Consider the following 72,089-nt stretch of genomic DNA (forward strand, 5'->3'; position numbering starts at 1 on the left):
GGTTATTAGTTCCACCTCCTTGGGTACCCCGGTATTAGGTCCCCGACACTTCTTAAGTGAGCTCATCCCAACATGTGCAAGTCTTCTATGCCAAAGCCACCCAAGTGATGTTTTGGTGAATAAGCATGTCTTCAAGTTTGCATCTTCGGAGGTGAAATCCACTAGATATATGTTGTTGTATCTAAAGCCCTTGGATATAACTTGATCATCATCTTTCTTTGACACAACCACTTCCTTCTTGGTGAACAAACATTGAAAGCCAAGATCACACAATTGACCTACGGATAGCAAGTTAAAGCTCAATGAAGCAACATATAGCACATTTGATATTGAGTGATCATTTGATATTGCAACTTTGCCCAACCCTTGTACTTTGCCCTTTGAATTGTCACCAAATGTAATCCTTTCTTGACCATCTACTTCTTCATCTAGTGAGATGAACATATGAGGATCATCGGTCATATGTTGAGTGCAACCATTATCAATAATCCAATGACTTCCACCGGTCTTATAGTTCACCTACACACGCACACAAAAGATCAAGCTTGTTGTTTAGGGACCCAAACTTGATGAGGGCCCTTGACTTTCTCAACTAGTGACCTAGTGAAAGGTCCTAATGGCTAGAGGGGGGGTGAATAGCCTAATAAAATTTCTACAACAACACTTAACAAAATGGTTAGACAATTATAAGGTGAAGCAAGTATTGCGCTAGCCTACTTAAAAAGCAAGCCACCTACCACAATTCTAGTTTAGATAATATCTATTCACACAATAGCTATGACACTACTCTATGTTAGTGTGCTCTCAAAGGCTAACTAAAGAGCCACACCAACCAAGCAAGCAAGGTCTCACAACTAGCTACACTAAAGAGCTTGACAACTAGTTTACGGTAATGTAAAGAGAGTGATCAAGAAGATTATACCGCCGTGTAGATGAAGGAACCAACCAATCACAAGGATGAATAGCAATGAAGACCAATCACCTCGGAATCAATGATGAACACAATGATTTTTACCGAGGTTCACTTGCTTGCCGGCAAGCTAGTCCTCGTTGTGGTGATTCACTCACTTAGAGGTTCACGCGCTAATTGGCTTCACACGCCAAACCCTCAATAGGATGTCGCACAACCAACACAAGATGAGTATCACACAAGCCACGAGCAATCCACTAGAGTACCTTTTGGCTCTCTGCCGGGGAAAGGTCAAGAACCCCTCACAATCACCACAATCGGAGCCGGAGACAATCACCAACCTTCGCTCGACGATCCTCGCTGCTCCAAGCCGTCTAGGTGGCGGCAACCACCAAGAGTAACAAGCGAAATCCACAGCGAAACACGAACACCAAGTGCCTCTAGATGCAATCACTCAAGCAATGCACTTGGATTCACTCCTAATCTCATAAAGATGATGAATCAATGATGGAGATGAGTGGGAGGGCTTTGGCTAAGCTCACAAGGTTGCTATGTCAATGCAAATGGCCAAGGGTATGAGCTTCAACTGGCCATGGGGCTTAAATAGAAGCCCCCATGAAATAGAGCCGTTGTACCCCTTCACTGGGCACAACACGGGCTGACCGGACGCTCCAGTCATGTTGACCGAACGCTGGACCTCAGCGTTCGGTCGCCCAACGACAGCCACGTGTCCCGAACTCAATGGTCACTTGAGTTCACTAGACACTACGCTATAACTGACTAGACGCTGAGCCACCAGCGTCCGGTCATTTCCAGTAAGGTTCTAGAAATGCTTTTTGCCCACCGGACGTGTCCGGTCAAGCATGACCGGACCCTTCCATCGTTCGGTCAGAGACCCTAGCCTCTGATCGCTGCCCGACAACAGGATCAGATACACCTTGCCAGCGTCCAGTCACAGAGCGACCCAACGTTCGATCATTTGACCGACGCCAGCATCTTCGCTGTTACAACTGACCGGACACGTTGCTTCCACTAGGACCAGCGTTCGGTCACCTTGTGACCAGCGAGACTAACTCCTTTTCACTTCTAACTTCTTCACCCTTGCTCAAATGTGCCAACCACCAAGTGTATCACCTTGTGCACATATGTTAGCATATTTTCACAAACATTTTCAAGGGTGTTAGCATTCCACTAGATCCTAAATGCATATGCAATGAGTTAGAGCATCTAGTGGCACTTTGATAACCGCATTCTGATATGAGTTTCACCCCTCTTAATAGTACGACTATCAAACCTAAATGTGATCACATTCTCTAAGTGTATTGATCACCAAAACAAAATAGCTCCTATGGTTTATACCTTTGCCTTGAGCTTTTTGTTTTTCTTTTTCTTCTTTCCAAGTCCAAGCACTTGATCATCACCATAGCATCATCATCATCATGCTATGATCTTCATTTGCTTCATCACTTGGAATGTGCTACCTATCTCATGATCACTTAATAAACTAGGTTAGCACTTAGGGTTTTATCAATTCACCAAAACCAAACTAGAGCTTTCAATCTCCCCCTTTTTGGTAATTGATGACAACCCTTATACAAAGATATGAAATAAAATTCAATTGAATCCATGTTGCTTGCCCAAGCATATTTACCATGTGTAAAAGGATATGGGCAAGTTTCATGAACCCCAAATGGTAGCAATTTCCCCCCCTATATATGTGCTAAGAGTTTGGATTGTAGCTTGCACATATGCTTAGATAGGAAATATAGGAGTCAATGTCTATCAAATGATGCTACGGTATAAAAGATGGACTTTTGAAGCGTGATACCAATCGGAGTGCACCATTATATCATCCTTAGCACCATGGTTAGCTTTATACTACTTGAAATCATACTTTGAAAAGATACCACTTGTAAAAAATTACTTGGGAATGAAAGTTATCTAGTGATTTCATTTCATCATTCAATCTTACAACTAGCATACATCACACAAGCATGGATAACGAAATTTGAAACTTGTGGCATGCAAGCAAACATATGAAATGCACATTCAAATGCACCATACAAGTTTATGAGCTTGCTCCCCCTACTTGTGTGCTCAAAATTTTAATTGATTCCTTTCCTTTGTCATATTTCTCCCCTTATGTCGAGTTCTTCCCCTATCACTTGTATCTTCACTATCTTTTCACTTATCTTTGTGCACTATTTCTCCCCCTTTGTCATCAATAACCACAAAGGCTTAAAATATAGATAGTACCACTTGTAGGGTTGAGATTATCAATATCAATCAATGGGGTGAGGATCATTTTCCCAAGATTGATCTAATCTAGATCATTTACCAAAGATATTTAACTCGGTTTGATCCAAGGACAAGCTTCTTCACACCTCCAAATAAGGGTTATCTTGTACCATGTTGAGTTAAACACTTCATTTTCTAGATTAAACACTAGGTTTATAAGTCCACAAACATGTCGTATGCTATCACTAGATCAAGTCAAGCATAGAAGCAATAGTGATACCATATAAACATCAAATTTATTTGATTTTCATGAATGAGCCTAATAAAATTGAACCACTTGAAGGTCCTAAAAGGATTGAAAATGTGATTAGATGCACTAAATATGTCCTTAGCAAGGATGTATGTCATGTCAATCAACTTTTACCTTGAATAGCTTGAAGGAGAGGCATGTCATATAAGTGGGGGGGGTGCATCAACACATATTTGAGAAATCCAATATGTTCAACTTATTCCTTAGCTTGCAAAATCTTTTCTCATCCAATGGCTTGGTGAATATATTGGCAAGTTAATCTTCGGTGCCTACACTCTCAATGCAGATGTCCCCTTTTTGTTGGTGATCTCTTATGAAATGGTGGCGGACATCAATGTGCTTTATTCTTGCATGTTGAACCGGATTGTTGGTCAACTTGATTGCACTCTCATTGTCACATTGCAATGGCACTTTCTTAAACTTGATTCCGAAGTCATTCAAAATGGCCTTCATCCAAAGTACTTGTGCATAACAACTACCGATGGATATGTATTCGGCTTCGGCGGTTGATAATGCAACACTATTTTGCTTCTTTGATGACCATGAAACAAGTGATCTTCCTAATAATTGACATGTGCCCGAGGTGCTCTTCCTTTCAACCTTGCATCCCGCATAATCCGAGTCGGAGTAACCAACTAGCTCAAATTTTGCTCCTTTGGGATACCACAAACCAATATTTGGTGTATGCTTCAGGTACCTCAATATTCTCTTTATAGCCTTCAAATGACTTTCTCTTGGTGATGCTTGAAATCTTGCACACATGTATACACTAAATATGACATCTGGCCTTGATGCGGTCACATAGAGTAGGCTTCCAATCATAGACCGATACAATTTTTGATCCACCATATTTCCACCTGCATCACTATCCAAGTTGCCATTGGTTCCCATTGGTGTGCTAATGACTTTGCTATTAATCATTCCAAACTTCTTGATCATGTCCTTGATGTACTTTCCTTGACTCACAAATGTACCATTCTTCAATTGCTTGATTTGAAGACCAAGGAAGTAACTCAACTCTCCAATCATAGACATCTCAAACTCATTAGCCATCATCTTTCCAAACTCATCACAAAAGTCTTGATTGGTTGATCCAAATATGATGTCATCAACATATATTTGCAACATAAATAGATCTTTACCAATCTTCTTGATGAAAAGAGTGGTATCAACCTTGCCCATTGTGAACCCTTTAGAGAGTAGGAAGTCCCTCAATCTCTCATACCATGCTCTAGGTGCTTGCTTCAAGCCATACAAAGCTTTCTTCAACTTGTACATATGGTTGGGCTTCTTGTCATCTTCAAAACCGGGAGGTTGCTCAACATATACTTCTTCATTGATATAGCCATTGAGAAATGCACTCTTAACATCCATTTGATAGAGCTATATGTTGTGGGGACAAGCATAGGCTAGCAAGATTCTAATTGCTTCCAATCTAGCAATCGGGGCATATGTTTCTCCAAAGTCAAGACCTTCAACTTGTGTATAGCCTTGTGCTACCAATCTTGCTTTGTTCCTTACTACTATCCCATCTTGATCTTACTTGTTTCTAAAGACCCATTTGGTTCCAATCACATTGTGTCCCTTTGGTCTTTCTATCAACTCCCATACTTGATTTCTTGTGAAGTTATTCAATTCTTCATGCATAGCATTCACTCAATCAACATCCTTTAATGCTTCATCTATCTTCTTTGGTTCAATGGATGACACAAATGAGAAGTGTTCACAAAATGATGCCAATCTTGATCTTGTTTGTACACCTCTTAAAATATCACCAATGATAGTGTCCAATGGATGATCCCTTGCAACATTGGTTGGTTGGAGTATTGGAACTTGATTGCTTGCACTTGCTTGATCATTGGATTGAGATGATGTACTAGCCACTTGATCTTATTCATTGTCATGAGAGCCACTTGTACTAGCTTGAGTTGTATCATCTTGCACATTTGAGTTAGAGAGCACTTGCACTTGATCATCTTCATCATCATTCACTTGCCTAGGCCTCAATTCACCAATATCCATGTTTTTCATGGCATTTGAAAGTTGAATGCCTCTAACATCTTCTAAGTTCTCATTCTCTACTTGTGAACCCTTGGTTTCATCAAATTCAACATCATGAACTTCCTCAAGAGTACCACTATCCAAATTCCAAACTCTATATGCTTTGCTTATGGTGGAATAACCAAGTAGGAATCCTTCATCACATTTCTTGTCAAACTTGCCCAATCTAGTGCCTTTTTTCAAGATATAGCATTTGCAACCAAAGATCCAAAAATATGCAATGTTGGGCTTTCTACCATTCAAGAGCTCATATGGTGTCTTCTCTTTCAATCGGTGATAATAGAGGCGGTTGCTACAATAGCAAGCTATGTTGATAGCTTCGGCCCAAAAAGATTGACTCACATTGTACTCACTAAGCATAGACCTTGCCATATCAATGAGTGTTCTATTCTTCCTCTCAATAAGGTCATTTGATTGTGGAGTGTACTTGGACGAGAATTGATGTCTAATTCCAAATTCATCACATAACTCATCAATTCTAGTATTCTTGAACTCACTACCATTGTCACTTCTTACTCTCTTAATGGTTGTTTCAAACTCATTGTGAATACCTTTGACAAATGATTTGAATGTTGCAAATACATTACTTTTGTCCACTAGAAAGAATATCCATGTGTATCTAGTGTAGTCATCCACTATCACAAAGCCATATTAGTTTCCACCGATACTAGTGTATTGTGTTGGCCCAAACAAATCCATGTGCAATAACTCAAATGCTTTGCTAGTGCTCATCATGCTTTTCTTAGGATGGGTGTTTCCAACTTGTTTGCTGGCTTGACAAGAGCTATAAAGTTTTTCCTTCTCAAACACAACATCTTTCAAGCCTCTAACCAAGTCATGCTTAATCAATCTATTCAATTGTTTCATTCTAATATGACTAAGCCTTCTATGCCATAACCAACCCATGCTAGACTTAGTGAACAAGCATGTAGATAATCTAGCTTCACTAGCATTGAAATCAACCAAGTATAGATTCTTATATCTAAAGCCTTTGAAGATCAAGTTAGAGCCATCTACACTTATGATCTCTACATCATCTACCCCAAATATGCATTTGAATCCAAGATCACACAATTGAGCCATAGATAGCAAATTGAAGTTCAAGCTCTCTACTAGCAACACATTGGATATGCTTATGTCATTGGATATTGCAATCTTACCAAGCCTTTTGACCTTGCCTTTGCCATTATAACCAAAAGTGATACTATCATAACCATAATTATCATTGGTGTTGATTGAGTTGAACATTCTTGAATCATCGGTCATGTGTTGAGTGCATCCACTATCAAGAACCCAATGCCTTCCTTTGGCTTTGTAATTGACCTACAAAAGAAGATCAATTCTTTTTAGGTACCCAAACTTGCTTGGGTCCTTGAAGGTTAGTCACTAAGCTCTTTGGTACCCAAATGGCTTTCTTCTTTGAGCTCATCCATGGTTTACCAATGAACTTAGCCTCACACCATTTGTACCCTTAGTAAGCATATAGCATGAATCAAGCTTTATGAAGGATACATTAGCATTTTTGTACTTGTTGTTGCATTCTTGCTCTTTATGGCCAACTTGCTTGTAACTAGTGCAAAACCGACCATTGTTCTTCACAAAACTAGTCTTGTGAGGAGCAAAGGCTGCTTTGCCTTTCTTAGGGGTATAGCCCAATCTCTCTTTGTAGAGAGAAGCTCTTTGGCTACCCAAGCACATAAGCAAGCGGTCCTCACCACCATAAGCTTTAGCCAAGGTGTGAGTGAGCTTATTGACCTCCTTTTTGAGGTTCTCATTCTCAACCACTAGTGAGGCATCATAAGTGAGACCATCACTACTAGATGAGGTAGAAGTGGAAGTGCTACAAGAAGGGTTAGTAGGAGCAACAATGATAGGCACGGATAGTGATTCATCAATTATATCACAAGTTAAACCTACATTGCAAGTTTCAACATGCTTCTTTTTATTTTGTTCATCAAGCAAGGAGGAATGAGCCTTTTTAAGCTTTTTGTGAGCTTTGCCAAGCTTCTCATTGGCTTTCTCTAGCCTCTCATGAGATGCATTGAGCTCATTAAAGGCTTACTTAAGGTCTTTTAGTTCCTTACGCAAGCTTTTGTATTCCCTTCTCTTGATGTCAAAGTGTTCTCTAGCATCCTCTAGCATGTCAAATAATTCATCTTTAGTAGGTTCATCATTTTCACTATCACTATCATTTTCATTTTCATGTTCTTCATCACTTTCATCATCATAAGATTATACCTTAGTGGCCTTAGCCATGAAGCATGATGAAGATTCAAAGAGAGAAGGCTTCCCATTGATAGCAATGCTTGCAAGAACCTTCTTCTTGGTGGTCTTGTTATCATCACTATCATCATCATCATCACTTGAGGAAGCATCACTATTCCAAGTGACTACATATGAACCACCCTTCTTCTTCTTGAATGCCATCTTGTCCTTCTTCTCTTTCTTTTCCTTCTTGTCCTTCTTCTTGTTCTTCTTGTTGTCATCATCATTATCGCTATTGTATGGGCATTGAGCAACAAGATGATCTTTGCTTTCACACTTGAAGCACCTTCTTGACTCTTCTTTGTTCTTGGATGAAGACTTCTTTCTTCTAGCCCGGTAGCCCTTCTTCATCATAAACTTGCCAAACTTCTTGACAAAGAGAGCCATCTTCTCATCATTATCATCATCCCAAGATTTATTTTCTTCACTTGATGTTTCTTGTTTAGCTTTGCCCTTGGATGATGTGGCTTTGAATGCCATGCTCTTCTTCTTGTCATCCTTCTTCTCATCTTTCTTCTCCTTCTTTTCTTCCTTCTCATCATCATCTCTATATGTGTCATCGGTCATTATATCCCCCAATACTTGGTTTGGTGTCATGGTGTCCAAACCGCTTCTTACTAGAATAGTGACCAATGTGCCAAATCTTGAGGGTAAGCATCTCAAGAACTTGTGGGAGAAGTCCTTGTCCTTCACCTCTTCTCCAAGTGCTTTAAGATCATTGATAAGCACTTGAAGCCTATGAAACATCTCCGGCACACTCACATCTTCCTTCATCTTGAAGCTTGCAAACTTCTCCTTGAGAATGTAGGCCTTTGCACCCTTCACGGCTTGAGTGCCCTCAAATGATTCTTCCAACTTCTTCTAAGCTTCATGTGCCATCTCAATATTCTTGATTTGCTCAAATATTCTTTCATCAATTGCATCATGAATAGCACTTAGAGCAATGTCATTGTTTTGGAGAAGCACTTCTTCGGCTGTGGTGGGATTCTCCGGATCTTCAATTTCAATTTTGGTTTCTACCACCTTCCACACCTTCCTATTGATTGACTTGATGTGTGTGGTCATCTTTGACTTCCAATAAGGATAATTTGTGCCATCAAATTGGGGTGGCTTCTTGGTGTTGTTGATTTGAGCCATTTTTACACCGAAGGTTGTTAAGCTTCAAATCACGGTGACATTGGCTCCGATACCAATTAAAAGGTCCTAATGGCTAGAGGGGGGTGAATAGCCTAATAAAATTTCTACAACAACACTTAACAAAATGGTTAGACAATTATGAGGCGAATCAAGTGTTGCGCTAGCCTACTTAAAAAGCAAGCCACCTACTATAATTCTAGTTTAGATAATATCTATTCACACAATAGCTATGACACTACTCTATGTTAGTGTGCTCTCAAAGGCTAACTAAAGAGCCACACCAACCAAGCAAGCAAGCTCTCACAACTAGCTACACTAAAGAGCTTAACAACTAGTTTGTGGTAATGTAAAGAGAGTGATCAAGAAGGTTATACCACCGTGTAGATGAAGGAACCAATCAATCACAAGGATGAATAACAATGAAGACCAATCACCTCAGAATCAATGATGAACACAATGATTTTTACCGAGGTTCACTTGCTTGCCGGCAAGCTAGTCCTCGTTGTGGCGATTCACTCACTTGGAGGTTCACGCGCTAATTGGCTTCACACATCAAACCCTCAATAGGGTGCAGCACAACCAACACAAGATGAGGATCACATAAGCCATGAGTAATCCACTAGAGTACCTTTTGGCTCTCCGCCGGGGAAAGGTCAAGAACCCCTCACAATCACCATGATCAGAGCTGGAGCCAATCACCAACCTTTGCTCGATGATCCTAGCTGCTCCAAGCCATCTAGGTGGTGGCAACCACCAAGAGTAACAAGCAAAATCCACAGCGAAACACAAACACCAAGTGCCTCTAGATGCAATCACTCAAGCAATGCACTTGGATTTACTCCCAATCTCACAAAGATGATGAATCAATGATGGAGATGAGTGGGAGGGCTTTGGCTAAGCTCACAAGGTTGCTATGTCAATGCAAATGGCCAAGGGTATGAGCTTCAACTGGCCATGGGGCTTAAATAGAAGCCCCCCACAAAATAGAGCCGTTGTACCCCTTCACTATGCACAACACGGGCTGACCGGACGCTCCGATCATGTTGATCGGACACTGGACCTCAGCGTTCGGTCGCCCGATGACAGCCACGTGTTTTGAACTCAACGGTCACTTGAGTTCACCGGACGCTGCGCTATAATTGACCGGACACTGAGCCACCAGCGTCCGGTTGTTTTCAGTAAGGTTCCATAAACGCTTTTTGCCCACCGGACGCGTTCGGTCAAGCACGACCGGACCCTTCCATCGTCTGGTCAGAGACCCTAGCCTCTGAGCGATGCCCGACAATAGGACCGGACACACCTTGCCAGCGTTCGGTCGCTGAGCGACCCAGCATCCGGTCATTTGATCGATGCCAGCATCTTCGCTGTTACAACTGACTAGACGCGCCGGTTCCACTAGGACCAGCGTCCGGTCACCTTGTGACCAGCGAGACCAACTCCTTTTCACTTCTAACTTCTTCACCCTTGCTCAAATGTGCCAACCACCAAGTGTATCACCTTGTGCATATGTGTTAGCATATTTTCACAAACATTTTCAAGGGTGTTAGCATTCCACTAGATCCTAAATGCATATGCAATGAGTTAGAGCATCTAGTGGCACTTTGATAACCGCATTCCGATACGAGTTTCACCCCTCTTAATAGTACAGCTATCAAACCTAAATGTGATCACATTCTCTAAGTGTCTTGATCACCAAAACAAAATAGCTCATATGGTTTATACCTTTGCCTTGAGCTTTTTGTTTTTCTCTTTCTTCTTTCCAAGTCCAAGCACTTGATCATCACCATAGCATCATCATCATCATGCTATGATCTTCATTTGCTTCATCATTTGGAATGTGCTACCTATCTCATGATCACTTGATAAACTAGGTTAGCACTTAGGGTTTTATCAATTCACCAAAACCAAACTAGAGTTTTCACCTAGCAACCTAAATTTGCTTAGGCCTATTCTTGTTGGATGGACCTAAGAACATGACTTTCATCTTTCCACTAGAATCATTTTTAAGCATGTAGTGAGCATTGAAAGCAAATGGTCTAGCATGCTTTGGCAAGGGTTGTGGTGGTGGAGTTTCACACTCATGAGCAAAGTGATCTTCTTGTCCACACTCAAAGCATCTCTTTGGCTTAGGCTTTGACTTATATTGTTGTTGATGTTGAGCTTGAGCTTTCTTCTCTTGATTTGCCAAGAACTCAATACCACTTCTATTCATCTTCATCACGGTGTTCATAAGTAGCTCACTTTGAAGATATTAGCCTCTTGTGAACTTGCTCAAACCGGTCTTGAGATGTTCTTTCTCCAACTTAAGTTTCTTGTTTTGTTCTCTAAATTCATCATGATTCTTCTCCATCTTGAGTCTCTTGTTCTCTTCTCTAAGCATCTCATTCTCTAGAGCCATATCATGATCATTATCAAGATTCTCTATCATAATTGTGTTGGTGGTTGATAACTTTTCAAGATCCTTCTTGAGCTTTTCATTCTCATTTTTGAGCTTGACATAATCATCATAGTTGTCGGACTCAACCACTTTCTTGCCTTTGCTACTAGAACCTTGCTCAATGCTCTCAACAATCAAGTCATCATATGATGTGGCTATATCAATCTTAATAACATTGTTAGTAGCATCATGCGGTTCATTGGACAATAACTCATGAGAAAGAACAAGATTGTCATGATTAATCTTGAGATTGGTGTACTCTTCCTTTAGCAAGTTGTAACTAGTAGTGAGCTCATTGTGTATCCCCTCAAGTTCATCATGTTTTTCTCTAAGCTCCCTTTTAGAGGTTTTGAGCTCCTTGAGTTTGGATGACATAATTTTACTCTCTTCTCTAAACTCTTCACTAGCTTTTTCGGCTATGTCATACTTTGCTAAGAGTGAGCCATTCTCAAGTTCTAGCTTCTCATTTTTAGCTCTTGTATTTCTAATAATTTTAGTGTATTGGTTTAGCAATTTGACAAGATCATCATAAGAAGGTGATTCAAATTCTTCATCACTATCACTACCATTCTCATCATCACTAACATTGTCATCACCACTACTATCATCATCATTTTGTACCTTTTATTCACCCTTGGCCATGAGGCATAGGTGTGTAGAGGATGATGGCGGCGTTGTCGGCGGAGATAGTGAAGAGCCAATCACAAGAGCAGCCACCTTCTCCTTCTCATTTTTACTTTCATCATCAGATGAGCCACTTGATGATTCAATGTCCATGATCCAATCACCAACAATATAAGCCTTGCCATTCTTCTTCTTCTTGTGAAATTCCTTCTTCGTGCCATCCTTCTTCTTTTATGACTTGTTCGTCTTCTTCTCATCATCATCACTTGAGCTATCATGATCAACTTTTGCTTTACCCCTCTTCTCTTAGCTAGCCTTGAATGTCAAATCTTTCTTCTTGGTGGAAGAAGAGCCATCTTGTGGAGTGATGTGCATGTACATCTCATGTGCATTGATCTTCCCCAATATTTAAGTTGGCATAGCGGTGGAAAGATCACATTGATGAAACACCGTCACAATATGCCCATACTTGTCAATAGGGAGAACGCTTAAGATCTTTCTCACAACATCGGATGGTTGCATTTGAGTGAGTCCAAGCCCATTGACCTCCTCTACAAGAACATTAAAGCGTGAATATATTTCATTAGCGCTTTCACTAGGAAGCATTTCAAATAAATTAAGCTTCTTTATCACAAGGTGATTGCGTTCCTCACGCTCACTCTTGGTTTCCTCATAGAGCGTATAAATGTCCGACCATAGTGAATGGGCATCTTTGTGGTTCTTCACATGGTTAAAGACATCCTTGCAAAGGCCTCTAAAAAGGGTGTTTCTAGCCTTTGCATTCAACTTCTCGAAGTGAACCTCATCACCTTGAAGATTGATGGGATCCTTAGGTTTTGTGAAACCTTGTGAGGCGGCTCTATGCACTCCAACATCTAAAGCTTCTTGGTACGCCTCGATGCAAATTTTTTTAATAAGGAAAATCATCTCCCTCAAAGATGGGAGGGGATCCATCCCCGTGGGATATTTTGCTCTAGGCGTTAAGCCTAATTTAAGGAGCACGAGGCTCCGATACCAATTGAAAGGATCAAGATGCCCCAGAGGGGGAGTGAATTGGGCTAATTCTAAATTTCTTGCAATAATGAAGCCCTACACTTATCCTATTTCACATCTTGTGCCTAGAAGTGTTTCTATTGTTTTACCGCACAAAAGTTTTATACCCTAGGTTCAAATCCTACTCTAGCATGTTAATTCTAAGAATGTAAAGAGATGAATTGAATTGCTGAAATGTAAATGCTCAAAGTAAAGAGAGGAAGAGGAACACGGTGATGTTTTTCCGAGGTATCGGAGAGTCGTCACTCCCTACTAGTCCTCGTTGGAGCACCCGCGCAAGGGTGTAGCTCCCCCTTGATCCACGCAAGAATCAAGTGCTCTCTACGGGCTGATTCTTTGACACTCCATCGCAGTGAATCGCCCATAACCGCTCAAACCATGACTTGGGTCATCCACAATCTCCGTCGGATGATCACCAAGCTTCCGATCACCACCGAGCCGTCTAGGTGATGGCGATCACCAAGAGTAACAAGCACGAACTCTCACTTGACCCAACCAAGCTTAATGAGAAGAGTAGATGCACACTTGCTACTCTCTATACACTAATGAGGTCCTCAATCTTGAATTAGCAAATCTCAATCACCCCACTAGGCTCTTGCTCTCCTTTGCACACAAAATGGTTTCCTCAGCTGAATAAATGGGCAAAAGAGCCTTAATGCACGAGATGGAGGGGTATAAATACCCCCAAGTCAATGAACTAGCTGTTATCCTCCAACTCAGCAAAGTCGGGGTCACCGGACAGCAAGGTGGCGCACCGCCACCCCCTGTCCGGTGCCACCCCAATGGTTAGTGTTGAACTAGTCGTTACTGGGCTGGCACCGCCACCCTAGGGGCGGTGACCAAGCCCTAGATTCCCTCCTCTCTGGAATAAAGCGACGGTGGCACCACCACCCCTAGGGCGGTGCCCTGTCCGGTGACCCTCCCAGCAAAGCACTGAGTCTCTAGAAAATTATGGCGGTGGCACTGCCACCCTGTAGGGTCGAGATGACGACTAGAGGGGGGTGAATAGTTGTTTCTAAAATTTAATCGTGTCGGCTAACTAAAACAAGTACGGAATTAAAATTATCGGTCTAGCCAAAACTACATCCCTCTATATATGTTCTCTAGCACCTTATAAAGATCTTAGTTAAGCAACAAAGATGTCGGACTAGCTAGAGCTCACCTAACTAATTCTAAGAACAAGGTCAGACAAACTTATTCCACTAGTACTTCAAGCAATGAGGAAAGCACCTGTACATGCTAGTAAGCGCCGCATCGTCGTTCGCGGGCCTCTGCGGCGGCCCATTTTCAGCCGCGTACGCGTGTGGCGTTTGTCGCGGCGGCCGCAATCCCGTTTGTCGCTGCTGCCTTGCATGGAAACGAGAATAGTGACGGGTTGTGTACGTGTGTGTTCATTTTCTTATTTACTTTACAAATTTTTTTTAGTGATTCATATATTAGCTAAAAAATATACATAAATTATACAAAAATACTATGTATCGTTAGGAATATGTGATTGATTTTTTTTAAAGCAGAATATTTGACATATGGATATGTGCAGCGGATCAATTAAAAGGTTTGACATATTCCTAACGAAAATTTACGTATGGCCAGACTTAATATGGCCACATATGGCCTTATTTACTTCACGGTTAAGTCTGGCCATATGTTTTAAAAACCATATTAAGCTCTAGATTTTATCACAAAATACTATGTATCGTTAGGAATATTTGACATATGTGCAGCAGGCTCGTCGGCTCGCGATGAACCGGGGAACAGTAGCAGGAGGAGGAGGAGCCTCAGAGCTGAAGCTAAAAAGAATTCCAGCGTGTTCCCAATGCAGGTGAGGTACAACCGCAGCATATTGGCCTGCAAGAAGAGATGCTCATTACCCCAGCGCTGAATCAAAAATTATTTCTTGTTCTATTTATTATAAAAATGTAGAAAAAAAAAAGATTCAGCACGGTTTCAAATCCAGACCTTTGAGTTAAGTCACGCGCGTCCTAACCAGCTGAACCGCAATGGCATTATTGCATGTTCCTCGGAATAATCATACTTCTTTCATTTCAAATGCCAAGAGCTATAGGGTAACAGCTCAACGCTGAGATCTACGGCGCCGAGCTCGGCGCCATAGATCTTGGTGTCGAGGCCTTGTCCACGTCGACGCCAGATCACCGCCACGTCCGATGCCTCGTCAAGACCTCGACGCCATTAGCCATGGCCAAAAGCCATGGTGCCGAGTTCAGAGTCTTAAACGAAAACCAAACCATCGTCTATTTGTGAATATTTTTCAAAAAAAAAGAGCGAAAAATAAAAAAAAATCGGCACGGGCGGCTACTTTACCGGGGACGGCGCCCACCGAGCACTACAATACAACTGCCCTCAACGTCTCAAACGTAGGCAGCATCCGCGCACTGAGACAGAGCCAGAGCCTTCACCAGTTGAGCGCGCCACCGGCTCGGCACCGCAGCCAGCCAGAGCACGCAGCACGCAGAGCGCCATGGCGTCCGGAGGCGAGCACCACGAGGAGGAGGAGGACTACTATGGCGACGCCGCAACCATAGGCGCCCTGCGGCGGCTGTACGCGGGGTACCCCTGGGCGGACGTGGCGTCGCTGGGCTCGGAGTCCTCCGGCCGCGCCGTGCGCGTGCGCGGCGCGGCGCAGGCGGCGCGTGGCGTTCCTCGTGCTGCGGCAGGACGGGGCCACCGTGCAGTGCGTGGATGCCGGCGGCGGCGCTGGCGGGGACGGCGGGATGGCGCGGTTCGCGGCCGGGCTGAGCCGGGAGTCCGTGGTGGACGTCGCCGGCGCCGTGTCGCTGCCGCGGGAGCCCGTCCGCGGCACCACCCAGCAGGCCGTGGAGATCCGGGTGGAGAAGCTCCACTGCGTCAGCAGGGCCGTCCCCGCTCTCCCCATCGGCGTCGACGACGCGGCGCGGAGCGAGGAGGACGTCGCGAGAGCCAAAGCTGTAAGCTCCTGTCTGCTCTGCTAGTACATGTGCTGTGCGCGATGAATGGTTCACTACTTCACTGCAAGCATGTGCATGTTGACAGGCAAGGGAGCAGGTGGTTCATGTTGGGCAGGACAAGCGGCTGGACTACCGGGTGATCGACCTGCGCACCGCCGCGCGCCAACCAGGCCATCTTCCGCGTCCAATGCGAGGTCGAAAACGTAAGCTCCTCATCCGATCCGGAGACGACGAACTTGAATGAACAAAAGATGCATAAATATGCTAAATCCAGCTAGTTCTTGATACAGTATGTATGTACTACTCTGTTTTAAATTATAGTTCATTTGACTTTTCTGATCTAAAGTTTGACCAGTTGTCTTATTTAAAAAATTTATATAAATATAGTCAAATTTAAGTCATTTTTAAAGAATTTTTTTTATAAAGCAAGCCACGATAAAAAAAAGATATTTTGCACAAATTTTTAAATAAAACGGGTGGTCAAATTTGAGGTAAAAAAATCAAACTAACTATAATTTGGAACCGATTTAGCAACTCTGACACCACTGCCCGTCCCAAACAAACCGTCGTGCACTATGTATAGATCTTCAGGCAGATGTTGCTGTCGGAAGGGTTCGTGGGCATCCACACGCCGAAGCTGATCGGCGGTTCGAGCGAGGGCGGCGCCGCCGTGTTCAGGCTGGACTACAACGGGCAGCCGGCGTGCCTGGCGCAGTCGCCGCAGCTGCACAAGCAGGTGGCCTTGTGCGGCGGCTTCGGCCGCGTCTTCGAGGTGGGCCCCGTCTTCAGGGCCGAGGACTCCAACACCCACCGCCACCTCTGCGAGTTCGTCGGCCTCGACGTCGAGATGGCGCTCAGAGACCACTACACCGAGGTCAGGGTCATTGCTTACGGCCCTGCCCGCCCGCCCGGCCGCCTCTACTGTCTGTGGCAAAGCTGCTAGCTATTCACATGTACACTGAGTCACTGACACTCTTCTTCTTCTTCTCCTCCTCCTCTTGTTTGCGGAAAGCAGGTGTGCGACGTCGTGGACAGGCTGTTCGTCGCCATGTTCGACCACCTGAATGACAAGTGCGGCAAGGAGCTAGAGTCCATCCAGAGGCAGTACCCTTTCCAACCGTTGAAGTACCTGAGGACGGCGCTGCGCATGGACTACGACGAGGGCATCCGGATGCTGCAGGAAGCCGGGGTACACGTGGACCCCATGGGCGGACCTCAACACGGAGGCGGAGAAGAAGCTGGGCGACCTCGTTCGAGACAGGTACGGCACGGAGTTCTACATGCTGTGCCGGTACCCGTCGGCGGTGAGGCCGTTCTACACGATGCCGTGCCCGGAGGACCCGCGCTACAGCTGCTCCTTCGACGTCTTCGTCCGGGGCGAGGAGATCATCTCCGGCGCTCAGAGGGTGCACGTCCCGGAGCTGCCTGCGGCGCGGGGCATCGACGTCGCCTCCATCGCCACTTACGTCGACGCGTTCCTGTACGGCGCGCCGCCGCACGGCGGGTTCGGCGTCGGGCTAGAGCGCGTCGTCATGCTCTTCTGCGGCCTCGGTAATATCAGGAAGACGTCGCTGTTCCCGCGCGACCCCAGGAGGCTGGCGCCCTGACATTGACACCCATCTGATGATCTCATGGTGTTGTTATCTCATCTCATCCATGCGAATCTGTATGTAATGAATAAGCAAACATGTATGTACTCGATCGCCGATTGGATTTCGCAAGTGCAACTCTGACAGACTACATCAGTTTTCACACGAACGAAAAGAGTCTATCAAGCGACCTGAATCTAGCTACATTATGCACCCCCTTCAATATACATTATTAGAACTACTAGGAGCGCTGCGCAACTCCTGAACATAGCTAGTAGTTGATTGATGGGGGGCACAGGCACTACTGCTTATTGCCAGCCCCCAGGACCCGGCACCGGTACTCACCCAGAGCCCAAATTGGGAAGATGTTCCTGTACTGGGAGTAACTGATCATGCAGTTCTTGTTGAACACTCCTATGATCTCCTGTGTTAGGCAGTGCAATTATAGTTAGTAAATAACAAAAGGGTGAGAGAAGTTGAACTTAGATTATACTCCGTATGATTTATTGCCTATTGGAAGAGTGAACTAATGTTAGTATCTCTGATTTGTGGACCGGCCGGTTGTTGCTTACTTGCTGAGGGAATTCTCCGCCGTCTAATTGCAAGTTGATCAAAACCTTTGCTGCTCGGTGTAGGGGTGTTGGATCTCTCTCAGCCTGCAGTATGGACGAGATTTAAGTACCATTCTGAATGCGCACACCGGATCAGAGTATCCAAAGCCACAGGCTAAGTAACAGACCTGTCCTGCATCAATTAGTGCCAGCATGGCCCAACTAGTGTTCACTGCATGAGCTCGGTTGCCTTTGAGATTGGTGTAAACCTGATTCAGTGTGTAAAAAGATGCATGGTTAATGCAAAGGTCTTTCAAATTCCAAGAATCAACACCGCACCACTGTTTTGCTCACTAGCATAGCATGTTAGCATATCAACTGCTACCTAACCTACTCGTACCAAACCCTTGAGATAAAATGATGCACTCTAACTGCTGCTATTTTAAAGAAACTGGTATAAGTGAATTTACCTGGTCTTGAGATGACAAGTAACTTTCTCCCCAACCACCGGAAGGAAGCTCTTTTGATAACAGAAAGCCGCATGCCTTTCTGATTGCAGGACTGTTCTCAAATGTTCTACCAGCAGCAGTTAGTCCCTTCACACCGAACCAAGTGCCGTACGTGAAGCAAACAGCCCAAGAGCCATACCTGTTGGAGACTGATAAACATGTAGAGGATTATTTGGTACTTTTTAGTTCGCATGGAGTCCAGATACTGACCATGAACCGTCGCTTATCCTCAATGAAATTGGCAGCTTTGCTGATACAGTTGTCCACCTCTTTCCTGCGATGCCCAGGGTAGAGTTTTCTGAATGATGTCAGGGCCTGAATTGCTGCTGATGTACATTCAACATACCTGCAAAATTAAATGAGTTTTATGTTGTCTCAGTTTGTTTTATAAGTAAAAATCAACACAGTGAAAAAGTTACTGCATCTTACGGGTAATCAATCATAATGTCCCCAAACGTCTCAGTAGGATTGATAAGCTGAATAATTGAAGAAAGAATGTCAATATAGATGAAACGTGAAAGATTCAAGGAATGCTGATGAATTATACTGTTTTGAAACAAAGCTAATATCTTATCATGTATTTCTACTCAACGGCAACAATTAAGAATTCCACAAGTGGCCTGAGGGGTCGAAGAAGTTCATCCACCTACCTCCAGCCAGGCATAAGATCTTGTGAGTTCATATGTCGCGAAACCACCATTATCATTCTGCAAAGGTTAACACAAACCGATGAGACATGGTCCCTCTAATGGATTTATTCAAAACACACAAGAACAATGGAGATAAAAAAAACACCATAGAATTTAAAAGAGATATATGACCATAGTATAATATAAGAGGGCTGCTGCCAGTTCAAGAGTCTTGTTTTCCACAACGTACACAATGTTTACAAATTTACACCGACCATTTTGTTAAAAAATGATTCAATTGCAACAATTGTGAGAAGATAAAGTGTTGGGCCATGTTTGTGTAATGGGCCTAGCCCAACCTAATGTATATGTATATAACAAGACAAGCAATACAGAGAACTCTAGAAGTTCTCCATTCTTCATAAAGAAAAAAATCAGGATACTTACCATATAAGACATCAGACAACTGACAGCATCATAAAACCTATTAGCTTCCACCGGTTCGCCAACAATCTCAGGAGAAATCTCTGATAACAATAATGAAGCCTGTAGTCAAAGAAAAGATGCAATTAGGTTTTCAAAAAAAAGAAAAGAAGCAATTAAATATTTAAAACATATAATTATGACAACATGCTAGACACTGTACTATAATACTGTCAAGAATACTGGCACATACAGGCCAGGGAACAAAACTAAACCTTATTAGCTACGTGAGCATAAATATTTGCAAATTTGCCACTCTCAGCATTGCCATATAGTTTGATTAATGTAGAAAGAGTTTATAGATGCTGTAAGAACAAATGATCCTAAATCTCAAAAGAAAAAAATTTAAACACCTAAAGTAAAATTCGTTATTGGTAATGCTGATGACCGAGTTCACCTTTAATCCTTCTGCAGTGCAATCAGATACAGTCCAACCATTATCAGCAGTTGAGAAGGGCCATGCACCTTTAGACGTGTGGCGGTACCAGTCATTCAGATCACCAGGGCAGTCATCAAGAACCTTTTGTAATGAATAGCCATTTATCAGTACTGTAAATGGACCTAAGGTTGAACCATATATATATAGAATAAAAGGCACGTCAAATGTACCTGAGAATTCTTGATGTAGTTGTGTGCTAGTTTAAGGGTGGGACCAAAGTCTTCAATAAGGTTAGTAGCCACAATGGCTTGAACTGCGAAAGTTGTATCCCAAAGTTGGCTACCATTATAACCCTACAGTAGAAAGGGCTGGTTGGATTGAAGATGCCAAAACAATTGCCAATCCCATTAAGACACAACAAAATATTATATGTTGACAGGTTTGTTGTTGCAGTAGCTGCCTAAAAGGAAGTTAATTAAGTAAAAAGGATATGGGCCACTGAACAACAATAATCACCTGCATCTTCATGCCATCTTCAGCTAGCCACAAGTAATCATAGACTCGTGGAATGTGGAGTTTGAATGCCTCCGACTTTGGATCTTCAATCCAACAAGCAAGCATATTTAATACCTGCATAGAATTTCTTGCTGCAATCAGCTGAATAATATTAAGATATAATCAAGAAATAATATGATTATTTAATAACATGGTATATACTAACGATAAAAGTTTCACAACCTACGAGCATAAATCATACATCATCAAATTTGCAGAAATGATTTAAGTCAACAGAAGTGGCTAACATAGCCAGAAATAAACTATACTTAAGACTGAGGAATCTAGCCTGGACATATCAAGGCACTAAGAATTTTGTTTTTAGTTACAGTAGTCCCTCTGTTCAAAAATAAATCAAGAGTTAAATGCACCAACGGTCCTTGAACTTGTAAGCGAGTATCACTTAGGTCCATAAACTCTCAAATTACATTTCTGAGCCCCTTATGTTGATTTTTGGTTCATCGTAGGTTCATATTGCTTCGTCAATGCTATTGGCCATGTTCGTTTCGCTGAAAAGCCATAGTTGAAAGTACTGTTCGCTGATTTGTTGTGAGAAAAAAACACTGTTCCTTCGCTGAAACAGTTAGGCTCATAAGACAAGCAAACATGGCCATTGTGCTTACGTGGAACACCAACATGTCATGTTTATTGCATTTAACCCTTCCTCTTCTCTCATCTCTTAAGAATGGAATCCTTCTTCTCCTACTCTCTTCTTCTCCCATGACTGCACAAGCTTGTCGTCCCCTACCAGCATGCGCCACGGCCAGGACACATACCCACAGTGGCTCGCCCGCGCCAGCGACCAAGCTCATGTATACCCATGATGGCTCATCGCCCAAGGCCACACCCATGGCGGTTTGTCCACAAAAGTGGCTGAGGTCGCACCATCCCGTGTGGCTAAGCTCACACCCACATGAGGGTCTGAAGGTGTAGAACTGACAAAAGACCACAACCCGCGCGCCAAAGCACTGCAGCTTGAGACTCCCACACAACATCCAAATCCGCTCCATGCTGCGTGCCTCCTACTCCATGTGTCTCCTACCGCTCGGCCCTTCTTCGTGCCACCAATCACTGCTTGCCATGCCTCCAGCCAATGCCCACGCACGCACCTAGAGCCACCATGTGCCACCCATCCCTAGCTCAGCCCCACCATGCCCCCACGCTGTCCCTTGACATGTTGTCATGCCACTCAAGCAAAGTAGAATTGACGAAGTAGCATGGACCCACAATGAACTGAAAATCAACATAAAGGGGCTCATAAATGCAATTTTAGAGTTCATGGATCTAAGTGGCTCATCCTTATAAGTTTAAGGGCTCTTGGTGCATTGAACTCATAAATCAACTTCTAAAGTTGTCCTAAGTAAAACAATTCAATGTTTAACCAAATTTATGGAGAAGACTACCGACATCTGTGGCACTAAATAAGAAAATTATGAAAATATATTTCATGGTTTATCAAATGATGTAATTTGGTGCCATAATTCTATAAATTTAGTCAAACTTAGGATAGTTTGACTTAGGAGAATTCTAAAGGTTGATTTATTTTGGGACGGTGGGATTACATAAATGTTGGAGAATAAAGAGAAAGAAAAGTAATTCCATGATTTGAATAGATCACTCAAGTACTATCTTGTTTGGCATAATCATATGATGTTACAAAGCACTGTGATTGCATGTAGTGGGTACAATTAGCAAAATCATGATTAATTTTGGATTTGTGGCGTATAATACATTTTCACTAATTGCATGACATAGATCACATGACAATCATAATGCATGAAGTGGTGGAAGAACTAATAAATCATAGAATCAACAACAATTATTTTAGTTCTCCTAGACAATTCAGGAGGGAAGTAATGTGAGAAAAAAGGTGAAGATGATATGGAGGAGGGTTCATTATTGTAATGCCATAGTTGTTTAAGCCCGTAGAAGCTAAAAGTTAAAGGAAGCGCTAAAATCACAAAATACTATGTTTTTATTTCTGATTATAGAGAAAATAAATCTATATTAAAGTCTCTAGCATATGGATATGACCATGTTGTGCTTGTAGAAAGAGTATGACAAAATAAAACTCCATCTCCTTTTGTAAAGGTTCAACAAGCAAACATATATAGCCCTCAATTTACCTTGGTTATAGGACCAATGCAAATATATCGAGTGTTCTCATCCTCGTAGTGAACGTGTTGCATGACAATTTCTAGAGCTTTCTCCCTCAATTTGCAACCAGGCCAGCGCATCATAACTGGTTCAACAAATTTATGGAGAGTTGTCCATAAGACATCTTGAACGAATGGGTGCGGACGGTACAGATCTTTCTGCAACATAAATGTATCAGAACTCCTTCAGACAGAACAATCAGGATCCAAAATGGGCTCCTTATAGAACAAGGAAGATAAACATAAAAGTTCCTTTAAGCTTCCAGAACTAAGCAACTTTTTTCAAATAGCATCACTTTCTGGTTAATGGGTGCTATTAGGGATGCAAGTTCCACATGGTTTGGGTCATTGGGTCAACTAAAAACTTGCTTAAATGAATTAGAATGGCATGCAACATAATTAATTTAGGAGGAGAAATGAACTAAGGTAGCTGACCCACAAAACACCCTTGGGTAGCCACTCATCCTTAACTTTTATAAACAAAAAGGAATTGAAGATACATTATGTGAAAGATGGATCCCATACATACTACTTAAGTATAGATCCGTACCAATTGGCCCCATCGTGGTGGTAACTTACATGTTCTCATGAAGTTACTGCCATCATTTAAAATTAATTGTCAAGTTATTTGACTTTACTATTCAAAAATAAGGGAAGTGAACGTATCTAGGCCCCAATTTGGTGGTTGATGAGCACAAGTGCTTGTAGACTAATGTGTATTTTGCAATGGATATTCACATCGGTTAGTCACACGAATGGCCACGGTGTTTTGGCCCTGTAGACTTGTGAAGTGTATGCAGCAAAGGATGTTCATGAAGACTAAGGACTCATGAGTTCATGTGTATGCTTGATGCTCATAGACACATGATGTGGAGTGTATTAGGGCTTTGCTTTATCTTTGGTTGTACTGTTAAGTGGGGTCCAAGGCATGCATCTTGAGGAAGTTCAAGTTAGAGCATTTTGTATGCACAAAAGGCTTACTCCATTCAAGATCCAGGCATAAGTGGCTCCATTGGATTGGTTTCAAGTCAAGGATCTCAAAGATGTTAAATTGGTTCAAATCCAATTTGAAACGTGCTAAAAAATGCACCAAAGTGTGGGCTGGATGATAGGGCTGAAACTAGGTAGATTGTCGGCTTATGACATTGTACCCCCTAGTTAGTTAATGACTTAGCCTCAGTACTAAGTGGTTGTCATATGATTCATTGAGACTTCATGACGCATAGCATATCATACACCATGGCCTATTCCTTAACTTTGGTTAAGTGGCCAACTATTTGATGTGGGTTGTACAATCCGGTGGTGACAGTGTAACACCTCGGCAGATCGTCCAATGAGTACAACTTGACTTTGTGACAAGCTATCTAGGTTACTAGACTATGCTGTATGATCCAATGAAAACTCCATGACTTTCCAGTGGATCATCCACGTGCCAACATTAACTCTGTGAAAAGATTGACTAGGGCTCTAGACTACACCGTATGGTCTGGTGTGCCTCTGTGACACACCAGCGTATCATACAATGGGAAACATTCTAGTATACTTCATACCAGCTGTTACTTGAAAAGGCCATATTAGCAACACCGTATAATTTGGCATCGGTAATGGTGGTCAATGGATCATTCGGTGGTCTCTGTTAGTCAACTTTTTTAATGGCTAGTAGCCCCTTAACCCTTTATATAAGTGAAACCCTTGGCTCATTTGGAGCTTCTCTTCAAACCCATCATTCCTAGCACTTACAGAGATAATACTAAAGCAATTGAAGAGCCATCCAAGTCAATAAGTGAATTTACGAGTTAGCCTTGAGTGCTACCGGTGTTCTTGTTTGGATTCCTTCAAGTCAAAGATAAAGATTTGTTACTCTTAGTGTTTGTCATCACCTAGATGGCCTGGTGGAGGACTTGGTGACCTTCTTCTACGGAATTCTTGTTGAGGAGGCTCTGAAATATGTACATTTCATGAAACTCGCCATTTCTAAGTGGAAAAAGGGTATTCATTAATGGAAGAGAGTGCAACCATGTTTTGTGACTTTTGGTGCTCCAACATGAATTAGGAGGTTGTGGCAACAACCCCATATTACTAGAAAAATCTGGCCGTCTCTCTGCTTTTCACTTATTCTTGCATTACTTCTTGTTTAGCTTGTTGAGTGACAGCTAGGATTGCATGATAAAGTGATTAGCATAGCTTTCTTTCCTGGTACTAAGGATAATACTCTTAGTGCGAACTCTTGCTAAGGACTTGTTTAGCTCGATGGCCCTAAGGGTGTCCTATGTGCTTTTGTAGTAATCTTAGGTGCCACAATGCTATGGGGATTTAGACTTTTCATAGACTAATGTTATTGCTTTAAATTTTTAGAGCCCAAATTCACCCTCCTCTTAGGCCCTTTGGGTTCTTACAGGATGAAGAGAGCAAGATGACATGGTGGGCATGTGCCCATTGTTAGAGAATGAACAACCAAATTCTATTCTAGGCCCAAAGGGGCAAATATACAGTGTACATATGCAAAGAAGCCCTCCAAGTAGAGGGAAAATACATATACATCCTATACATCTAACACCCCCCTCAAACTCATGGTGGATCTACGACACTGAGTTAGGAGAGCAAAAATCTATGTTGGGCCCGTGTTTGTGCCTTGGTGAAGAAATCCGCTAGCTGAACTTCTAAAGGCACATGGTGGAGGGTCACAACCTGATCATGCACCTATGATCTCATGTAGAAAGCATCAATGCCAATGTGTTTGGTGAGTTCATGCTTGATGGGGTCCCGAGCAATACTGATCGCAACGGTGCTGTTAGAAGAGAGAGGAGTGGGTGCAGAGACAGGCACACTAAGGTCCTCAAGAGCCATCATAGCCATGTCACCTCTATAGTCACAGTTGCCATAGCATGCAGCTCAGCCTCAACACTCGAGCGAGAAACAACAGTCTGCTTCTTGGTTTTCCATGCAATCAAGGAAGAGCCTAGGAAAACACAGTAAGCTGAGAGAGAGTGGCGATCCATGTGGTCACACACCTAGGTCATATCAGAGTACACCTGAAGCTAAAGAGAACTAGAGCAAGGAAAGAAAAGGCGGTGAGAGATAGTGCCATGAAGATATCGTAGAACACAAAGGAGGTGAGCATAGCGGAGCTGGGTAGGAGCCGAGACAAACTGACTCAAGATGTGGACAGGGTGAGTAATGTCAGGATGGGTGATCCCAAGGTAAACATGGCTCCCAACAAGCTGACGATAACGAGTGGGATTAGCAAGTGGTGCACCGTCAATGGGTCTTAGGTGAACACCAAGCTCCATAGGAGTATCAATAGTGTGGTGATTAGTGAGAGTAGCACGGGAAAGGAGGTCCTGAGTGTACTTCTCCTAAGAGAGGAAAATACCATCAAGGGTAGAGGTGGCCTCAAGACCAAGGAAGTAACGAAGAGGACCCAAATCAAACATCAAAAATTTCTCACTAAGACGCTGCTTCACAAATGCACTGTGCTAAGAATCATCACCCATGATGATCATGTCATCGACATAGAGAAGAAGAAGGGTGCGACCATGAGGAGAAGTGTGGACAAAAAGAGTAGGATCGTGGTCATTAGGCTTGAAGCCAGCATCGATGACAACAGAGGAAAAACACTCAAACCAAGTCCAAGGAGCTTGCTTAAGGCCATAGAGGGAACGACACAACTGACAAACAAGACCATTAGGCATAGAGTAACCTAGGGGTGGCTACATATAGACTTCCTCTCGGAGCTCACCATTGAGGATGGCATTCTTGATGTCCAACTGAGAGATCGACCACTAACGAATGGCTGCAACAGCCAGAAGAGTCTAAATAGTAGTCATATGAGCAACAGGAGCAAAGGTCTCATAATCAATACCATACTCCTGTTGGAAACCCCACACCACAAGACAAGCCTTGTAGAGTTCAAGAGAGCCATCAGAGCGAGTCTTGACCAGGTGATAGGAGTGACATTAGAAGGCAAAGGAACAAGATCCCAAGTACTAGTATGCTCTAGGGAAGCAATCTCCTCAGCCATAGCATGCTACCACTCCTGATGAGCGACAGCCTCCCGATAGGTCATGGGCTAAGCCAAAACGGCAGTAGTGAAACCAAGGCGATCGGGAGGATGAAGGGTGTTGCGGTCACGAAGAGCATAGAGAGGAGGAGACTTGGGAAGAGGTCCAAGGACAGACGAAGAAGAGTCAAGTGGCAGCGTAGATCGTGGATGACAAGTGTAGTAGTGAGTGATATCATAGGAAGGACACACCGGTGATGGGGCAGGAGAGACCAATGGTGGAGAGGTAGGAGGTGGAGAAGAAGGATGAGGTGACAGAGGTGGGGAAGTAGGAGAAGGTGGCAAAGAGGATGGAGATGGTAGCGAAAGATACCACTCAGGTAAAGTAAGGAACAAGAGGGACTCAGCAGTACTAGAAGGACCAAAGGAGGGACAAGGATAATACGGCCGAGACTCATCAAAGGTGACATCCTAAGAAATCCTCATTCGATGAGCAACAGGGCCATAGCAGCGATAACCCTTATGTTCCATACTATACCTAAGGAAAACACACTCAACAGACTGAGCAGTGACTTTGGTGCGCTCATGAGGTGGAAGAAGGACATCACAGACACACCCAAAGCAACAAAGATGGCTATAGAAAGGAGGGGTGCTAAAAAAATGCTCATAGGGAGTGTAGCCCTGGAGAACAGTAGAGGGTTGGCGATTTATGAGAAAAATAGCCATAGAAACCGCCTCAGCCTAGAAATGAGGAGCAAGCGCAGAAGAGATCAAGAGAGCACGAGTAGTCTCAAGAATGTGGCGATGCTTTCGCTCAGCAACACCATTTTGAGCATGAGCACCAGGACATGAAAACTGGGCAAGAGTACCCTGCTCAGCAAGATAGGAGCGATGAGTAGTAGAGATATACTCACCAGCAGAATTAGCACAAAAAACTCAAACAGAAGAGTTATACTGAGTGCGGATCATGGTGGCAAATTACTGGTAAATAGAAAGGAATTGACCATGAGAAGACATCAGATAAATCCATGTAAATCTTGAATAGTCATCAATGAATAGAACATAATATGATTGACCCCCTTTTGAAACAAAAGGTGCAGGAACCCATACATCAGAGTGAACAAGATCAAAAGGTCTCTGAGACTTAGACTCACTAGAAGGATAAGGGAGTTGGAACTGTTTGCCAAGTTTACAACCCATACAATGGAAAGCAGTGTCACCAGAGATAGGACCTAAGACACCACTACCAACAAGAGTGGACAATCTAGAACCAGAGAGGTGGCCAAGACAATGATGCCCATGTGCAAAAGTAGAAGAAGACAAAGTGGTGGATGCAGAGGCTGGAGAACTAGGTGATGAAGGAGCCAAGATAGGTGAAGGAAGACGCAACCAATGAAGCTCCCATAGGCGTTGTGAGTCCTGATGCCTAGGCCCAGTTCCCAACAAATGGCCCATACAGAGGTCCTGAACACAACAAGAATCAGACTCAAGGATTATGTGACAGCCATGATTAGTGATGTGACCCACAGATAACAATTGCATGGTGAGTTGTGGAACATGCGAAATAGTAGGAACATCAAAAGAAGATGTCAAAAGAACACCTCTCCCAGCAACAGGAAGCAAAGTGCCATCTTCAGTGCGAACAAATATAGGAGGATCGAGGGAAGACACAGAGAACAAGTGTGTTGAATGGGGTGTCATATGAAAAGAGGCACCAGGGTCAAGGAACCATGGGGATGCTGTACCTGATAGAGGAGGAGGAGGAGTGGAACTAGAAGCCTAAGCAATAGTCCTAGAAGTAGAGGCCTGAGACGCAGTAGTAAGGTGGTGAAATAGGGCAAGAACCTCCTGTTCTATTGTAGACATGGAACGAGTGTCTTAGGAGGGCCCCTAAGAGGAGTGCCTACCACGACGCCTCTGTCGGTCGCGTTTCTTCTTGCGACAATCCTTCTTCTCATGGCCATAGAGCTTGTAGTAGCCACACTGAACACCAGAAGGTACCCCCATCACCACAGGAGAGGGCTGAGACAGAGGCAGGGGAGACCTATGGAGGTGTGGCTGCCAAGACAAAGGATTGTGGTGGAGTGCGACTCACACCCCTAGCTCGAAGACATGTCTCCTTAGCTCGTAGCTCAGGCATCACCTCTGAGAGCGATGGGCACGGATGATGAGTCAGTAGTTGTGCTCGAACAGTCTTGAACTTGGGGCAAAGCCAAGAGAGAAACTCATGAAGGCAAAGGGTGTCTCTCTAGTCCCAATGACAATCACAACACCGACAAGTACCACCACCACAGAACATAGTGCCCAAACTATCCAGACGATGCTAGATAGCTATCATCTGAATGGTGGAAGTCCTCGACTAGTAGAGTCAAGCTGATGAAAGTGACTGAGCCTCCTAAACAATAGCAAGGTACATTGCCTCAGTTATGGATCTCATAACTAGCGATGGAGGTGATCCCACATGAGGTGTGAGGTGGCGAGACCTCTGAGGGACTATGCGAGATTGATCTCCATGCTCGCAAGTAAGATAGCCTTGGTAGATTTCTCCTCAGCGTAGCCAAGTCTCATAGAGACCAAGATTAGACTTGGTAGCTCTCCATCTGAGCCTCAAATGCATCAAGTAAAGCACACTTGGCATCATCATCAGCATCTGGCGGATATGTGGGGCAGTGTGGGGAGAATAGGACATGGAGGATAGATTCCGATCCCCCGTAAGGTAGCCCCACAGCAGTTGTCCATCCTTGTGGACCTTCGTATGGAAAACAAAGTCACCCCAATTTGTGCCATTGAAAATGATGGGACACTTAGGGACAAGAACAGCACCAAGGCGCCCGGGAGATGCCATGGGAGATGAGAAGGAGGCGCTGTTGTTGTTGTTTGTTTTTTTTATTTTTTTGGGGAGGGTGAGGGGGAAGCACAGAGGAGGCCCAACCTGCTCGCAAATCACGCGAGCGCAATAGATAGGCGCGGCTATGGGTAGAGGAAATAGAGGAAACCGCATGAGGATGCAAGGGGCACGCAGCACACGCACACGGGCAGAGGGAGGTGGCTGACGCGTAGGGGCGCGTGAGCGGGCAGTGCGGGCTATGGTCACGAGCGGGTGGTGGGCCGGCGCGCAGGGTGCGCGCGAGCGTGCGGCGTGGGGGCGCAGCAATGGCACGTGAGGTTGGGCAGGCGGCTGGTGCACAGGCCGTGCGGCGTACGGCCATATGGGTCAGCGGGATTGGTCTCAGCAGAAGGTGAGGAAACCCTAGCTCTTTGATACCATGTTAGAGAATGACCAACCAAATTCTATTCTAGGCCCAAAGGGGCAAATATACAGTGTACATATGCAAAGAAGCCCTCCAAGTAGAGGGAAAAGACACACCCATGTCATGGATGATGAGTGATTGTCAAGTCAAGATGATTGAGCTTTGGTTGAGTTGGTTCTAGAGTGATTTGAACTAGCCAAGGTATCAAGTTGGTTTGTGTTGTGCAACATGTCTCTTGGTTTATGAATGTCCAGGTGTTGAGTGCATCGAGGTGGCCAACAACAATGTAGAAGGTCAAGCGAGGAGTTTGGGTCGATGAACCACAGGGCGATGAAGACTGGACATGAAGGCTTGGACCAAGGGACTAAGAGGCAGAAGGATGGACCAAGGATGACTAGCACTTGGCGCGATGACAAACAAGAGCATGTGCAAGATGGTGATGAAGGCATCACTGACCAAAGTCAAGGCTAGAGTTGGACCAAATCAAGGAGAGGCATCGCACGCACTTATATTGGATTGCTGGATTGATGAGGACATGGAGGACACACGTCAACATTGGAGGGGTTGCATACCAGGTACATGGCCCTAGGGTTTGTTAGTTTCTCCTACAAAACCGATGGCGGAGTGATTTTTGGGTTTGGGCCTCAAACACAGGAGAGGATTTTAGGAGTGGTACATGGCATCATTAGAAAGCTTGCATCGAGGCAAAGCGACTTTGTGAAGGGCCCATGGCCGTTCGATGCATGGAAGACCAATTTGGACCATTTTGCCCATAGTGGCCAAGTGCTTCATGTCTAAGCTTAGGTGTATTCTAGAATGGTAATAGCCCTCTATAAATAAGAGGGGAGGCTGCTCAAGACAGTGATCCTTCTACCATTTGTTCATTTCCTTGGTTAGCTCGATGCTCTAAAGATTAGAGCAGTTAGGCTAGAGAGGGGTGAGATTCCCTCTTAGGCTAGTTTCTCACAAAAGTGGGAGAATGTTGGGAGGATGGCTAATCTGATGTATATATGAATTCATGACTGATTTCAAGTGAAAAAAATCTTGTTGAAATCATCTCATGTGTCCCCATCCCGTTGAATCATTTGGTTTTCTTCCCATTTGTGGATTTTTATCACCTTTTCTTGGTAATTTTTTGAGGAGCAATTGATATGAGTTCTTGGATGGTTTTGAGGTGGTTCTTAGAGCCTTTAGACATGAGTACATGATAGGATTAACCCTAGCACCAAATTCCCCATGATTGGCTTCCAAAATCATTCATTTTCTTCTATAAAATCCTTGTTTTGGTGATTTAATTTATTTGAGTTGGGCATCTTTTATTGTTGTGCTCAATCTTGATGCTAGGACCTCAAGGGAGCATATCTAGTGTTGCCCTTCAATAGATTTTTCATGAGAATTGAAATTGAGTTTTATTGAAAATCACAACTTGAGAAAGAGCAAACTTCATGGTGAAGCCCTGATCTTTTTGTCAAGATCTCTTGGAAATGGCTTTCCCATGGGCAGGCAAACTTTGTGCAAAATATTAAGAATTTTGGAGTTCATTTGCTTGGATTTTTCCTTTTTTGCACAAATTTCTAAGCTAAAATCTATCAAAACTAGCCTAGCCGGGTTTGGCATTTCCAGTGGGCTGATAACCATGAAACCAGACTAGCCAAGTTAAGTGTTCCATTCTTTGCTCGTTTGACTCTATATCTTCCTCATCTCTTTCCTAAGGTTAGTAGGCCCGTTGTGCCTATGTGACCTTGGCGAGAGTTAGAGGATTGGATTGGTGTTTAGAACATAGCTTACATATCACTCATGTCCTCGGTGAGAAAATTTTGAGGATCCCATTCACCCCCTATGCCCTTGTTTGGTACTTTAGATAGTTTTTAAGTATGAGAATACATAGAAAGAAACCTCTTTAAGCTTTTTGACACTTTATATATTCTATATACTTAGTATGAGTCAAAGCAATGTTCACCAAATGAAGTCACTATTAGTGAAGACTGACGTTTACCTCTAATTTCAAATATGTAATCCACCTCAGCTTGTATCTTGGGCAACTCTTTCTAGATTACCTGGTCTGTTACTCTTTCGAGTGGCATTATTTAGTACCCACTCCTATGCAATGAAAAATTAGGTGGGGAAAGTATCCTTTCTCCTCCGTTGAAAAAAGCCATGTTTAGCCAAAAAGATTCTTGAGAACGTGTTATTTAGGCCCTCTTTGGCAAAAGAAGCCAAAATGGGCCTTCACCCCATAAGCCCAAAAAGCCATTGAAGCCAAAGAAGCCACGTTATGCTGGCTTCACCTCTACTTGTAAAAATAGCTTCAACTCTCTGGTTCTTCGATCGTGAAATGCTTTTTCTCGCGAAGCTATTTGGCATGACTTCACTTCAAGCCACAAAGAAGCCAAACCTAAAGCCACTCAAAAGCTCTGCCAAAGAGGCCCTTGGCATAGATTGGGTTACAACAAGGTTGTGCCAGCAACTAAACATACTCTTTTGATAGTGGGATTTCTGAACAAGGAGTAAGGACAACCTTGGCTAAACAGGATCAACTTGTAGACTAATAGATAACTTTGTGTCACCTCATGCAATGAACTCGTACAAAATTTGGTCCATGTGCATCAATGCCCATGAAAAGGTTATGCAAAAAGTTAACAAACCTTAGCACATAGATTGCGGACCTTGTCCCAATCAATCTTGTTATAAGGGTCTTTGAAAATTTCCTTTCTCAAATCCAACACAAGTGGTGTGATTCAGGCCGACAAACCTCTTCCCATAAATGTAGCACATAGGCAAATACAACATTCGACAATGACACCACATCCTCCCTACAAGACAATTGTAAAATGCTATAGCATATCAGCAAGAAACAGTAGAGAACCATTTATTGATTGCTGGTCGATTGGCCAATTAAAAATGAAAAAAGAGGATGATATATAAATGATGAATTTTGTGATATAAGATCAATGGCGATTGAAATATTCAATTAAGTCATACTAGATTTATGTACACAGAGGAAAAGAAAGCAGAACCTGGGTGAAATGGCAGGAGATATGGCAATAGCCATACTTCTGGTGGGACCGGATTGTTACCAGACCATTCAAATACACCAAGTATCTTAAATAAGCCAGGTAATTAAAATGAATCAAAGCAGATCCAAGAAAATGGAAGGAGCTAATAAACAAACAAATAAGAGTTAATTCCCCACCGAAAGCCAAAACTTGCCCCATGATGCTATATATGTTGCTCCACCATGGTCTAAGATCCAGTTTCGACCTTTCTCCATGGCCCCATCTCCGCTATCTGGTCCCTCTCCAAGCAATCTCAAAATAACATAGGTTAGTGCTGAGCCAAACATGGTGCTCGGACCCTCAATGTGCAAGCCCCAACCGCCATCTTCATTCTACACTTGCAGTGACAAAAATTACATCATATTTAGCCATTATACGGATGAGAAATTTCAGATTGAATCCTTGCCTGATGGTTATAAAGATATCGGCGGATCTCCTTTTGGTGTTCTGGCGATAGGACAGTGTTTAGTGCTCCAATCACATACAATGTTATGATCTATGTATAGGATAAACACAATCAGTAGTTGTTTTGTAAACCAAGAAACATGAAACGTCCATATAATCTAAACATTTCTTAAAAAGCATCTAAATTGGTATTCACATTTAATAAAAAAATATTGGCGGTCACATACAACATATATAATGCACAAGTGAGAAAGAAAAGAAATAGCACAACTTCATCTTAAACACATGACAAAATTAAGCACATAATTAGTCATAGGAATGCATATCCAAGTGAAGTAAAGAAGTTGCATATCACTGTAGAGTTGGAGGAGGTACCAAGCCTGACACGAGGAACATAGGACCACCATAGTCCCCAGGCCAGTGCCCATCGTGTGCCTGGATAGTAGAAAAACGGTTGATTGCCCTTCTCAAGGTAGTCGACACGGCTTCAATGGTAACATCTTCATGCTCATCTAGTTTGATCGTCGGAAGGTCCAGCTGAAGAGGATTTTCTTTGGCGAACTGGATGCAATATGTAAGGAGAGAATATATATTCCAAATTTACAGGAAAGCAGAGCACTGAAACAGATTGCAGAAGAAACCAGGCTAGGCTAGAGTGTGTGTGTACGTGTGTGTGAGTGAGTGAGTGAGAGAGACAGGTCTCAAAAAAGTGTGAGTGAGTGAGTGTGTGTGTGTGTGAGAGAGAAAGAGTCTATTCTGCACCCACGCACAGTCAATGTGTGCGGTGTGTCCACCCGAGTTTGCAACTTACAATGATAACTAGTTGCAAGCACTGATTACTGCTCTATTGCAACTAGTGTGTAATCCATGTTACAACATGAATTGTAGTTGCAAATACAATGAAATCAGAGTTGCGATTGCAAAATTACGGAAGACAGCTGCTCAGTTGCAAAAATACAAAAGACAATTGCAATTCTGATTTTCTTGTTCTTTAGCACATACAACAATTGCAACTGATATTGTTGAAGTTGCAATTACAAAATTATGGAAGATAGGTAAATTGCACAAGTACATAAGACAATAGTAATTTCTATTTTGTTAGCTACAACAACTGCAACTGATATTGTTATTAAGTTGTAACTGCATCACAAATCAAATTGCAACTCGGAACCGCCTAGGTGTAGCTACAAATTGGAACTAACAAATTGCCTAGGTAGAAAGTACCAACAAATACTAAACCCAATTCTCAATAATACTAGAAAATACTAAAAGTACTAACAACTATCAAATCTAGTTACTAGAGAATACCTACAAATACTAAACCAAAATCCTCAAAAACACTAGGAAATACTAACAAATATAGACAAATACCGACAACAATCAAATCTAATTACTAGAAAATACCAACAAATACTAAATTCAATTTCTCAAAATTACTTGGAAATACTAACAAATATGGAGAAATATTGAAAAAAAAATCCAATTCGTAGCGACCCTAATTAGTATGCCTGAAATGACCCCTAATCAGTTTGCTTGCTACAACCCTAGTCAGTATGAATGTTGCAACCCTAATCACAACGCAAGAGTATATATAGGAGACCCTGTTTGAGAATTCTAAAAAGTAGCAACCTATGCAGGTAAGCATATGGTATGGTAAACGCATATATACCCGTTGTGGCCATAATCGGTATCCCTACTCCAGCTTGTAATCAGTATAACAGGAATAATTTTATTTACTGCACCTCTAGCACGTGGATGGACCCACCTTTTTTTTTTTGAGCCTACCCACCTTTAATTTGTGTTGTTGGGTTTGCGCGGGAGGACGACAAGGACCCGAGGTGGAGCTGGTTCGGTTTTTTTTAGCACGGAAAGTTGTAGTATCTGTACTCTACACACCATACTTATATCACCACACACGTATATCCACACCTTTAGAAACTACAACCTATACACCTTAAACGTTCTTCTGAAGATTACCGAAATCACACGAGCCTCGTAGATGACGGGTACATCGTAGTCCTATTATAGCGCCATGCGAGTATCCAGAACCTGGAGAAAACAAATATAGGGAGGAAACAACCCCGGTGCCACACCTGGCCGATCCACAACTGACATTCGAACGCGGGTGGGTGGCCTCCACGACGGGAGCGCTCACCGGTGCGCTACAAGCGCGTTAGCGGAGCTGGTTCGGTTGGATTGGGCATTTGGGCTGGGCTGGTGACTAGTGTCGAGTGGTTACATACATACGCGTGTCACACTGACGATAGCCCGATCGAAGAAAACAGGCTCGATCAGTTTTTGCTAAAAAATAACATGCTCGATCAGTTCGCGCGCCTGGTACGAAAGGCTAGACAATTTTGCTAAAAACCCCCCGAAAGGCTAGCTACTGGAAGTTAAGCGACGGGACCCACCTGGATGCGCATGAGGAGGTCGGCGCTGTGCTTGAGGTGGTGCCTGCCGTCGACGAAGGCCCGGCGCGCGGCGTCGACGGCGGGGTCGGGGTCGGCGGCTGCGTCGAACTCCCAGACCTGGCGGCCGACGTGGCCGTTCTTTGTGCGGAGCCAGGGCCAGGGTTCCCCGCCGGCCCCCTCCTCCGCGACCCGCAGGCGCCACATCCCCCGCCCCCGCGCCTCGTCCGATCTCTCAAATGCAGCGGGGTGCCGCCGGCGGGCAAGCGCGACCACAGGTCACAGGCTGCCGTTTTGTCTTGTTTGTTTCGTGCTTTCCTTTTTCGATCTGCATGTGGTTTTAAATGGCAAAATTGCTCCATTGAGTAACACCTCCGCTAAAAGTAGCTTTTTTGGATGCGTTCGTCCGTCGTCCATGGGCATCTTTTCACAACGATTCCAGGGTTGACCAATATCTTCTTTTTTTGTATATAAAGAATAATAAGGAGTAGGATAGGATTGGAGTCGCTTTCTAAATCTGGTAAATTAGTGGAGTATCAAAAATCAGTTACCACTTCCAATGATAATCAGCTAACCCGTGCTCGTTCGTAGCGCGACACCGCCACGTCCTGCCCCGCCTCGCCGCCAGCGTGCCCCCGTGAAATTTTGTCGAAGCGTAGAAATGCTCAAATTAAAACTCCAAGGAAAATAACTAATCCTCTATATGAACCGGCAAATTTCTGATGATAACTGACTGAAAAGAAGCCACTGCCTAGTAATCGAACCATTTTCTGTATTCCTAATCGAATAGTACGGATGAGCTGCTAATAGAATATTACGGATGAGATGCTAATAGAATATTACAGGATGAGATGCTAATAGAATTAGCATCGGATCACCGATCACATCACAGCTTCAGCATCAGCGGATCAGCTAGCCTCCACATATTCTACTCCCCATTTGGATTATTTATATCACTGGCTGCATCAGCGGATCAGCCTCCACATATTCACCATCAGCGGATCAACACCTGGCATGAAAGGTTGATGGTGGCTGCAAAAACAAATTTGTCCAACCGAAAACTGCTATTCAAAACATCACTGCAAAAAAAAATATATTGCTGATAACATGGACAGGGACCAGAGGCCAAGTGAAGAGGCATGGGCATGCAGAACAAAAACTGTCAATCGAGTGATACCATGATGTCATGCGAAATATTACCTGCTACATTGAAATAGTGAAAGTATATTTTACAGAGTATTTTGGTCCTTTTAAACAACAGGGAGAAAATAAATAAATTAGTCCTAATATAGTAACAATGCTTCAGCCAGGTCATCAAACAGACCTATTTATATAAGACAAACTTGGCACCCATGGCATGAAGAAGCAACAATTGAAGGAATCACATTAGGATAATCAGCAAACCTAACATTAAACAATGGCTCCAACTATTAAATCTTATAAAACGCGCAGCACAATCTCAAACTTTACAAAGGGTACTACTCTTTGATCATGACTGACCTCTAACTGAAAATTGAAAATGAATTATGAAGTTGAGACAGAGAAGGCTTACACATCATACAAATAGATATTGACCACTGAGGCGATGTTTACACGGCGTGTTCTTCTAATCAAAGTAGGACTCTGCATGGATAATTTTATTCTGCTGGAGGCACTGCCTTTCTAGAAATATATGAATTTTCATCCCTAATCTGTCATCACACCCTGACTCAGCCATGTCTTTTCTGAAGCCAATTTAGAGATGAAGTCCTAGAAAAACATATGATAAATAAACTTAGAGAAGCAAATCTGGGAATATATAGACCCTCCTAGAAACAATTGTGAGCCTCTGCACCCACTAAAGGTTTAGCAGAGTAATTTACATCCGGTCTAGATTCAGATTAGCAGACTTACCTATATCTGCCATGTAAGTAACTTTGGATCACTATATGTATCCAAGCTCGTTTTAGATTCAGATTAGATGGCGATTGGCAAGTAAACTCTAATCTCACAACAATGGGGAAGCAGGGCGATTTTACATGAATCCTCGTACCAGGAAATGACATGAAATTGGTAAACAACTAAAAAATGATTGCCCAAATCAAGCAATCGGGAACGGTCGGCTGGCCGGTTGGTCAGTCCGGGGGTTTTCTCGATCTGAGAAGATCTCTTCTTAAACTGGAATACCCGGCCGCTGTCTAGCCACCGCGGATCGAGTTTCAAATCAGCAATCAGAAAAATCCCTTTCCTTTCAAACTGTCCATCCACATCTGAATGATTGAAATATAGCATCGTACCTGTAAACTGCAGTGGCGACATGGACCTCTTCACCCATGGGCCAATGGTGTAGCATAATGATGGAGACGATGAACGTACGAGAGGCTGCTGCAGCCTGCTCCCATGGGTGCACGGGGGCACTATGGGGGCATGAAGACCTACCGTCCATGCCGATGGGAGAGAATGGAGAGCAGGCAGCAGTTTAGCTCGGAGGTGAGTTAGAGGTTAGAGGCTGAGGACACGAAGCGTCGACAGTTCGCCAGGTAGCGGCTCTGGTCGGAGATGACCCTAGTGCCACACCAATTGCCTTGGCCTTGGATCCCTTGGACGAGTCGCGTGGAACACGAATTGCCTCACAAATCACGATCATGGAGACGCCGCCTCCCCTTCCAGCCCGGATTGCTGACGTCCGGATGTCCGACGATGGGATAGGATTCTGGAATTTCTCACCGAACGGCCTAACAGCCCATCATAAAACGCCATCACGAGACCCCGCGCCTGCCGCTGCGCCGTTCGCGGCTGCATGTGCCGCGTCTGTCCCCATCCGCCTCGTCCCAGCCCCATCCGCCTCGCCCCACCCCACATCCAATGCTCCTTCTCACTAGCCCCCTCCTTTCTCTCTCTCCACACGGGCGGCACCAGGGAGCCGAGATGAGGTTGAGCACGCCCCGTCGACGTGCTGCGTGCTCTTGGCTCGCCGGGCCCCTTCCTACGGCGCCCGGCCGTACCCCATGGCTCTCTAAACATACATCTGAAACACGAAAACACTTACAACCTAAAACACTTAAATACAACATACACTTGTAACATGTGTGTGAAACATATGCAACATCCACATAAACACTTACAACTTGCAACATAAAAACACTTATTGCAACATAAAATTGAAATAGCTGAAACATTTCGAATATACTTTTGCAACATATGTGTGAAACATGTGCAACATACAGATAAAAAACGCTTGCGACATACGTCTGAAATAGATGAAATATTTTGAACAAATACTTGCAACATGCCTCTGAAACACTTACAACATATGCAACATCTCATATACTTTTGCAACATCCATATAAAATACTTACAACATACCTCTGATAACATCTGAAACATACATTTGCAAGATGGAGGGAGTGAGAGGTAAGGGCCGGTTGATTCCGGCCTCAAAGTGGGAGCCAACATCGAGCGGCAGTGCACAAGCACCACCAGCACGGGGCGCGCTCGTGGGTGCTCTAGGCTCGGTGGGGACCGACGTAAGGCGCGCGACGTCACCACCAGCACCAGCAGAGGTGTGCGGTGCGCCTGACGGCGCGGGTGGGTGGGACTGCAGGAGCAAGGAGCGAGAGGCATGGGTGGGGCATGCGATGGGCAGGAGCGAGGAGCGAGCAACGCAGGATGAGGGCGTAGAGAGATGGCCGCTGCGGTGAATGCAGAGTGGGGCGGGCTGACGGCTACACGTGAAGCGTGCGATGGGCGAGCGAGTAGGAACATATTTTTGAGATATATGGGAGAGACGTACAGAGAAAGAGGAGGCTTGTACAGAGGCAGCCGCGCGTCCTCTGCTGATTCGCCAACAGTAGCAGAGGCATGGAGAGAGCGTGAATCCTCCCGCGGTCAGAGATCTTACTATAACAAACCAGTTTTACAATAGTTTGGTAAAATTCAAAATTCAAAGATGGTTTCTGGATCAGCCATTTCATCCTCTTGATTGATCCTCGGGTTGAAATTTGAATTTGACATTTGTCCTACTGTTAACAACAATGCAGTTTAACTCCTACAGGTTTGGAGCTGAAGGCATTGGGCCTGCTGGCTGCGGCTGCACTGCAGCGCAGCAGTTCAATCACTATTTCATCTCCTCCGATCCTCGCTCAGGCCGGCTTGCAGGAAGAACGAAGGAGCTGGAGCTGTTCCTGCTCGTCGCCATGACCCATGTTTGACCACCTGAACGACAGGTGCACCAAGGAGCTGGAGGCCATCCAGAGGCAGTACCCCTTGGAACCGTTGAAGGCAAGCAAAGCATGCGCGTCTGCTAGGTTCAGATACATACAGGATATATAATCACCAATTTCATCTTATATATAATCGGGGGTTGTGTTGATAGTCGCAGTACTTGGCGACGACGCTGCGCATCGACTACGGCGAAGGCATCCGAATGCTGCAGGAAGCGTACACATGGAGCCCACGGGTAACCTGCATGCCGTCTCTGAAAAACTGTAATCGATAAGCAGACAACAGGCAGATATGTACTCTATCGCCGATTGGATTTTATTCTCCCAACTTTCTCAGGTGCGTGACTGAGATCTGAGAGGAGCAAAATTGCATGGCACAGGGCATACCAGGTACCAGCATTGCCACTTTGCCAGTAGCACCGCTTTGAGACTGTAATAAGTCAACTGACAATCGCGCAGCTCCGACTACATCACATCATTTGCACAAGAACGGAGTATATCTGAATCTAACATTATCCCACTTTCAATATACATTATTATTATTATTAGAACTAGGAGCGCAACTCCTGAACAAAGCTACATTATTCCAATTGCCACATGGCTACTCACAAAAGGCTGATTCATGAGACACACCTCCCGTTCACCAGGCAAGACAGTCCTTGGCGTGCCAAGATAGAGTCACAAGGCAACAAAGTGCCTTCAATCTAGTTGATGGGGGCACAGGCACTACTGCTTGCCAGCCCCCAAGATTCGGCACTGGTACTCTCCCAGAGCCCAAATTGGGAAGGTGTTCCTGTACTGGGAGTAACTGATCATGCAGTTCTTGTTGAACACTCCTATGATCTCCTGTGTTAGGTGGTGCAATAGTTAGTTACAAAAAAAAGGTGAAATGTCCATGCAACCAGCGACTAACCCTGGTCAATAAGACAAACTGAGATGCCTAAAATAATAAGATGTTTAGATATCAAGAAAAAAGAGGAATCACTACATAAGACCACAGCTTCCATTGTCTCAGCAATATACATATGCCTAGAATATAACCAACCATTTTTTTTACCCATTTGCTTCTAGAGCAAAGTTTTTAAATTGAGATTATATTTGATGGAAAAATGATTAAGGTTAGTATCTCTGTGTACCGATTATTACTTACTTGCTGAGGAAATTCTCCATCCTCTGATTGCAAGTTGATCAAAACCTTTGCTGCTCGGTGTAGAGGCAGTTGGATCTCTCTCAGCCTGTATGGGTGAGATTTGAGTACCATAACAAATGTGCACATCTTATCAGAGTATCCAAAGCCACAAGCTAAATAACAGACCTGTCCTGCATCAATCAGTGCCAGCATGGCCCAACTAGTGTTCACTGCATGAGGTTGGTTGCCTTTGAGATTGGTGTAAACCTGATTGAGTGCGTCAAGAGATGGTTAATGCAAAGTCCTTTCCAATTCCAAGAAGTCTATATGCATATAAGAATCAACACTGCACCACTGTTTTGCTCAATGGCAGGTCATTTCAACTGCTATCTACTCGTACCAAAATCTTCAGAAAAAATGATGCGCTCTAAATAGACAGGTTTTCTCTGGGCTTGGTACGTTATATAAATCTAAAACTAAAAGCAGGTTGCCCTAAAATCTTGACTGTAGCACACAGATGATGAAAATTGGAATAGGTAACATAATGCAGCAAACAACATTGCCAGTATATCCATAACACTGTTAAGTCCTATTATTTTAAAGAAACTGACAGAAGTGAATTTACCTGGTCTTGAGATGATAAATAGCTTTCTCCCCAACCACCGGAAGGAAGCTCTTTTGATAACAGAAAGTCGCATGCCTTTCTGATTGCAGGACTGTTCTCAAATGTTCTACCAGCAGCAATTAGTCCCTTCACACCAAACCAAGTGCCGTATGTGAAACAAACAGCCCAAGAGCCATACCTGTTGGAAACAGATAAACATATAGAAGGCAATGAAGGCTATCTGGAGGCACCTTCCAAAATAACGAATCTGTTTAATTGGTATTTTGTGTTGCATGGAGTCCAAATACTGACCATGAACCATCACTTTTCTGAATACTCTCAATGAAATTAGAAGCTTTGCTGATACAGTTATCCACCTCTTTCCTGCGGTGCCCAGGGTATAGTTTTTTGAATGATGTCAGGGCCTGAATTGCTGCTGATGTACATTCAACATACCTGCAAAATGGGTTTTATGTTTCTTCAATTTGTTTTATAAGTAAAAATCAGCACAATGAAAGGTTACTGCATCTTACGGGTAATCAATCACAATATCCCCAAAGGTCTCAGCAGGATTGATAAGCTGAATAATTTAAGAAACAATGTTAATATAGATGAAATATGAAAGATTCAACGAATGCTGATGAATTATTCTGTTTTGAAACAAAACAAATATCTTATCTAGTATGTATTTCTACTCAATGTCAAATGGGAATAATTAAGAAATTCACAAGTCGCCTGATTAACTTGGCGATTGGCGTTCTATACTTCAGAAAGTAGAAAAGTGGCAGGTAACTTCACATTTCAGAGGGAGAGAGTGCAATCATGAACTTAAAATACTGCCATGCTTAGACATGCGCAAAGGTAGATTATGCACGTATGTGTGTTTTGTGGTGCAGGTGTGTGGAGGGTTTCGAAGAAGTTCATCCACCTACCTCCAGCCAGGGATAAGATCTTGTGAGTTCATATGTCGCGAAACCACCATTATCATTCTGTAAAGGTTAATGCAAACTAATGAGACATGCTCCCTCCAACGGATTTATTCAAAACACATAAGAACATTGGAATCAATGAGAAACTGCACAGAATTTAAATAAGATATATGACCACAGTATAATAAAAGGGCTGCTGCCAATTCAAGGAGTCTTCTTTTCCATAACGCACACAATGTTTACAGAATCGACCATTGCGTTAAAAATTGATTCAATAGCAACAATTGCGAGAAGATGAAAAAATTCAGGATGCTTACCATATAAGACATTAGACAACTGGCAGCATCATAAAATCTATTAGCTTCCACTGGTTCACCAACAATTTTGGGAGAGATCTTTGATAACAATAATGAAGCCTGGAGTAAAAGAAAAATGAGCAATTACTATTCATTAGAACAAATAATTATGAAATTATGACAACGTGCCAGACACTATACTGTCAAGAATGCTGGAACATAAATGTGAAGGAACAAAGCTAAACTTTGACAAAATTTTAACCTTCTACAATAAATTTCCTTATTGGTAATGCTCATGACTGAATTCACCTTTAGTCCTTCAGCAGTGCAATCAGATATAGGCCAACCATGATCAGCAGTTGAGAATGGCCATGCACCTTTAGATGTGTGGCGGTACCAGTCATCCAGATCACCAGGGCAGTCATCAAGAACCTTTCATATTAAAAAGCCATTTATCAGTGCTGTAAATGGACCTAAGATTGAACAATATAGACAAAAAGGCATGTCAACTGTACCTGCGAATTCTTGATATAGTTGTGTGCTAGTTTAAGGGTGGGACCAAACTCTTCAATGAGGTTGGTAGCCACAATGGCTTGAACTGCGAAAGCTGTATCCCAAAGTTGGCTGCCATTATAACCCTACAGTGGAAAGAGCTGGCTAGATTGAAGATGCCAAAACAATTTGCCAATCCCATTAAGAGACAGTAAAATATTATATGTTGACAGGTTTGCTGTTGCAGTAGCTGCCAAATAGGATAGGAAGTTAATTAAGTAAAAGGAAATGGGCCACAGAATAAGCAATAATCACCTGCATCTTCATGCCATCTTCAGCAAGCCACAAGTAATCATAGACTCGTGGGATATGAAGTTTGAAGGCCTCTGAGTTTGGATCTTCAATCCAGCAAGCAAGCATATTCAATACCTGCACAGAATTTCAGAAATTAGTTGAACAACATTAAGAAATAATCAAGAAATAAATCACAGTATACACTTCTAATAAAAGTTTCACAACCTATGAGCATAAACTGAACATCATCAAATTAGCAGAAGTGATTTAAGTCAGCAAAAATGACATAATGAGAGACAGAAATCAACTATACTCAAGAGTCAAGACAGAGGAATCCATCCCAGTCTCCCAGACATCAAGGCACTAACAGAAGGATATTTTTTGTTAATACAAATCGTTGGAGCAGAAAGAGAAAGAAAAGCAATTCCATAATTTGAATATATCATTCAAGTAATGTCTTGTTTGGCATAATCCTATGCTGTTACAAAGGACTGTGGATTGCATATACTGGATACAATTAGCAAAATCACGAGAACTTGTAGCATAGAATGCGTTTTTCATGAATTACAAGATACAGATCATAGGACAATCATAGCGAATGAGGCGGAAGAAGTGACAAATCACATAACCCACGGCAGCTAATTGTAATATTTAACACAAATCTGGGGTGGACTGAAGGAATATTTTAGTCAGGCAATTCAGGAGAAAGTAATGGGTTAAAAAAGGTGAAGATTGTAACGGGAGGTGTTGGTGTTTCGAGTCACCACCAATAAGTAAATTTCTAATATTACGCGTCTGGCTCGGATGGTGTGCTAAGAGGATACGAGGTTTATACTGGTTCGGGCGGAATGTCCCTACATCCAGTTCGTCGCTGCTGCTCATGTTATTAGCACTAAAAGTTTGTAGTAGGGGTTACAAACAGGCGAGAGAGGGAAAAGATCCCAAGTCTCTGGTGAAAGGAGTAAACGGGTGCCGAGAGCTCGGTTGTTGCTCAGCCGTGTGTTCGTGTTGTGTTTTTGTGGTTCGGGGTGATTCGATCGGATCGTTGATCAGATTGTCCGATGCCCCTTATGGGACGCCCTGCTTTTCCTTTTATAGGCCAAAAGAAGAACCAGAGAAAGAGAGCCGAAGGCCTTCAGGATCGACGGGTCCTTCTCCTTCATGCGGGTCCCGCCGACCCTGTAGATGTCAACAGGGACGGTTCCACATCGCGACTCTGTCCGTCACTGGCGCCATGCGCAGGTGTCGTCTGCCGGTCATGGCGCTCCACTCCGTCCTGGCGGACGTTGTGGCGAACTGACGCGCCTGTCAGTGTTCGTACTAGGGTTAGGCAGAACAACACCGATACGCCCGACGCTGTTCTTGATGTGAATCCCCAGGTATGGACCGTCGTGGTCGTGGGTTACATCGGGGTGTGCTGGTCTCTTCCCTGTCAGAGCTTTGACCCAGACCCATACGCTTGGACCTGGAGTGGTTGGCGGTGGTATGGGTCTCCGTCGGGCGAGGCGGAGCCCTTGGCCTCGAGGTCGGGCGAGGCGGAGTCCTCCCCCAGAGGCCGGGTGAGGCGGAGCGCAGACCCAAGAATCGGGCGTGGCGGAGCCCGCGGTCTGGGGGTCGGTCGAGGCGGAGCGCAGACCCAAGGGTCAGGCGAGGCAGAGCATAGACCCAAAGGTCGGACGAGGCGGAGCCGCAACCTCGATGTCGGTCGAGGCAGAGCCCGTCCCCGGAGGTCGGGCGAGGCGGAGATCGCTCCCTCGGGGTTGGGCGAGGCGGAGTCCTCCCCCAGAGGCCGGCGAGGCGAAGCGCAAAACCAAGGATTGGGCGAGACGGAGCCCGCGGCCTTGGGGTCGGACGAGGCGGAGCCCGCGGCCTCGGTGTCGGGCGAGGCGGAGCCCGTCCCCGGAGGTCGGGTGAGGCGGAGATCGCCTCCTCGGGGTTAGGCGAGGCGGAGTCCTCCCCAGAGGCCGAGCGAGGCGGAGCGCAAACCCCAGGGTCGGGCGAGACGGAGCTTGCGGCCTCAGTGTTGGGAGAGGCGGAGCCCGCCCCCGGAGGTCGGGCGAGGCGGAGATTCCCCCCAGGATCAGTTGAGGCGGAGCTCGCCCCAGAAGTCGGGCGAGGCGGAGCCCGCGCACCTGGGGGTCAGTTGAAGTCGTAGTCGCGCTCTTGACTGCTCGGATGAATCAATGTAGATGGTCATTAGCTTCTCCTCTTCGGGTACCCTAGTATTGGTCCCCGACGGGAGGGTTAATCATTTTAATGCCATAGTAAGCTAAGGAAGCACAAGCTGAAAGTTAAAGGAAGCACTGAAATCACAAACGCCTCGGCTTCTTTCTTATTGGAGAGTAAATAAATCTATATCAAAGTCACTAGCATATGGCCTTAAATAAGACTACACCTCCTTTTGTAAAGGTTCAGCAAGCAATGATAGCCCTCAATTTACCTTGTTTACAGGACCAATGCAAATGTAACGAGTGTTCTCATCCTCATAGTGAACATGTTGCATGACTGTTTCCAGAGCTTTCTCCCTCAATTTGCTGCCAGGCCAATGCATCATAACTGGTTCAACGAATTTATGGAGAGTGGCCCATAACACATCTTGAACGAATGGGTGTGGGTAGTACAGATCTTCCTGCAGCACAAATGTATCGAAACTACTTCAGACAGAATAATCAGGATCCAAAATGGACTCCTCAAAGACGAAGAAAGATAAAAATTAAAGTTCCTTTAAGTTTTCAGAACTAAGCATCTTTTCAAATAGCATCACTTGCCAGTTAATGACTGTTAAGGGACTTTGAGACACATTATGTGAAAGATGGATCCCATACTTACTAAAGAAGTACAGATCCAGATCAATTGGGCCCATCATGGTAGTAACTGGTAAGTTACATGTTTTTTCTCGAACAAAATAAAAGAAAGAAGAGAGTTTCTAAGTATAAGCATACATGTAAAGAAATTTCTTTAAGCTTCTTGACAGTATATATATTTTAAGTAGAGTTACGACAAGGTTGTGCCAGTAACTAAGCATGCTCTTTTGGCAGTGGTATTTCTGAACAAGGACTAAGGACAGCCTTGGCCAAAAACAAGATCAACTTGGAGACTAATACATAACTTTGTGGCACCTCATGCAATGAAGTTGTGCACGATTTGGCCCATACGTATGAATGTATCAATGCCCATAAGAAACGTTACACAAAAAAGTTAACAAACCTTAGCACATAGATTGCGGGCCTTGTCCCAATCAATCTTGTTGTAAGGGTCTTTGAAAAGTTCCTTCCTTAATTCCAACAGAAGTGGTGTGATTCGGCCAACAAACCTCTTCCCATAAATGTAGCACATTGGCAAATACACCATTCGACAATGACACCACATCCTCCCTACAAGACATTGTAATAAACCACAAAAGCGTATCATATGAGGAAAAGGAATAGCATAGCAACCAAGAGAACACTACTGAAAGACTACGGACCTATGGTAATGCAAAGAAGATTGATTGTTGGCCGATTGGCACATTAAAAATGAAAAAAGGAATGATATATAAATGACAATTTTATGATACACTAATATCATTGGTGATTGCAACATTCAGTTAGGGCTGAATATCTATTGTTTAATCTTCAACGCGTACTATATACAACCTTTAGAACCAACTTAGCAATCTTTACCACTGAGTGATAGAATGTATATATATACACCTATAAATACTAGATTTATGTACACAGAGGAAAAGAAAGCAGAACCTGGGTGAAATGGGAGGAGATATGGCAGTAGCCATACTTCTGGTGGCACCGGGTTGTTACCAGACCATTCAAATACACCCAGTACCTTTAATAAGCCAGGTAATTAGAAAGGATTAAAGCAGATCCAAGAAAATGGAAGCAGCTAATGATCAAATAAATAAGTCAATTCCCTACCGAGAGCCAAAACTTCCCCCATGATGTTATATATGTTGCTCCACCATGGTCTAAGATCCAGTTTCGACCTTTCTCCATGGCTCCATCTCCACTATCTGGTCCCTCTCCAAGCAATCTCAAAATAACATAGGTCAGTGCTGAGCCAAACATGGTGCTTGGACCCTCAATGTGCAAGCCCCAGCCACCATCTTCATTCTACAGTTGCAGTGACAAAATTAGATCACCTTTAGCCATTGTAGGGTTGACAAATTAGAACCGAATCCTTGCCTGGTGATTATAAAGATACCGGCGGATCTCCTTCTGGTGTTCTGCTGACAAGACAGTGTTTAGTGCTCCAGTCACATACAATGTTATGATCTGGATAAAGAATAATATACAATTAGTGGCTGTTTTGTAAACCTGGAAACATGAAACATAAGTTTTCCATATAATCTAAAAATGAGATGCCTGCCACAATTTGCTAGTCCCTATTTTAGGAGGAATCCAAATTGGTACTCGCACTGAATCCAAGAAAAAATATATTGTGCTCACATACAACATGAGGCACAAGAAATGAGAAAAGCAAGACAGCACAATTTCATCTTAAACTTATCATAAGATTACACACAGAGCACAGATTTAGTCGTAGGAATGCACACCCAAGTGATGAAGTAAAAGTAAGCAAGTTGAACATATCACTGTAGAGTTGAAGGAGGTACCAAGCCTGGCATAAGGAACATAGGACCACCATAATCCCCAGGCCAGTGTCCATCGTGTGCTTGGAGAGTAGAGAAACGGCTGATTGCCCTTTTCAATGTAGTCGACACGGCTTCCTCGGTAACATCTTCATGCTCACCGAGCTTGATCCCTGGAAGGTCAAGCTCAAGAGGATTTTCTTTGGCGAACTGCAGTGTGTAAAAGGGAGCAGATGTTTCAAATTCACAGGGAAGCAGAACACCGAAACAGAGACTGCACAGGAAAGGAATACTGAGCGCAAGACTGGACTACATTAATTCCCAAAAACCGTGTCCATTTTCAACCAGTTCGCGTGGTACTAATATTTCAACGGATAGTGAAATGTTTTCTTTTTGGAAAAAAGTGACAGTGAAAGGGTTAATGTGGTCAAGAGATCACACTTTTTTTTTTAAAGTGACAGTAAAAGGGTTACTGTGGTGAAGAGACCTCACAGAGTTGATACTGTATTATCTCCCACAGGAACCATGTGCTGTGTCATGTTTACATACGGCTGCAACTAGAAATTGCAAACTGAACCACGGCAGACGGCACCACATTTAAAAGGTGCCGATAGTAAAGTACGGTATGTATGGGGAAAAACGGAGGAAGTCTGAAATCGTGACAAGAGGAAGGATGATCCTCCCTGCAACCTGCGAGAGCCAGAGCATACCGCGCATACCGGTATGTGAGCCCATCCCGGCTCGCATACCGCGCATTAAAATTGTACCCGAGAGTCCGACGCACGACGGCAGCCCGGCCACAGAACACGCCATCCGTCAGCGGCGGACCGACCGAGACGGCGACATGCACGCGGGCGGGCGGGCTGGCGAGGGCAACGGCAGCCGCGTGGGCGCATCAGTGGGGAACCGGAGCCGGAAAGGAAGGGGGGCAGGCAGGCATTACGAGCGGGTAGCGATCGGCAGGAGTGCAGGAAGGCAGGCACCCACCTGGATGCGCATGAGGAGGTCGGCGCTGTGCTTGAGTTGGCGCCTGGTGTCGACGAAGGCCCGGCGCGCGGCGTCGACGGCGGGGTCGGGGTCGGCGGCGGCGTCGAACTCCCAGACCTGGCGGCCGACGTGGGCGTTCTTCGTGCGGAGCCAGGGGTCCCCGCCCCCCTCCGCGATCCGCAGGCGCCACATCGCCCCGCGTCGTCCCTCTCCTCAAATGCGGCGGGTGCCGGCGGGCGGCGGGCGAGGGAGATCCCGATCCGCGGTGGACGGACGGCAACGGCACTCCCCTCCTCGTGCGTGCGTGGCGTGGCTCCCGAGAGGCCGCCGGGATCCCCGGGCTATTTAACTTTTTAGCGTGCGGCCTCACAAGATAGCAGCTCTTTGACTCTACCCTTTCAGGAACGGCAGAGAAAAACGATACATATTTACTGAGTCGGTTGGATAGTCTGACTATCTGTATCTGGCTTTGTTTATTAGGATATGTTTGGTTCTCTAGTCCATGGACTAAAAGTTTTAGTCCACTTTAATTCATAAATTAAAAGTGGACTAAAGTGGTGTTTGGTTCCTTAATTAAAATAGACTAATAGAAAGAGAGCAATAAATGAGAGGATTTAGTTCAGATTTAGTCCCCAACACCTTTTAATCTATTTTAGTCTAGTTTTATGGACTAAAGGACTAAAGGATTTTAATCCACTTTTAGTCAAGTGTTTGGCTGTTTAGTCTAACTAAGATGTAGATTTTAATCTAAAATGCTTTAGTCCATGAAAACTAAACAGGCCCTTAGCCAGCCAACCGTGTTTTTCTCTCATACCAAACTAGCCAGCAGTACTTTTAGCCATGGGCTTATAAGCCAATCTAGCTGAAACGAACAGGCTGATCATTTATGTTCACGTGGCACGCTAGCTTCACTGTCCAGCTCGGATCCGAGTCAGCAGGCTCCGATCAAATGATCGTCCCTACCTCTGGCTTCTCCCTCCCCATTACTGACACACGGATCCCACAAGTCAGATTCTTCTTCAACCTTCGGCCATCACCACACATTGAGGAAGGGGAGGAGCTCGTGCAGTCCATGGTGGAGCCGCCCGTCTCCACCCGAGACGCCAGTGACCCCGACGAGGTCGCGTCCACAGCCGGAGCCAAGGTCACACCAGACCGAGCCGACCGCGCTCGTCGAAGCCAGGGACGGGCGGCGCTCGCTGGAGCTGAGGTCACGCCCATCGGAGCTGGCTGAGCTCGTCGGAGCCCCGGTCACGCCTGCCGGAACTGCGAGACGCTGCGGCTGGCGGCGACATGCATCTCCGCGGTGCACCTGGGGAGGTCGGCAGAGCCGCCGCGGTGGCGCGAGGTGGCGATGTGGATGTTGGACGCCACAGAGCCGCGCAGGTTCAACATGCGCTAGCTATGCGCCAACTAGAACCGCGCTGTGGCTGCGCTTTCCTGGGTCGCTGATGCGGCGCGCTGGATGGAGGACACCCGATCGTGGCGGAATACCCTACGGCGACCGCGATGGCACACGGCGTGCTGGTCCTCCTCGTGTGGCACTTGGACCTCATCATGCCGACGCTGACGCTGACGCTGCACGCCGCCGTAGTGTTATTCGTCGCGCTGTGCGTCCTTGTGGCCATGGTACTGTACATGGTGCCCATGAAGATGGTGGCCGTGCGGTGATCAACTTTTTCCAGTGGCTGCCTCCCATGTCTGAACGAATCGTGTACAAGAAGACAATCGATTGCAATAGCTAGAGGATGAAGGAGAATCTGACATGGGGTCCGCGTGTCAGTGAGGGGGATAAAGACGCCGGGGCAGGAGAGGTCTTTTTATCTAAGCCTGCTGACTTAGATTCGAACTGGACAGCAGAACTAACGTGTCACGCGAGCACAAATAATAAATATGTATCGCTCTTCTCACTCTGCTATTAAAATCATAGCACGCTAGACCTAAAACTGCTAATTGAGGAAGAGCCGTCCGTTATGATGATGCCTGCGCCTGGTGCCTAGTGCCTGCGCCTCGTGATGGATGGCAGAGGGGAGTCCACAGACGTCCAGGACAGGCTGGGCGGCTGGGCGGCTGGCTGGAGTTGCAGAGAGCCTGCAGGAGTGCAGGGGGAGGTGTGGGGTTAGATTTGATTTGGGATTTGGGTGGGGTTTATCGTTTATTAGGCAGCACCCAGCAGCGGCTGCCTGCCATTTGATAATCTGTTTTGTTTTTCGCTTCCAACCGCTGGGTGGCTCGTGCGCGTGCGTCGTGGCGGAAGCGGATCGTGGTGGGGCCCGCGTGGCACGAGTCCGTTCCAGGCGCAGGGGTGGGGCCCGCGTCGCCGTGCAGGATGTCGCATGCCGCGCATCTTGCGATCCACTGGAAAATGTCCCTCTGTGCCTCCTGCCCATGTGGCGGTGTGGCAGTTGTCCACTGTGCACAGTGCACTGTACCAGCCAGGCCAGCACGGGAGGAGGTGGTTGCTTGGTCGCTGCTAATGCAGTTTTAGATTTCGAGTAAATTATTTTTTTATAAGTTTAATCAAGTTCATACATAGCAAAAACAACATTTGTATCTACAATTAAAATTACTATAAAAATATAATTTATTCAGTATTATAAATGTTAATAACTTTTTAAGAAATAGTTAAATTTTAAAATCGTTTAACTTCTCGTGAAATAAGATTTACATTTTTTGGAATATTTTCATAATAAATCGTGACATCATGCCACCGTGACCTGGCTTACCACTTCTCCTATACCCAAACCTAGACTTGCCCCTTCATTTATCTTTTTTTTAGCAAATAACCCCTTCATTTTATCGAATACGTAGATCACAATGGGAAATTGGAGCATCACGATAAATAAAGTTTGGCGAATCATGCCCACGAATTTAAAAGGGCCAAACTGATTTGATTTGTTTTTGTCTAGAGCTATGGGTAGAACTGGGAAGGTTTTTTTTTGTTTGGTGGTTATACCTCTCATTCAGCATCTATTTTCATTTTTTTTCTAGTTCCTACTCCTACTAATTTAATCTATGATGGTGCTAGCGACAGACAATGCCATTAGTTCATTATGGATTGCCACTAGTAAAATCAATCGATGATAGTAAGTATACCTGAAGCATCGTTTGATGGTATCCCCATTTTAAAACATGTCTGAGGCCGGCTTAGGATAAGCTATAAATTAGTTAGCCGGCTTGTTCTAGACATCATTTGTTTCAAAAAGAATGGGGTATAGTATAGGATATCACGCCGTGCCTAAGAAGTGCTTTGTTCGTAGCATTTTGCAAATGCTGTAAAAGCTAGAAATTCCTTTGGCATGTGGTACGCAAAAGAGCATCTAGAGTTTCTGCATAAAAATGTGATCGAGAGGATTGGAGTGAATACAACAAATTATGCAGAGTCCCTTAGATCCTTCTATCATACGCAACAAATTCTGCAAAAGTCATAGTACATAGAACACGGGGTTTATTAAACAAGAAAGGCAACTTGCAACGGAGCAATGGTTGCGCGCCACATCAATGGACTGTAGCCTCAAAATGATGAGGTGGCATCAATGCCCTCCATCCTATGCATATTATCTTGGAGGAATATACACACACACACATATATATATATATATATATATATATATATATATATATATATATATATATATATATATATATATATACGTATTCAAAATACTAGACGTGCTGGGTCAACAGCCCATTTTCGTATAAGCTGACCTTATGGCCTCCCGATGGAAACATTGGACGCGAATGCCCTTGGCCATGCATGCGCCGCCGCTTCCTCTCCCGCAAATCCTGTTGCTCGCGCGCCTTCGGTCGTCGCCTGCATTGATTGCACGGCGTTCCTCGCCCTCGGTACTTGCAGCAGAAGCACGCGCGCCTCCTCTCTTCGTCTCCCGACGCAGCCACGCCTCCTCGCTCCTCCATTGCTCCGTCTCGCAGAAACTCTGCCGCCGCCGCTTTGTTAGGGTTTAGCCTTCGCCATGGATTCCTGCCGGTGGAGCCTCAATCGCCGCTCGGAGGAGGTGCTCGCACACGCTCGACGCTCGCCGGTCTCCGCGGACGTCGCGCCGGTCTCCGCGGACGTCGTGCCGCACGCTCGCCCACGGTCGACGCTCGCCGCGCACACCGTCTCAGCCCAGTGGCATGGAGTACAGGCAGCTCAAACGTCGGTCTTCTCATTCGAAACGAGCGCGTACCATCAGCCGTCCGAGCGCGCAGACGAAATAAGAAAATCAAACAACCTGAAACGCGCACCAAGCGAAAATGCAGGCCCCCAAGCGACTCCAGCTTCCATCCGCGTGAAAAAAGGACGCGCCACGCCGGTGGAACAGTGGCATGCACGCCCATGCAAAATGAAGGGGGCAACAAAAAAAAAATGTGGCTGCCAGGGTTCGAACCCAAGTCACAGCACTCATGCCTCCACGCACTAGCCAGTTGGGTTGAGTTACTTTCTCGTAAAGATAGCACCCGCAACTATATTTATTAGGGGCAAAGATAAAAAACTAACCCCTAATTAATCATCCTTGGTTACCGCAATCATGTCCTAAACGTCAGGTTTTTTTGGGTATGGAGGGAGTATATATATATAATTTATGACATCGAGTGAGATTAATCGTACAATATAGTTTTATAGTAAACATGTTTGAACGTATAAATGTTGAGGCTATTTTCTTGTAAATCTAGTTAGATTTAAAATTGATTGACTCTTTGAGAAGTGTTGAGACGGAGGGAGCTAGAATACACCATCGCTAGCGGTGGCAAACTTACCAAGCCATTTCACACCAAATGAGGACACGGGAGCGTAGTAAGAGTCAGGTGCCGATTTTAGATGTGCTTCTCGTTTGTTTCAGCTTATTTTAACTTATTTTTTTTTTACAGAATACTATTCAACCATCCGAAATAATCCAAAATTCACTATTCCACCTACCAGCCCTCATCACGTATTCTGCATCGTAAGATGTTCTTTATTTATATATATTATCTTTCTTATTATTATTAAGAGAGAGATAGGGAAGTTACGGCTCTCATGCATTTAGACGCAAGCTCTTCTCTTCCTGCTATTTCAAAAAAAGGCCTTCAAAAGAAATTAGCCTCCCCTGAGGGGGAGAATCTAGGAGTATAGAAGGTAGGAGATGAAGTGTGAATACTCTTTCTTATTCTTCTCTTTGTTTCATGTGTATCAACTTTCTACATCTGAGTTAGGGATGGGTTGGGATTTGGAGCATCCAAACCAGCTATACTCTGAAATAGACAAAAGCATGTGAATCTTTCACATTGCATATGCACAGGGGGCACTTGCCACTTGTGAGTTGTGATCAAACAGTAGTAGTAGTATAATGCTCAGGGTATTCAAGTACAGATGTATGATGGATGAAATGAAAAACGGCTCTGCACTGCACAAAGTGCTGCCACTGCCGGTAATAGAAAGGTATGGGCATATAATTCTTTGCAAATTTATGTATAGTACAGTACATTACATTACTGCTGTACCAAGTACAAGAGAGAAGGCATGTGTCCTGTTCGCTAGGCTAAAAAGCCGTGACTAAAAGTACTGTTGACTAATTTAATATGAGAGAAAAATACTATTCATTAACTGAAAAAGTATAACTTGTAAGCCAAGCGAGAACGATGGATGACAGGGCTGAGGACACTGCTGAACTTCTTTTTTCCACATAAACGTGTACGTCATGAAAGAGTGAAAGACTAGCTGAAAGCTCCTGGCAAGATACGCGATTCACATGCTGATGCAGCAATCAACTTGCGGTTATTACTATAATATTATATTCTTTGACGACAGTGTATGGTATGGCGACCTTTCAACACAAAAGGCCCTACGTCATCCAATCCAAGAGATGCGCGAAAAAATATGTTTCGTCTCTTCTGGAAATTTTTCCAGGTGTTTTGGTGCCACCTACCCTCAAGGTCTGATCTTCAAATTTCAACAATACCAAACATTTTACATCCTCTCTCTGTTCCCATAGGCCATATCAATTGCTGCTATCAGCTACTCCTACAACCTCCTATATGCTATTTGCCATATTATAGTATTATATATACTGGTACATTAGAGCAGTCATTCCTCCAGTTGGCCGGTTGCCTAAACTTGCATCACTCTCAATGGACGGCTGATCAATAAACGGAGGACTGGTTCTACCAGCTGACCAACTCAGGTACTAAAAGGGCACACACACTAGTAAGGGCACACACACTAGTAATTCTAACCCTTTGATGTATTTGGAAGCAGAGAAATGCCATGCAGCTTGTTTGTTTGGCCGTGGCTTGTCATAAACGATCGTAAATTTTTAGTTAGAACAGTATTTTTTTCTCACACAAACCAGCCAACACTATTTTTTTACGAACCAGCAACGATAAGTCAGCCAACCGAACATGCTGATGGTTTTTAGAGAAGCGAGGAGATCCGTGTAGAGTCTTCACAGAGATCAAGGATACCTGCTCCTGGATTTCGGTAGGGGAAAAGTTCTAGCCCTGCCTGGTAGCTCAATAAGTAGTGAGTAGTCAGCTTTGCTCTTTCGCCTATGCAGTGCCACTGCATTAGGCTGCGCCTTCGTGCATGTAATTGTTGTTGTTACCGCTTCTTCCTTCTTATTAATATAATTTAAAGCCGGGTGATCAGATCTTTCGAAAAAAAAAACCGTCCTTTTTTAACATACTTGGATTCGAATCAGATTCGCATGGAGTCGAATCCAGAGCACTATTTACTATATTTTGATTTGAATTCAAACTCGAATACGGATACAAATATTATTGAATGAAAGTATAAAATGGGTAGTTCAAATTCAAATTTAGATATCTACTTGCTTTTAAAAATGAAGAAAATTATAGATAAATATTTATCAATAAATAAATTGAATAATATATTTTGAAAATCACATTAATGTCAATCCGATCCTTGCAACAAGAAAATCACATCAAACCTCAGCTTCCTCTCACGACACTGCCGGTGATTGTCTTTTTTTTTTAAATAAAAAAAACTGGAGGGGGCGCAGCCCCTACTGCGGGTGATTGTGATATGGTACGACCATTGCATTCTTATATTACTTTGCCATTGCTAATGCTAGCTAGTAGTACATATCCCAGCTAATTTATTTAGAAATTTTAATGTGGTATCCACTTCGTACTAAAACGATAGTTTGTGACAACAAGGAACTAAAATGATACTAGGATCCTAGTTGATGTAGATTATATCTACTTTTGCAGCATAGCAGTTTTAGTTTAGTTGTCGTACTTAGGTTAACGGTAATGCTACGAAATAGGCGTCTGTCCGTATAGACCGCTCCGTGCGTCCGAACGGACTGCTCAGGCTACACTGGTTGCTCAGTAGGACCAGTTATATTTTAATCCATGGACGCAACGTAAGACAAATATGTACATATACATATATGTACGGAGGCCTCATCAGAAGTTTAGAACGTGGATACATGACATGCATGTATATCAGAAGATGACTAATTGACATGCATGGAGAGTTGTGCTGAACGACCAGCTAGAGCAACGTATGGGCACCGTCCATACTTGCATGTATGTGCACAAAAATACCTTTGGTCTAAAAATAATTATAGACCACAAATATACGTGAGCCTGATTATATTGTGAGTCAACTTAGCATGGTCAACATAAATAGCAACCATTTTCGTATGGGCCCTCATATGTTAGAGCCACGTATAAAATATTTGTATGGCCGACTTAATAATTTATTTTGCCTGATTAATCATAGTCAACATTGCGCCAAAATTTCATGAGCCATTGTCTTTAATGGCAATGCTACGAAACGGGCGTCCGTCCGTCCGGACAGACCGCTCCGCGCGCCTGCCCACGCCGTTCACTCCGCACACCCCGCCCTCCCAAACCGTTGCTCGCTCTAGCCCACGCGGATTCGCCCTGGCCGTCGCGCCTCGCCTGCTGCGGCCGTCTCGCAGGGCCGCCTCCACCGCACTAGTTCATCGCGCCGCCCGCCCATGTTGCACTAAAAGCGTAGGTTGCAGGTGTTTCATATGGATGTTGCAAAAAAAAGTAGATCTGGATGTTGCATGTGTTGGCTATACACATATGTTGCAAGTGTCTATTCAAAATATTTCATCTACTTCAGACTTATGCTGTAAGTGTTTTATCTGAATGTTGCATATGTTGCAGTGGCTATACACATATGTTGCAAGCTTATGTTCCAAATGTTTCATATGCTTTAGACGTATGTTGCGGGAAGTGCTTTTATGTTGCAAGTGTTTTATGAGTGTGCGCGATACGGATGTTGCAAAAGTAGGTCTGGATGTTGCATATGTTGCAATGGCTATACAGATATGTTGCAAGTATCTATTCAGAATGTTTCATCCACTTTAGACATATGTTACAAGTGTTTTTTATATGGATATATATTGCATATGTTGCAGTGGCTATACACATACGTTGCAAGCGTATGTTCCAAATATTTCATCTGCTTTCATACGTATGTTACATAAAGTGCTTTCATACTGTAAGTGTTTCGTGAGCAGACGCAGGCACAGGCGGTCCCTTGTGTACATATGTTTGATTTCCATACAAGACCCATAGTTGGATGTTGCAACGTTAGTTTCGGCAACAAAATAAAATATAATCTACATAACGTCTAACCAGAGAGGTCGATGATGCCATCTCCTCACGGAGGTAGGGAAAGTGGAACATGCGATCATACGAGTGTTCATGATGCGGAATTGAAAAAGAATAATTAATGAGGCACATAGGAAGATATTTTTTGTGGATTCCAATAATTAACAGGACACGTACAAAAATAACTTTTGCGGATAGATGGAGCGTCTGACGGATCCGATTTGTCTGGACGTCCGGGCGGTAATGGTGCCCTTAAGTTAAGGGCTTAAGTCTGACTAGATTTATATAAAAGTGCATTAACATATATAACACCAAACATGTTAGTACCTTTTAAATTGTTTTTTTCGTGTGTAAATGTGGTCAAACTTAAGCCGGTTTGACTTAATTAGAAGCTAGAATTGTATTATTTGTTTTAGGACGGAGGCACATTGGTAGTATATGACAGGAGGAAGCAATTAATCAAAACCAATAGCGATTTCTAACGAAGATAATATAATCCATGTGGAGCCTTGAGCCCTTGATTAAATTTGACCCATCACCCATGTCAAGGACTCTATCAAAGGTAAGGCAGACAGTGGATCATCTTCTCTGTTCTCCCCCTCTCTTTGAAATGAATACAGTGGACCAAGGCTCAGTGTGCAACATGCGTGGGAGTGGGACACCTGATACATGCATCGTTTATTCATGTCCACGAATATACGCTTCAACTTGTTCACGGATATACTACGCAGAAACATGCGTGGCCATCAGCCAGCAGTGCTGTGGAGAACTTGTGGAAGATGCATGCTGTGGAGACCGTTGCATGCATTGCATATGGCCGCCCTGTTGCAGGTTTCCTGCTGAACCCGGCCACATCGATATCTCCGGTGGTCTCCGCTATGGCAGCGTCGTCGCCCCAGGCGCCAGGCCTCTGCTGACTGCCACCACCAGCTGCAGTGCAGGCGAGGTCAGCATTGGATTGGAGCAGAACCTGAACGGCGGCTGAGCCTGAAATGCGTGTTTCGTTAGAGGGGTGTTGGATCCGGTGACTAAAATTTAGTGTAGCACCACATTATTAAATTATGGACTAATTAGGTTTAAAAAATTTGTCTCACAAAACAGTCTTAATCTGTACATTTAGTTTCGTAATTAGTCTATATTTAATACTTCATACATGTGTCAAACATCCGATGGAACAACGACTATAGTTGGCACTGAATCAGCTAACTATCCGGGAAGGCTTTGCATTGCAGACAAGTTTTTCTTTCTTTTATTGGAGATTTGGAGCCAGCTATCTGTCATTTCCTGAGGATTATTGACACTTGGCACTTTGGCAGTTGGCATTCAAGATCAAACAATATTTTACTACTACTAGTACAGTGCAAGTCTAGAGTACAGTAGAGTAGACACGTACGTATACGGAGTACTCTTCCTTGCAAGTTGCAGCAATGACGGACGCTGGTGCTGTGGTGCATGCAATGCAGGGCAAGGCACTGATCGATGAACTGAACTGATGGAACTCAACCTCCTTTCACTGTGTCACATAAGGATCCACGCCACCAAATAACGCCTTGAGATAATTGTGATCCATTCTTTCCGTTCATGCATGTTTCTGTCACAGATGGGTTGAATATTCAACTTGCACTAACGACGACTTTATTCTAGGAAGGGGACTGATAGCTACCACAATGTATATACGAGTATATATATATAGATATTTGTGAATAGACACATTATTGATATATCATATATGCCATAAAAATTGAAAGCAGCAGAGCTCGTTTTGCTGACCACTTGGAGACTAATCACCACATCGTCCCTGCAGATTTTTTTCATCGCTGATATATGCTCCACAAGAGACTTAATCACCACCGGGCAGGCAGCAGCAGCCTTACCGCCGGCTGCGTACGTGAAGGCAGCAAGGGTGCAAATTATTGACAAGTCAAAGCTAAGCCACCAGCTGCTGCAGCCGGCAGGACAGGACGCCATTGGAGCTGACCCTTGAGTTTTTTTTTTTTGGTCAGTGGATCGGAGCTAACTGTCCCGAAAGGCTTTTTAATTGCAGAGAAACTTCTGATTCGACGGCTTTTAATTGCACAGAAACTTCTGATTCGACCTACACCTAGCTTCCTGTCACATTTCCTGGGAATTATTGACACTTGGCAGTTGGCACTCAAGTCAGTCAAACAGTAATACGTCACCAGTATATATTCAACTTGTACTTCCGACTTTATTCTAGAAGGGCATTGATAGCTACGGCAATATGTATCACAGTATATAAGTGAGTAATGTGACACATTAGTATAATACTGTACAATATAAAATTGAAAGCAGATCTCGTTTAGCAAATCACTTGGAGACTGATGACTCATCCCTTGCTGCCTTACGTGAGTTATGCTGTTAATCACTTGGAGACTCATCACTTGGAGACTTATGACTCATCCCTTGCTAATCACTTCGAGACTCATGACTCATCCCTAAGCAACATCCACTTTCTTAGTACCATTTTCAACAGGACTATGATCTAAACGAGAAGTGTCCTTGTTGTTTATCACCAGACAGGCAAATATAAATGGAATGCCATAGAGCATAATCTGATTACGTGAGTTATACTGTGTTTAGAGAGGTGGCTTTCTCCCCATCCAGTACTGAGCTGATTTGCTGGCAAATAGGAAGCAGCATGCACCACGAGGAGCTCAGTGAATGCCGTTTCTTCCTCTCAGTGCTCTTCTGATCAAGTTAAATTTAGGTAAATTCTTTTATGTGCATATTAATTTCTCTAGTCCATGTAGGATTTGGAGTTTGCAAAATAAAATAAGGTGGCTTAAACATAAGCATTTAATCAAATATCTGCAGATTTGAAGCACCACTGTAGAAAGGCACCACAACATTCAGAGCAGTGCAGATACATGAAAACTCTGAGCTGAGATTGAGATGATGCAGCTGAGGGCGACACCACATCATCGCTGAAAGCATCTGACAAGGATATGCTATTTGATTCCTTTGGTCCACTTTATTTTTGTCACAACATTTTTTTCACGTGATCCGATTCTACATGCACCTGCGTGTTCTAGGAGGTAGGTAGGTTCAGAGCAACATCCAACATCAAGCTATAACTTTACAGTCTCAAATTATTACAAGTATTTGTGATATACTGATACATGAAAGCAAATATCATTTTACCTGTCTCTGGAGATACAACTGTGTGGATTTGTTTAGGGCAATGTTTGCACTTTGCAGCATGGTTCTGAGCATATATGTCAAAGTTCATAGCCATGCACCTGTTTGTCACCATGTTATGCTCACATGAACCCATTTCTCTTCCTTGCATGAAGATGCCGGCTGTATACTCCAAGAGCCCAAATGGGGAATATGCTGCGGTAGTTAGGGTAATTGAAGATAACAGCGCAGTTGACAGTTGTAGCTTCCAACGTGTTCCTGTATCATAAAAAATGTAAGCATAGTCAGAAAACCAGATGGACCTCAAGTATATAGCACTGGAGGTTGCTGATTCCAAACCCTTAGAATGTCTTTGCAGTGACTAATAAGCTTACTTAAAGAAGTTTCCAGCATGACAAATAAAAAAATCTACACAAAGCAAAAAAGTTAGGAAGGCCCAACTATTGAAGTTGGGCCCAAAGAAGAGGCCCAAAGTTGGGATGGGCCCAATGGAATCATAGATATCGAGTTGTTTTTGATGGTGCGTCCCCTTGACTGTCGGCTGCCCAGCAATTCTTCAAAGATGAGATGTGGTTATGGTCGTATAGGAGGTCGTGTGAATATTTGTATTCTGGTCGGGTCAATCTCTCTCTCTCTCTCTCTATATCACGTGATGTTTTCTGGTTTTAGCTTGTAACCTCATACTTTCTATGCAGGGTAAGGAGGTTGCTTTGTATGCGATTATTTCCCCCACCTTTTTTTGTATTTATATAAAGACACTGTTTTTTTAGATAATGGAAGAACATCCTGCTTCGTCCCCACAAGCGAGGTGTGGTTTAAAAAAACACAAACATAATGCAAATTAAACCTACTTGTTGGGGAAACTCCTGTTTCCAGCTGCATATTGATAAGTTCTTTTGCAGCATGATGCAGTGGTGTTGGATCCCTTACCATCTGGTATTCTAGTAAAGATAAAAATATATATCATGAACTGATTTTTTTAGTCAATAACTAAGTACGGAATTAACAAAGCATACTTGTCCAGCATAGAGTAAAGCCAGCATTGCCCGAGCAGTGTTCACTACATGAGCACATTATATTCACCTTTGGTATTTTCGTAAACCTGTTTAGTTTGACAATGAATAAAACATAAGTCAAGAGATGATAAATTCAAAAGCTTTTGATATCCTAAAGAACTGACATTGTAGTCAAAAAGTGAGCATGTAAAATTACAAAAGAAATTATAAAAAGCACATTCGTAATAAGAGAGGTCCAAATGAAATTATTAAATCCACGCAACAAAAAAGAAGGATTTAAAGAATTAGAGGGCATATTGATTACCTGAGTTTTACAGGAGACATGGCTTTCTCCCCATCTACCGGTAATAATGTTGGAGGAGCTCGCCGCCTCGCTCATCCTGAGCCGCTCAGCAGGAGCACCGGCGCCTGGATGCTCGCTTGCTACGGTGGTGGCCTCTCAAAAAGTGGACGCATCGCTGATGGACCCCGTTCCCCAACGAAGACTGCCCAGTGCATGAACTACTCGCCTTCGTTGTCGCTCTAGTTTGGTTTTGGTGAATTGATGAAACCCTAAGTGCTAACCTAGTTTATCAAGTGATCATGAGATATGTTACACATTCCAAGTGGTGAAGCAAATGAAGATCATGACATGATGATGGCGATATCATGGTGATGATCAAGTGCTTGGACTTGAAAAGAAGAAAGAGAAAAACAAAAGGCTCAAGACAAAGGTATAAGTGGTAGGAGCCAATTTGTTTTTGGTGATCGAGACACTTAGTGAGTGTGATCACATTTAGGATCGATAGCCGTACTATTAAGAGGGGCGAAACTCGTATTGAAATGCGGTTATCCAAGTGTCACTAGATGCTCTAACTCATTGCATATGCATTTAGGATCTAGTGTAGTGCTAACACCCTTGAAAACATTTATAAAAATATGCTAACACATGTGCGCAAGGTGATACACTTGGTGGTTGGCACATTTGAGCAAGGGTTAGAAACTTCACCGACGGAGTGTCCGCCCGTAAAGTGCGGACAGTCCGATGGTGCCACCGGCGTCCTATACAGAAAAGACAGGGTTTCACAGAGTGCACCGGACGCTGGTCTCCTCTCAACTGGACCAGAGCGTCCGGTCAATGGAAGCTGTGAAGATGCTAGCGTCGGTCTTTGACCGGACACTGGGTCACTTTGTGATCGAATGGTGGCGGGGTGCGTCCAGTCCTACTGACGTGGTAGCGCATAGAGGAGACAGTGAGTGATCGAACGCTGGGTGAGTCCAATCGAGCATGACCGGACTCATCCGGTCGCGAGTGGAGGTGTACTGGAAATGACCGGACGCTAGGGTCCTATGTCGGGTCATGATCTAACTAACGTGTCTGGTCATAGCTGGAACCTTACTGGAAGGGACCGGACGCTGGGGTCCTACGTCCGGTCGAGGCACTATGCTGCGTCCGGTCATCACTTGACCGTTGGGATCGGGCGCTGTCGAAAAAATATTATCGGCAGTCCTCCGAGGGGTATTCCACGAAGGTAGATTGATCGGCAGGGGAGCGTGAGATCAAGAACAAGAAGGCAATAGAGACACATGAGTTAGATAGGTTCAGGCCATCAGTATGACGTAATACCCTACTTCTGTGGTCTATTGGTTTGTATTAGCTATCGTATGATATTGCATGTGTTTGGAGGGGGTCCCTGCCCGCCTTATATAGTCCGAGGAGCAGGGTTACAAGTTGGTTAGATCTGAGAGATAACCGGAAAGTAATAACTGATTACAGGAATCTTGGAATCATACATATACAAACAGATCTCGTAGTATCTTTGGGATATCTTCCAGATATCTTGCGGAAGGCGCCGACCAGAGTTGTGCCCCGCAAGGCTTCGTCTTGTGGGTTGGGCCACCCCTGAGGGCGCAGCCCATGTGGTCTGTCGTGGATACCGGAGGCCATACCCCCACAGCCAGTCCCCGAGCCTGACAGTAGGTGACGTAGTCACGTGGTGCTAGGGTCAGAAAGCAGAAGACCAGCCGAGCAGGCAGCCAGTCCCCAAGCATAGCCACGAGATGAGAACAAGCACATTCACCGCAAGGTGAAGTGTGCCCACTTAGTCCCCGAGCCTGCTGGAAGATGAAGAATGAATCTTGTAGCAGGGTCAAAGAAAAAGAAGTCTGAAAGCTTGTTGATGTCATCTAACATGCGCGTATCAAGACCCTAGATGTGCTGCCCAAGATCAGCACCCTGATCCGAACAGCATGGAGCAACTTGATAGCACATCGATGAGACATAGCAAGATCCGACCACCAAGGAAACACTGAGGAGTCCTCGGCGTCACTAGCGATGACCGAGCATCAAGGAGCGAGGAGCGAGGAGTCCCCAACGTCGCTGGTGATGTCCGAGTACCGAGGAGCGAGGAGTCCTCGATGTCGCTGGCGATGACCGAGCACCGAGGAACAAAGAGTCCCCGGTGTCGCGGGCGATGTCCGAGCACCGAGGAGCGAGGAGTCCCTAACATCACTGGCGATGACCGAGCACCGAGGAGCGAGGAGTCCCCGGCGTCGCTGACGATGACCAAGGAGCAAGGAGTCCCCGGTGTCGCTGGCAATATCCGAGCACCGAGGAGCGAGGAGTTCTCGGCGTCGCTGGCAATGACCGAGCACCGAGGAGCGAGGAGTCCCCGGCGTCGCTGGTGATGTGCGAGCACCGAGGAGCGAGGAGTCCCCGACGTCGCTGGCGATGTGTGAGCACTGAGGAGCGAGGAGTCCTTGGCGTCGCTGGTAATGTCCGAGCACCGAGGAGTCCTTGGTGTCGCTGGTGATGTGCGAGCACCGAGGAGCGAGGAGTCCCCGATGTCGCTAGCGATGTTCGAGCACCGAGGAGTCCCTGGCGTCGCTGGCGATGTCCGAGCACCGAGGAGCGAGGAGTCTCCGGCGTCACTGGCGATGATCGAGCATTGACGATAGAGGAGTTCCGGGTGTCGCTGGTGATGACCGAGCACCAAGGAGTCCCCGGCGTCGCTGGCGATGACCAAGCACCGAGGAGCGAGGAGTCCCCGGTGTCGCTGGCGATGTCCGAGCACCAAGGAGTCCCCGTGCGTAGTTGGTGATGTCCGAGCACCGAGGAGCAAGGAGTCCCCAGCGTCGCTGGTGATGTCCGAGCACCGAGGAGCGAGGAGTCCCTGGCGTCGCTGGTGATGTTCGAGCACTAAGGAGCGAGGAGTCCCCGGCATCGCTGGCGATGTCCGAGCACCGAGGAGTCCCCGGTGAAGCTGGCGAAGTCCGAGCACCGGCGTAGCTAGCGACGTTCGTGCGGTGAGGTGTGCCCACTTAGTCCTCGAGCATGAAGAAACCGAGCACCGAGGAGTCCCCGGCGTAGTTGGCGATGAAGCACGAGTGACGAACAGTCTGGTCAACTGGTCAGCGGTGAAGTGAGCATTGAGTAGAAGCGACCGGCGAACAGTCCGATCAACTGGTCGGTGACGGAGTCCATGAACCAAGCGGTCCGACCAGTTGATTGGTGGAGAAGCCCGAGCACCAGGTGATCCAATCACCTGGACGATGATCCTGCAATACAAACATGTAGAACGGGTAGTACATGATGTAAAAATATATGAACTCCGGAGAAAAATCAGTAATGGTGATGAAACAGTGTATGCAGTTCGGCGATCAGTTGGCGTGAAGATATATTTATATTTAATATAAACCATCCGAACAGTTAGTGTGTAGCTGAGTCTCCAGCCCTAGCTAGCCTGTTAACCATAATGCGGAGCGCGGAGCCCGTGCACGTGTAGGAGGAACAAGCATCGCTAAGGAGCAGCTATCGATCACCCATAACGCAGAGGGCAGACGCTCGTGCACGTGTAAGGAGGAGCCGGAGACAGGGCCGTCTCTGGAGGCATCCAAGCATCAACATGACTGTTCGGAGGGTTCAGAAAATTGTTTGGAGAGCAAATATGGAGAAAACAGTTCGGAGAAACATCATGATGATATACGGAGATTGGAGAATATTTAGGAAAATATTAAAGCGTGACTTAGCTTTAGACAGAAAGTCTGGTTGGCGGCGTATGGCGCTATCTGGTCGGCGAGAGGATGGACGTCTTCAACCTAGTTGATGAATTTGCCCCTTAGGCATGTTGGTAAGCGGCGGTGACATTAGTGAACCTGAAGGGCAGAGCCGCAACTCCTAGAGTTTTCTGAGCAGCCTCTGATAGATTTGGATCAGAGGGTGGTCGGAGCTGAACCAAAGTGTCCAGGGTCGATTCGGCAATGGAGAGGCAATCGGCAAGCTTCAGACCGACTCGATCGATGGACTCGATCAGATCATCGTTGTTGATCTGCCTCCTCTGGTAGCGAGGAAGCGGGCAACGAGTTGCTGATGAAGGTGACCTCGGAGGTGATTCTGAGATCAGATCTGCTGTCGTGGGGGCTGATGTAGCCAGCGATGAATCATCATCGTGGATCAGCTTGGATCTCCATGAGATTGATGACAAGAACGCACTGTTGATTTGTGGTCCATCTGGCTCGCCATGGATCAAGCGCACACCCCTACCTGGCGCACCAACTATCGATAGAATATCGTTGGCAGTCCTCCAAGGGGTATCCCATGAAGGTAGATTGATTGGTAGAGGAGCGTGAGATCAAGAACAAGAAGGCAACAGAGACACATGAGTTAGACATGTTCAAGCCGTTAGTATGACATAATACCCTACTCCTATAGTCTGTTAGTTTGTATTAGCTATCATATGATATTGCGTGTGTTTGGAGAGGGTCCCTACCCGCCTTATATAGCATGGGGAGCAGGGTTACAAGTCAGTTAGATCTAAGAGATAACCGGAAAGTAATAACTAATTATAGGAATCTTGGAATAATACATATCCTAACAGATCTCGTAGTATCTTTGGGATATCTTCCAGATGTCTTGCGGAAGGCGCTGACCAGAGTCGTGCCCCGCAAGGCTTCGTCTTGTGGGCTGGGCTACCCCTGAGGGCGCAGCCCATGTGGTCTGCCATGGATACCAGGGGCCATACCCCCATAGGCGCTTAGTATTTGAAGAGAGGGATGATGTGGCAGCCATCTGTTGACTGGACACTGGCAGGGTGCGTCCGGTCGATATGACCGGGGCGTCCGGTCACCCCAAGCTATGCCCAATGAAGGGGTACAATGGCTCTATTTCGTGGGGCTTCTATTTAAGCCCCATGGCCGGCTCAAGCTCACTCTCTTGGCCATTTGCATTAACATAGCAACCTTGTGAGCTTAGCCAAAGCCCTCCCACTCATCTCCATTATAGATTCAACATCTTTGTGAGATTGAGAGTGAATCCAAGTGCATTGCTTGAGTGTTTGCATCTAAAGGCACTTGGTTGTTGTGTTTTGCTGCGGGATTCGCTTGTTACTCTTGGTGGTTGCCGCCACCTAGATGGCTTGGAGCAGCGAGGATCGTCGAGCGAAGGTTGGTCATTGTCTCCGGCTCCGATCATGGTGATTGTGAGGGGTTCTTGACCTTTCCCCGGCGGAGAGCCAAAAGGTACTCTAGTGAATTGCTCGTGGCTTGTGTGATCCTCATCTTGTGTTGGTTGTGCGGCACCCTATTGAGGGTTTGGCGTATGATGCCAATTAGCACGTGAACCTCCAAGTGAGTGAATCGCCACAACGAGGACTAGCTTATTGGCAAGCAAGTGAACCTCGGTAAAAAATCATTGTGTCATCTTTTAATTCCGAGGTGATTGGTCTTTATTCTTATGATTGATTGATTCACTTCTTGACTCGGCAGTATAACCATCTTGCTCACTCTCTTTACATTACCGCAAACTAGTTATCAAGCTCTTTAGTGTAGCTAGTTATGAGAGTTTGTTAGTTTGGTTAGTATGGCTCTTTAGTTAGCCTTTGAGAGCGCACTAACTTAGTATAGTGATATAGCCATTGTATGGTTAGAAACTATAGAAACTAGAATTGTGGTAGGTGGCTTGTATTTTTAGTAGGCTAGCACAACACTTGCTTCGCCTCATAATTGTCTAACCGGTTTGCTAAGTATTGTTGTAGAAATTTTTAATAGTCTATTCACCCCCCTTCTAGCCATTAGGATCTTTCAAGTGGTATCAGAGCTGAGGTCACCGTGATTTGTGGCTTAACAACCTTTGGTGTAAAAATGGCTCAAATCAACAACACCAAGAAGCCACCCCAATTTAATAGCTCAAATTATCCCTATTTGAAAGCTAAGATGATAACTTATATCAAGTCAATTAATAGGAAGGTTTAGAAGGTGGTAGAGACAAAGATTGAGATTGAAGATGAAGAGGCTCCCACCGTCGCCGAAGAAATGCTACTCTAAAATAATGACATTGCTCTTAGTGCCATCCATGATGCTTTGGATGAGAGAACTTTTGAGCAAATCAAGAACATTGAGAGAGCTCATGAGGCATGGAAGAAATTGGAGGAAACATTTGAGGGCACTCAAGCCATGAAGGGTGCAAAGTCATACATTCTCAAAGAGAAGTTTGCAAGCTTCAAGATGAAGGAGGATGAGAGTGTGCCAGAGATGTTGCCGGAGATGTTCCATAGGCTTCAAGTGCTTATCAATGATCTCAAAGCACTTGGAGAAGAGGTGAAGGACAAGGACTTCTCCCACAAGTTCTTGAGATGTTTGCCTTCAAAATTTGGCACATTAGTCACTATTCTAGTGAGGAGTGGTTTGGACACCATGACACCAAACTAAGTGTTGGGAGATATAATGACCGATGATACATATAGAGATGATGATGAGAAGGAAGAAAAGAGGGAGAAGAAAGATGAGAAGAAGAAGAGCGTGGCATTCAAGGCCACATCATCCAAGGGCAAGGCAAAGCAAAATACATCAAGTGAAGATGATGGCTCATGGGATGATGATGATGATGAGAAGATGGCTCTCTTTGTCAAGAGATTTGGGAAGTTTATGATGAAGAAAGGATATCATGCTAGAAGAAAGAAATCTTCATCCAAGAACAAGGAAGAGTCAAGAAGGTGCTTCAATTGTGGAAGCAAAGATCATCCTGTTGCTCAATGCCCATACAATAGCGACAAAGATAATGACAAGAAGAAAAAGAAGAAGGACAAGAAGGAAAAGAAAGAGAAGAAGGACAAGATGACCTTCAAGAAGAAGAAAGGTGGTTCATATGTGGTCACTTGGGATAGTGATGCTTCCTCAAGTGATGATGATGATGATGACAAGACCACCAAGAAGAAGGCACTTACAAGCATTGCTATCAATGAGAAGCCTTCTCTCTTTGACACTCCATCATGCTTCATGGCTAAGGCCACTAAGGTACAAATTTGTGATGATGGAAGTGATGAGGAACATGATAAATGAAAATGAAAATGAAAATGAAAGTGATAGTGATGATGATGAACCTACTAATGATGAACTATTTGATATGCTAGAAGATGCTAAAGAACACTTTGGCATTAAGAGAAGGGAATGCAAAAGCTTGTGTAAGGAATTAAAAGCCCTTAAGCAAGCCTTTGATGAGCTCAGTGTACCTCATGAGAAGCTAGAGGAAGCCCATGAGAAGCTTGGCAAGGCTCACAAGAAGCTTGAAAAAGCTCATTCCTCTTTGCTTGATGAGCAAAATAAAAAGAAGCATGTTGAAACTTGCAATATAGGCTTAACTTGTGATATAATTGATGAATCATTATCTATGCCTTTCATTGTTGCCCCCGCTAACCCTTCTTGTAGTACTTCTACTTCCACCCCATCTAGTAGTGATGGTCTCACTTATGATACCTCACTAATAGTTGAGAACGAGAACCTCAAGAAGGAGGTCAATAAGCTCACTCACACCTTGGCTAAGGCCTATGGTGGTGAGGACCTTTTGCTTATGTGCTTGGGTAGCCAAAGAGCTTCTCTCTACAAAGAGGGATTGGGCTATACCCCCAAGAAAGGCAAGGCGACCTTTGCTCCTCACAAGACTAGTTTTGCTAGTTGCAAGCAAGTTGGTCATAAAGAGCATGAGTGCAAGAACAAGAGCAAAAATGCTAATGTATCCTCAATTAAGATTAATTCTTTCTATGTGCTTACTAAGGGTATAAATGGTGTAAATGCTAAGTTCATTGGTAAACCATGGATGGGCTCAAAGAAGAAAGCCATTTTGGTGCCAAAAAGCTTGGTCACTAACCTTCAAGGACCCAAGTAAGTTTGTGTATCTAAAAATAATTGATCTTTTTTGTAGGTCAATTACAAAGCCAGAGGAAGGCATTGGGTTCTTAATAGTGGGTGCACTCAACACATGACTGGTGATGCAAGAATGTTCAACTCAATCAACAACAATGGCAATGATGGTTATGATAGTATCACATTTGGTGATAATGGCAAAGACAAGGTCAAAGGGCTTGGTAAGATTGCAATATCCAATGACATGAGCATATCCAATATATTGCTAGTAGAGAGCTTAAACTTTAACTTGCTATCCGTGGCTCAATTGTGTGATCTTGGATTCAAATGCATATTTGGGGTAGATGATGTAGAGATCATAAGTATAGATGGCTCTAACTTGATCTTCAAAGGCTTTAGATATGAGAATCTATACTTAGTTGATTTCAATGCTAGTGAAGCTAAATTATCTACATGCTTGTTCACTAAGTCTAGCATGGGTTGGTTATGGCATATAAGGCTTGGTCATATTAGAATGAAACAATTAAATAGATTGGTTAAACATGACTTGGTTAGAGGCTTGAAAGATGTTGTGTTTGAGAAGGATAAGCTTTGTAGCTCTTGTCAAGCCAACAAACAAGTTGGAAACACCCATCCTAAGAAAAGCATGATGAGCACTAGTAAAGCATTTGAGTTATTGCATATAGATTTGTTTGGGCCAACACAATACACTAGCATTGGTGGTAACAAATATGTCTTTGTGATAGTGGATGACTATACTAGATACACTTGGGTATTCTTTCTAGTGGACAAAAGTGATGTGTTTGCAGTATTAAAATCATTTGTCAAGGGCATTCATAATGAGTTTGAAACAACCATCAAGAGAGTTAGAAGTGATAATGGTAGTGAGTTTAAGAACACTAGAATTGATGAGTTGTGTGATGAATTTAGAATTAGACATCAATTCTCGACCAAGTACACTCCGCAATCAAATGGCCTTGTTGAGAGGAATAATAGAACACTTATTGATATGACAAGGTCTATGCTTTGTGAGTACAATGTGAGTCAATCCTTTTGGGCCGAAGCTATCAACACGACTCGCTATTGTAGCAACCGCCTCTATTGTCACCCATTGAAAGAGAAGACACCATATGAGCTCTTGAATGGTAGAAAGCCCAACATTGTATATTTTTGGGTCTTTGGATGCAAATTCTATATCTTAAAGAAAGGCACTAGATTGGGCAAATTTGATAAGAAATGTGATGAAAGATTCCTACTTGGATACTCAACAACTAGCAAAGCATATAGAGTTTGGAATTTGGATAGTGGTACTCTTGAGAAAGTTCATGATGTTGAATTTGATGAAACCAAGGGTTCACAAGAAGAGAATGAGAACTTGGAAGATGTTAGAGGCATTCAACTTTCAAATGCCATGAAGAACATAGATGCTGGTGAATTAAGGCCTAGGCAAGTAAATGATGATGAAGATGATCAAGTGAGAGTGCTCTCTAACTCAAATGTGCAAGATGATACAAATCAAGCTAGTACAAGTGAATCTTATGACAATGAATAAGATAAAGTGGCTAGTACATTATCTCAACCCAATGATCAAGCAAGTGCAAGCAATCAAGTTCCAATCCTCCAACCAACCAATATCGCAAGGGATCATTGGTGATATCTCAAGAGGTGTGCAAACTAGATCAAGATTGGTTTTATTTTGTGAGCATTTCTCATTTGTGTCATCCATTGAACCAAA

General features: G+C 44.3%; 3 pseudogenes; 1 reads left to right on the forward strand and 2 right to left on the reverse strand.

Moving 5' to 3' along the window:
* The first annotated feature begins 15,633 nt into the window (after positions 1–15,633).
* On the forward strand, positions 15,634–17,634 carry LOC136466644 (aspartate--tRNA ligase 2, cytoplasmic-like; annotated as a pseudogene).
* Positions 17,635–17,854: 220 nt separating this feature from the next.
* Positions 17,855–36,338, reverse strand: LOC136466643 (cycloartenol synthase-like; annotated as a pseudogene).
* A 4,310-nt stretch (positions 36,339–40,648) lies between these two features.
* LOC136466645 (cycloartenol synthase-like) lies at positions 40,649–49,863 on the reverse strand (annotated as a pseudogene).
* Between the last annotated feature and the right edge of the window lie 22,226 nt (positions 49,864–72,089).

Source organism: Miscanthus floridulus, chromosome 7, assembly GCF_019320115.1.
Source record: "Miscanthus floridulus cultivar M001 chromosome 7, ASM1932011v1, whole genome shotgun sequence".
Taxonomy (NCBI): domain Eukaryota; kingdom Viridiplantae; phylum Streptophyta; class Magnoliopsida; order Poales; family Poaceae; genus Miscanthus; species Miscanthus floridulus.